The 70550-nt window shown below is 52.8% G+C and overlaps 1 protein-coding gene across 1 annotated transcript; it reads left to right on the forward strand.

The window, feature by feature from the left end:
• The first annotated feature begins 1651 nt into the window (after window positions 1–1651).
• WSCD1 (WSC domain containing 1) lies at window positions 1652–39125 on the forward strand. The gene is made up of 9 exons (XM_079905573.1): window positions 1652–1844; window positions 10952–11652; window positions 18060–18174; window positions 18516–18700; window positions 22874–22995; window positions 32659–32818; window positions 33526–33690; window positions 36344–36544; window positions 37956–39125. Exons 2-9 carry the CDS (start codon window positions 11226–11228, stop codon window positions 38306–38308), a joined length of 1728 nt encoding a protein of 575 aa, XP_079761699.1. The 5' UTR covers window positions 1652–1844; window positions 10952–11225; the 3' UTR covers window positions 38309–39125.
• The last annotated feature ends 31425 nt before the right edge of the window (window positions 39126–70550 follow it).

A 70550-nucleotide genomic window follows, 5' to 3' on the forward strand; every position in this document is an offset into this window, starting at 1 on the left:
TGGTAATAATAGCAACACACCCATTCACACTCTGACAGGGACGTGCATGGGGGGTTTTCTGCAAGCCAGTGACACCCCGCACTCCCTGTGCCCTCTCCCAGTTCCCCCAAGGACTCCAGAGCTCCCCACCTTCGTCCCAAGGAGGAGGGCTGATTCTCCTAATTCCGGCACTTGGCCTGAAAAACTTAAGCGCGTCCCTTTCCCTTCTGGGTGCCCCTTGACTGATCTACATAAAGCGGAGCTCCAACTGGTCTCCAGGCTAATCCTTTCCCGGCCCGCCCTCCACCTGTTGAAAATGGGCTCCTCTGAGCCTTGCCAAGCTGCGCTGCCCCTAGCGGGCGTCGGAGGCATGAAACTCCCTTTCAGGAAGACCGGTTTCGAGCCGTGCCATCGCATCCTGCTCTCGCAGCCCCTGCTGGTCCACAGCCTCCGGAGCATCTCCGCAGCCAGCCCTGGGTGAGGGCAGGGGCCGCTGATGCACCTGGCAGGGCAGGGGTAGCACTGTGGCTTGGGGGCTTCCGGGGAGCAGGGGTGGGGCGTGGAGGGGAAATCCTCAAGGTTGGATCCAGCCCTTATTTTAAGAAGGAGATTGTGTACAGCAGTGTGGTTGTACACCTGTGTGTCTGTATCAGTGCCTGTCCGCCTCAGTGTGTGTGTGTCTCTGTGTATGCCTGCAGACCAATGCCCAGTATGACTCTCTGTACAACAGTGTGTCTGTCAGTGGACTCCGGTGCGTGGGCGGCTATACCTAGGTGTGGATTTGTCCCCGTAGGTCTGTGTGGGGCAGTGTAGTAGCTGGCGGTAGGGTCCTGAGTGTGTAGGCATAGGAGATAGTGTCAGTGTATTTGTCTGTGGGGTAGTGATTCTGTGGGTGACTGTCTCAGACAGCGGTGTGTGTGTGCGTTTGTGTGTGCACGCATAAGGATGTGGGTGTCAGTGTCTAGCTCTGCATGGGACAGTGATCCAGTGTGTGTCTGCTTCTGTGAGTTGGTATCAGAGCGTTTACAAACTGGGTGGCTGGAGGTACAGGTGTGCCTGTCACAGTGCCCCAGCAAAACAGAGCCCAGTGTGTGTGTGTGTGTGTGTGTGTGTGTGTGTGTGAGTGAGTGTAGGGGTCAGGGTGTCTGTGAAGCAGTGATTCAGTGTGTTTGAATCAGTGTGCGTGTGTCCCCAAGGGTTTGAGCGAGTGTGGCGGCGTGCTCGTGCCCTGTGTGCTTGTGTAGACGCGTGTTGGTGTGAGCGCCAATGCATTCGCCCGGTGTGTGTATTTTACGGAGAGCGAGGCTGTGTGTGTGTGTGTGTGTGTGTGTGTGTGTGTGTGTGTGTCTGTGTGTGTGTATGGGAGTGAGTGTCAGCGTCTCTGCTCCCCAGCAGCGCGAGTGGGCTGGTCCCCAGGACCTGAGCTGGGGGTGGGCGCCGCCCCGCCCCCCCAGCCGCGACCCCTCCCACGTGCGGCGGGCTGAGGGTGGCGGTAGGACGGCCGCCTCTAGGACCCGGCGGCGGCCGGCCGCTGTCCCCGGGCCGCGCGAGTGAGCATGTGCAGAGCCGGGCGCCCGCTCGCCCGCCGCCCGCCGCCCGCCGCCCGCCGCCTGCCGCCCGCCGCCCGCTCGGCGCCCGCTTGCTCCGCCGCCGCGGCTCAGCCCGGACGTCCGCAGCCCAGGGAGCCAGGTGGCGGCGCCTTGTGCCCGGGGCGCGTCGGGCCGCTCCTCGCCGCGGGCCGCCCGGGGGCGTGCGGGCGCCAAGGGCGCCTAGGCTCCGGGCACTGCGGGGTTGCGGGCTCGGCGCCCCAGGGAGGCGGGCGCGTGGCCGCCGGAGCGGCCGCCCCAGCTGGTCGCGATTGCGGGGTGAGTGCGATCTCCGGGTGCCCCAGCCGGGACCCCCGCGCGGGCTGCGGGCAGGGTTCCCCCAGCCGCGGGCCAACAAGTTTGTGTAGACGCGGCCGGGAGCGCGGCGGGGCTGCACCTGCTCCGGCTCCGGGGCGCGCTGGCGGGGGGACGCCTCTCGCCGGGCCACGGCGGCTTCGCCCGGGAGTGTGTGCGCGTGGAGCCGGGCTGGGGGGCTGCTTCGGCACGAGCGGGATGGGGCGGGGGTGCGCAAAGCAGTTTCCCAAGCCGCGTCCGCCTCCTGGAATCCTCAGAGACCCTCCGTTTCCCTGGAGGGAGCCGTGGATCTGGGGAGGGGGCGAGGACAGGCTTTGGGGTGCGCACTGCCTCTTCTAAGAGGAGACAGTGGCAGCTCGCTCTTGTTCCGCCACCACGCCAGGCTTCCGGTCAGCGGAGGGTTTTCTCTGTCTCTTGGTGAACTTGAGGCACGGGCAAAGGCGAAACGCACGTATTTCGTCCAGAAAAATTACTCCAAGGAGAGCTCTGCATTTTCCTAAGAGTAGACGGAAACTCACGACTGGAGGCTACTAATTGCGTTTTTCGTTTCTCATGCGAAGCCTCCAGGGGGGTCTTCTGCCTCAGGGTAACCAACCTCCCGGGGGTCTGTTTTCCTGAGCATCTGTGCCCACCGATGATGCCTGCTCGGTGCTGGCTCGCCCGTGGGGAGGGCGGGGGCGGAGAGGGAGACCTCTGACCCTTCTCTGAGCAGTGGGAGGGCTGGTTGTAAGGGTTCCAGCCCCCCGCCCCGTCCTGCCCTGGGATCCCGCTGCTGCCCACGCTCGCCTGCTCCCCACCTGCTCCCAAGATGGACAGACTCGGAACTCCTCTCTACTTTTCTAACAGCGTTAGACGCTGTCCTCCCTCTTGCCGCTGGAAGGGCGTGCTTCAGTTTGTGGAGCACTCGGGTTATCCCATGTTGGGACGCCGTGATTGGGAACAGGAGCTGGGGGGGCCTTTTCCTTCTCTCCTCTGAATAGCCTAGGTTATGGGGCACAGAGGGTGAGGGCTCGTGGTGAGTGGAATACAGGAGGCAGAGAAAGCTGGCTGGCTCCGCTCTGCCTGCAGCCGCCCCTGCCTGCTGGTTGCAAGGGCTGGAGAGAGGGCAGCAGGGAGGTTTCCCTCGAGTATTCCCCTCACCGCCCCCAGCCCCACGCCATACCCTTAGCTCTGGCCTCACCAGTCCCTTGGAGAAGATGCCCCGGTGGGCCATCAGAGCCCAGCAGTTCCATGGGGAGGAGCAGCCGTGTTCATCTCTGATGCACACTCGCTGAAGGAAGCGTGGCAGGCAGCTGGGCTGGTGTGCTGAGCCCGGCAGCCTCATCTTCCCCCAGGAGAAGCCCCCTGGCCCTCACCCGCAGCTGCATCCCCCTGTCTTCAGCAGGACCATTGCCACAGCTCCTCTGGAAGAATGCCTTATTTGGGGGGGAGGGGATCCCTCATTCGGTGGACGTTGGAGCCCTGCGGGGCACTGTCCTGTGGCCTGCAGCATGTCTGGCTAGGAGTGAAGAGACGCTAGGATTAGGCAGAAGGCCAGACCCCTGCCCCTTTCTTCCCGTCTGCCTAACCAGGCAGAAGTGGATATTGTGGGCCACCCGTTGGTCGGCTGCTAAAGCCTGAGCCTCTGAGCGCTGGGCAGTGAGTTGCAGAGCTGCTTGCCCGTACAGTCTGCCTGAACAGGCAACCCAGAGCCTCTAGACCAGGACTGAACCATGTCCGAGCAGCGCCTCTCAGGAGGGCGTGTTTCTCTTTGTAGACACGCCTGGCTTGAGATCCTATCTGGCTCAGACCCAAGTCAGCCGTAGTGAGACCAGTGCCCCGGACTCTCCCTCCGGAGCTACACTGAGGCCAGGGCAAAGCTCAGTGTTATAGACCTTCGGGGTCTTTATCCACAGGATGTGAGTGATGATCAGACCCACCAACAGGGGCGGAACTGGGTTGGAGGCAAGCCCTGCTCATCTGAGGCGTGAGTGCTTGAACGTGGCTTTGGACCACCTTCTCCCTGGGCCTCTTTTCACACTGCGGCTTTTAATCTCTCTTCCTCGTGGTTTTGACAAACAGCACGTTGACGTATCACCTGGAAAGTTGTTGGAAGGGTGGCACTTTTGGAGAACGTATTTAGGGAGGAACTCTATCTCCCAATGCAGAGCTGAGAGTAGTTGGAAGAACAGGGTGAATTAATTGTGTACATCGTAAAACACTGTGTGCCTCTTGGTAGCTGTTAAGGCTTTCCTCCTCCACTTTGATTCTCTTTTTCTTGCTCCTGGAAACTCATGAGGGGGCCAGGAGGGTGCCGAGGACAGGAAGGCGCGAGGTGTCTTGGCCTCCCCCACCCCCGGCATAAGTCCCCCATCCCAGTGACCTGAGGCACGGCAGGCACAGAGCCAGAGAAGGGCAAGGTTCACTTTGGCTGGGTACTCCACCCACTTGCCCAGATTTATCCAAATCACTCAGTGGGGTTTGCACAAACCTCGAGAGTTTGCCACTCAATGGGAGAAACATACGAACACATGAACAAAATCGGGTTCTACTAAAGAGGTGGCCCAGAGATAGCCTAAAAGCGTCTGTGATTGGCCCTTGCAAGAGTGGGTTGGGCTCCACATCAACCAACTAAAAAGGCGAAATGCCTTTTAGCGCGTTTGGTCGTATTCTGTCTGTCTTTGCAGCCCTGGCCCCTAGAGGGGTGCCTGGAGGCATCTCCATCCCTGGAGTTGAACAGATGAAGACCATGTGATATGGTAGATGATGCCACAGACCTGGAATCCGCAAACTTGAGTTCAGTCTAGCAATAGCTATTTGTCTTTGGTCAAGTTAATTTGCCCTCTGTCTTCCTCAAATTCTGCATCTCCACGACGGAGATGATCATGATTTGACTTCACCAGTTTATGGGAAGATCATTCATTCATTTGATGATCTGTTGATTCATTCAGCACACTTGAGAGTGTGTGAAAGTACCTTGCAACCTCTAATATGGTCCATAAAGATTTATTCTTATTTATATGAACCCCAGCACTTTGGTTTGCTGGAGGATTCCCCCCTCCCCCCACCTCTTTTGCATTGAATGGCGTTTCAGCCTTACTGTTATGTTTTATACCTTTTTAGCAATATTTCTTATTTTGGACCTTTTAAGTTCTGAAGTTCAGAAGATCAAAAGATTTGCCTCCTCAGAGGCAGGGACCCCACCCCATTCCCATTTCCCAGACCTTGTCCCACCCCAGGGCCCCGCAGATCTGTATTTAGTGGGCCCTTTGCTCTCTTTCTGAATCTCCAAGAGCCAGAGGCGTGAGACCCTGGGATGAGGGCAGCATGGCCCTGAGCCTTGGAGGGTGGCCAGTGGGCACAGAGTTCTGGGGTCTGCCCTGTGCCCCACCCAGAGGTGGACAGAGGCACTGCCTGTGTCTAGGAGGGGCTCATAGGCTGGGAGGAGAAGTGGGCAGCGTAGCCGGGACTCAAGGCAGGACACGTCGCCCAGAGCATCCAGCCTCGCCGTCGAGTGCTGGGGAGTGGCTCTGCTCTGGGGATCAGGAAACTTTCTTGGAGGGGGTGGCATTAGAGCTGAGCCTTGGTAGCCACAAAGCCTTTCAGAGCCACAAGGTGGGGCCCACGTTGGCATCCCTGGCCGGCGGAAGAGTATGTGTAAGGGGGCATGAAGGATTGCACGCTGGCCAGTGGGGCGTCGAGTTCTGGAAGGAATACTGAAGGGAAGTTGCTGGGAGACTGAACCAGGAAGGGCCACTGAATGCCAGGCTGAGGCGCTTGAACTTGGCCGTCTGAGTCCTGGGGAGCCACTGCAGGCTATAGCATTGCTCGTTCTTGGTGTTAGAAAGATCTCTTTGTTAGGATGCTGGGAGGGGACAGCGTCTCGGAGAGGGGGCGGGGTCCAGAGGACAGGCACTGAGCCTGAGCAGGGCAGAGGCAGGGGTTGAGGGTGGGAAGAGACAGGGGAGGGCTAATTCAGAGCGCTGAGCCCAGCTGGAAGCTCGCCGGTGTGGCTTTGCCGAGGTCCTGAGGCTGAGACAGCCGCCTGCCCCGACCCCAGCCGCCGGTCACGCAGGCTGGGGCTCCGAACTGCTAGAGCACGAATGCCCACCTCCTTGTCTGGGGAGCAACACGGCGGTCCCTGTCCCTTGAGCTTAGGGCAATCACCCTGCTAAGAGCGCACCGCTCTGGATCCCCAGAGGGTTGCAGCCCTCACCGCAGTGGCCGCAGTGGCCGAAATGCTTCTGGGGCAGCTGGAGTTGTTCTCCCCTCGCCTGCCTGTCCTCTCTGGCAGGGGGCGGTGAAGGGTGATGGAGTCACATGACTGAACCCCAGTGGCCACTGGTGAGGCCCAGGCCGTCTCTGACCTCTTTCTCCAGCCCCCAGGCCCGAGGGTCTGCCTCCTCTCCTCTCCCGGCTGTCGCCACCCCTCTCCTGTTCAGTCCCTTGGAAACCCCAGCCTGGAGTCATCTGCCCAACCCTCGTCCCTTCGGGCTGAGCCGCAGCTGCCACCTGGGGCCCAGATAACAACAGAGTAACAGCCAAGGGCTCAGTTGTCTAAGTCCCCAGCTGAGACCCCCAGAAGCCCCTCTGTCCCAATACTCTCCTCTCATTCCTGGGAAGAAGCTGAGGGGCTCCCTCCCCTGGGCCCTGGGCTCCTCTGGGGTGACACCTGGGCCTCTGGCAGGCCGCCAGGCAGGACAGCTGGCGTCCACCTGTCCAGCCTGAGGCTCGTGCCTCCCTGGTGCCTCCCCCCTCCCGACACGGCCGGAGCCTCGGGTAGGGGTGGGCCCCCTGCCCCCCATCGTCCCCCTGAAGCACTTTGCATGATTCCCAGACAGGCGGTGTCACATGGGAAGCATGCCTGGGGGAAGAATGGTCCAGACCTGCAGCAGAGGGGAGGGGCCCAGGAGGCTGGGACGCTGACCACATGGCAGCATCTGGGAGGTCTGACAGGGGTGGGGCGAGGGGGGGTGACACCGTGTGAGGCACCATGTCTGGGGGCTTCATCCTGGCATGTTTTCAAAAAGGTGGTGATGGAGACACGCTAACCCCCTTTCAGGATTCAATCTTGCCTCGTGTGAAGCTGGTGTGGGGAGAGAGGCGGGAAGCTTAGTGGGCGTGGGGTGGGCTCTGGGAGCAGGGAGCCGGGTCTGAATTCCGGTCCTGGTTTGTCTGGCCTCGGCCAAGGGGCTTCACCCAGCTGAGCTTTAGAGACCGGGGCTCTCAGATGGGGGTGATCAGGGCATCTGCCTCGGAGGGAGATGGGAGTAAACGACATGGTGCAGGTGAAATACACAACCCAGTCTAGTTGGATTATTCAACGCTGCCAAGTGCTTCATAAATGGTGGCATTGAAAAAGCAAGCAATCGCTAACAGCTGTCTTAGCATGGGGGCAGCTTCAAGTAAGCCTGGGCTAGTGCGCCCACCCCAGGGAGTTGGAGGCTGAGAGGAGGTGTGGGTGGCTGATTCCCCCCACAGCTCAGCTGCTGCAGGCCCCTCCTCCAGCGTCTCCACGTTTGCCTCTTTTGCGCTGGTAAGCTGAAGGCTGTAGGTAACGGAAGGCTTACTCCCTGATTCGATCCCGGGACAACGCGTACTTACCCCCATTTAACATGAGGAGCCTGAGGCTCTGCCCTGTGCAGTGACTTGATCAAGGTGGATTTGCTCTAATGGAGGGCCTCCCGGCCTTGGGGTACAGCGGGCACAGCTGACGGGCAGCGGCTACATACGCGCCCCAGGCGCTGGCCACTCCCGCTGTGCAGCTGCCCTGTGGCTTGGCTGTGAGCCCTTGTGCAGATGCTGCAGTAGCCCAGCCCCCCACCCCCACCCCAGGCCTCTTTCAGGTTCAGTCACTCAACAAACACTTTTACGGGCACTGCCCTGCCGGATGTGTGCTAGGATCTGGGGATGTGGCGAGAATGTGAGATCGGGTGTCATCTGTGCCCTGGGGGAGAGGTGAGCGTGGCAGAGAGTGGGGGACGACTGACGAACGTAATATCAGTGGGAAGTGGGCTGGAAGTCTGGGCAGGGGGACGGTTTCCTGTTGTGGCAGGTGTTCTGGGCTGGGAATCGGCTTCGCGACGTTGCAAGTTCAGAGCGGCAGCCTGCCTTATAGGAGGCCAGGGTCGTTGAGCGCTGGCGTGAAAGTAGCTGCCCCCTGCCCCCACGTCCAGCGCCCACCTCCCCAGACCAGGGGAGGCCCCTCTGGGAAGGGGTGGCTCTAGAGAGGACTTGGTTGGGGGGTGGGGCTTGGCCCTGACAGTGCCGCATCCCACTGTGCCCTTTGTAGGGTGCTCCCAGAGCCTGTATACAAATGTGTATGGAGTTCTGGCCGGGTCTTGGCTTCAAAATTCTGAACTGCTGATCCATTGCCCACCTTGTGGCTCCAACTCATCAGAACCTTTCTCCCCACAGCAGGCGTCCTCTCTCCCCTTGTATTTTAGTTCTATAGGATTTTTCACTGATAGAATCCCAATCTTGTAACCAGAAGCCTTTTGCAAGCAGATCCGGAAACCTCTCTTCGTAGCATGACACAGGAAGGATAACATAAAGCTCAGGCACCCTTATTAATTTCCATGTATCTGTAAGACCTGACTGGTGAAGCGGCGTCCTCTGCGCTTACGTATTACTCCATCTCCCGTGTTTCCAGTGAGGCTCCCACAGCTCTGAATAACCGGAATTTGAGATTTCATTGCCCTGACACCCACAGGAGGAGGTTTCTGATATCATGATTCGCCTATTAACATATCTTCTCATTCATTTTTAAAAAATGTATTCAGAAACAGAGATGGCTGAGCATCTATGCTGCTGGGGCTCATGCTGGGGGCCAGGGTTACTAAAATGCATGGGGCATGACCTCTAGGCTTGAGTCAGTCAGAGTCCTGCAGGGATGATTGACAAGTACGGGGACAATTAAAATTATCTCGGGGTGGTGAATGCTGGGATGGGGGTCAGCACGGGCTGTGGGAAGACAGAGAAATCTACACCAGTGGGTAGGTGGTAGTCAGGGAGAGCTTCTTGGAGGAAGTGGCACCTGGGCTGATTCTCGGAAGATACACAAGGATTCACCAGGCAAAGAGGGAGAAAAAGACATCAAATGCATTGTGTATAAAGGCACCAGGGCAGATGTGCTGTGTGGTCGCTCTGCTGGACTCTGTGTGTGTGTGTGTGTGTGTACACGCACATGTGCACACGTCATGGGGAAGCAGAAGGAAAGGGCCTGGTGAGAGGTGAGCTGGTTGGGCTGGATCAGGAAGGGGGCCTCGTATGTCCTGCTAAGGAGCTTGGAGTTTAGCCCAAAGCCATGGGGAGCCACTGAAAAGGGTTTTAAGCAGGGGAGTGCCATGATCAGATTTGTGTGTTAGTGGAATCACCCTGGCGGCCTTGCAGAGGATGGATTGGAGGGGCCAAAGCTAGAGGCAGGGAGATCAGTCAGGACTTCTTGGCATTTTCTCTGCAGTTCTACAAATCTGACGAGGCTGGCTGGGGTGGGCCTGGCACACACCAGCTTAGAGAGGAAATAAAAGCTCTGGAGACCCGTCTGGAAGGGCTCCCAGACTCAGGGTTTAATTCCACCTTCATTTGCTGATTCCCTAGCCTGCCACCCCTGCCCCAGCCTGAAGGACCCACCGGACCCCCATATTCCCAGATCCTGCCCTCCCCAGAAGCCTCAGGACCTGGCAGCTCTCAGCATTGGATCAAAAAGGGTCATGCTGGTCTGGGCCCCTCCCGGGACCCTGGAGTGCCAGGCCGCAAGAGCCCAAACATTGTCTTTCCTCTCACACCCAGCCGCCGTCCGTAGGGCACAGAGCAGCCATTGAGGGGCCGTGGGGCCCTGGCGGAGGTACCGGGCCCTGTTACAGGCAGCGGCTTAGTCACGCTCCTAGGAGTCTTTCTCCCCGGGACAAGCCTGTCCTTGTGTTAAGGGCCGTCCTCACCCAGCAGCCCGGCTCACAGCAGCTGCGGGACCCTCTGCGAACCCGTGACAGTGCACTTCAGAGGCGCCGCCAAAGGAAACCAAAGCCCAGCGTGAGAGCTGAGTCCTGGGGAGCAGAGGGGCACCCGGGACGGCTGCTCTGAGAGCCCTCCCCGCTTCACCTCATCAGGTGTCCAGCCCCGCTGGCAGGTGCATGGCCTGGGGCACTCTCCTGCTCTGGCCTCCTCCCTTTAGGAGACTATGCAAGCCCACTCTCTCTCCGTGTGCCCTCTCCTGTGTTAAAACCGACCCACGTCTGCAGAAGCATTTCCAAAAGACAGTTTGCAGCCCCAAGGCACCCGGGGAGTCAGCACGCATGTATTGAGCTCCTGCTGTATACTCATGCCTTGGGCTGGGTGCACACGTAGGTGATGGGGTCTCATTATAGGCTGGGCCATGTGTCAGTTCAGAGTCCAGGCTCTGAATACAGGCTGTTCCAAACCTCAGCCCCTCTGCTCACCAGCTGTGTGACTTTGGGAACGTTACGTTGCCTTCTTTTGCCCCAGTTTCCTCATCTGTAAAATGCGGATAGTGCTGTACAATATCTACCTCACTGGGTTGGTGTGAGGATTAAATGAGATGATACATACAGCATTTAGCTCAATGCCTGGCGTGAAGTAAGGATTCAGTACAAAGACACTGCTGTGGGGTTTTGGGGTTTTTTGGGTTTTTTTTGATGGGAGTGGAAGGTGTTTATTTCTTTCTTTTTTTCTCCCCCAACTCCCCTCCCATCCAGGCTGCCACATAACATTGAGCAGAGTTCCCTGTGCTGTTCAGTAGACCCTTGTTGGTTATCCTTTTTAAATATATCTGCTACTGTTTTTCCTCCTTACCGCTATCGTTATTGGATCTTCCTGCCGCTCCGGGATAGAGTGTTAGCCCCCTTTTACAGGTGACGAAGCTGAGGTCCAGTGAGGTGAAGTAACCCACCTGATGTCACACAGTCATGCAGTGGCAGAGCTGGGACTGGAACCCAGCTCTCTGTCATGTGTTCTTGCAACACGGCGGTTCCCTTTGGTAAACAGAGCCCCGGAGTGCAGGGTGCCTGACCCTGGGGCAGTGGGAGAAGTGGACCCTCCTATTGCATCTAAGTGCCCTTTCTCTTCTTTTCCAGATTTATAAGCTGGAGATGAGGGTCGCTAGAGCCCAGGGATGGCAGAGTTTGTGACACTTGGGCAGAAGCTGCAGCTGCAGGGTCCGGGCCGGAGTTAAGTGATGGTGTCACGTGAGCACCTGCTGAAAACCAGGCGGGAGGAACAGTAACCCCAGGAGAGCACAGGCTGCTGCCGGGATGCAGGGATGACGCCTCCGCAGGCCCCAGCCTCCCTCCCGCCTGGGTGCTAGGAGCCGTCCCTGGGCTCCAGCCGGGAGCCCTGCCGCCCAGGGGCATGGCCAAACCTTTCTTCCGACTCCAGAAGTTTCTCCGCCGGACGCAGTTCCTGCTCTTCTTCCTCACAGCCGCCTACCTGATGACCGGCAGCCTGCTGCTGCTGCAGCGGGCCCGCGTGGGCCTCCCGCCGGGCCCCCGGGCCCCCGGCCCCCTGCAGGCCCTGCCAGTGGCCGCCGTGGCGCTGGGCGTGGGCCTGCTGGACAGCCGAGCCCTGCACGACCCCCGGGTCAGCCCAGAGCTGCTGCTCGGCGTGGACGTGCTGCGGGGCCCCCTGGCCCGGCCCCGGCCCGGCCCCCGCTGGCTCCGCAGCCGCAACTCAGAGCTGCGCCAGCTGCGGCGCCGCTGGTTCCACCACTTCAAGGGGGACCCCCAGGGGCCGCCCGCCCTGGGCCCCGAGGCCCCCAGGCCAGCCGCCAGCAGCCAAGGTAGGTCCTCAGCCCCGGGTCTCCTTGCCTGTATGGGAGCTACTCCCAGGGGCCCCATTCGGGGGCACAGGACTGGGGTCCCCTCTCCCTGGCCCTGGCGGCAGCCCGAGAAGTAGGCGCCGAGAGCCCAGGGCCTTCCCACACCGCCCCTCCCCCGGCTCCGAGGCAGACAGGAGGGGCCTGGGAGGGGAAGCCCTCTGGAGTTTTGCTCGCTCCCCAGCTGGGCTCGCACGTGGCTGGAGGTTGAGATGTGTGAGCATCTTGGAGCTGAAACAGACCTCGGCTTGAATCCTGGCTCAGCTCCAAGTTTATTGGGTGACCACGTCTCTTAATTTCTATGGGCTCCTCGGAAATGGAGGTTGAGGTACCTGCCCCAGGGTTATGGTGAGGATTAAATGTGATCATATAGAGCAGCAGTTTGCAAAGCAGGGTCCCAGACCAGCAGCCTCAGCATCACCTGGGAGCTTGTTGCAAGTGCAGATTCTCAGACCTACCAAGTCCCAGACTCTGGGGCGGGGGCCAGCAGTCTGGAGCAGCAGGGTCTCCAGGTGGCCCTCATGCACGCAAAAGCTGAGGGCCGCTGGGCTAGGCGTCCTGACGTATTCGCTGGCACTCAGGAACTGGCAGCTCTTATTATTTAAACTCCCCCAAGGTCATTCTCTTAGTCTGGGTTCCCCGGAAGCAAACCCTGAAATCGGGATTTAAATGGACTTGGTTAATTTGGGATGTGATCCAAGGAACACTGGTAGGGGAGTGGGAAGTGAGGCAGGGAAGAGAAGGTGGTCAGTAAAGGGTACGTTATGGAGCAAGTGGGGGCTTGGAGCGAGGCTAGAACATGCATCTTAGGGTGCAGCCTGGAGGCAGCAAGGCCGCGGGGACACGGGCGGGACGCTGATCAGACCGCCAGAGTCATGCAGCTGGGACTCCATCATGGGATCAGCCTGGTTCCAGGCCGGGACTCTTTACACCAAGTTATCCAGACTGTGCAGGGCCCAGTTAACTGAGCCTGTGTGACGTGAGCACCCACGGAGTGTCACAGCTATTGTTGGGTGGGGACTGATCTCAGTCAGTGTCCCAGCATCCCTGTCACCACCCCATTTGGTCCTGTACCACAAATCACAGGAGAACTGCTATCCTGAGTATAAGAAGTGGAGTTGGAGCTTAGAGTCCTCAGTGGCAGGATATAGAAGAAGATGAGGCAAGAGCCTTAGAGGATGAGTCTGGTGGCCCAGTACAGTGAAGACTGGAGAACTCTGCCTTCTACAAGAAAGAAACTTCCATGGAATGAAGTTTCATCTGAAATCCTCTAGGTCATAGCCCTTGCGTGGGATTCCTCAGCAAGGCTTCCATGTAAGAATGAGGGAGAATTGAGGAACTGGTTCTGTAGCTCATTTCATATAGATACAATTTCTGTAAACTCTGCCCAACACATCTAGAAGCTGGGTCTCTATGCAGGCTATACCAGTGTAACTCCTTTAGACTAAAGTGTAAGTGACTAAACAAAGTTGCCATGGATTTCTTGGAAAGAAGGCATGGAAAGAGCACAAGTTTTGAAAACAGACCTGGGTTTCTCTCTTGGTATCGCCAGTTATTGGCTCTATGAGCTGGGGCAAATTAGCCATGATTCCTCTTTTTATTTCTCTCAGTCCACACTTACTGAGGACCCACGTATGAGTCTCCACGTGTGCTATTCACTGTGCACTTGAGGAGCTCAGTCTGGTGGTGGAATCAGATGTGCACCCAAATGATTACCCCACAGTGTGACTGAGGCATCATAGAGGCACGTGCCAAGGGCTTGGGGCTCATTAGACAGAAGTGACAAGTTCTTTGTAACCTGGCTTCAGGGTGACTGGGCAGCAGAGGAGAGGACTCAGGGTGACCTGGTTATAGCCCTGTGTATAGAATACGTATATCCAGGAGAACCAGTGGGTACCCCTTAAGTCATCATTTAGAGAGGCGATGGAAGAGGCTGCCGTGAACGCTGAGGAGATCGTGGTGAGATGCAAACAGGACCGATCGTCACCGTTATACACCACCAGTTTCTGCCCTGAGCCCCTGAGTGCCCTCCACACTCTGATGCTCTGGCTGACCCTCCCTGGTGACCCCCAAACCTAGCAAGTGAAGGGTTAATGCCTGGTACAGCGGGAACTGTCAGGTTCTGGTGTTGAATGGTGATAATTCTGGCAGGTTGGTGCCCCGCCCCAATAGGTTATTCAGTATTTTGAATATCCCCCAGGATTGGAGGAAGAATTCGCCCTCTGGGAAAGGCTGTGGTATCCTGGCTGGAGATCTTCAGAGAAAGTGGGGAGAGGCAGGCACTGGCCTGAGGATCCTCTGGGAGCCCCCTTCCCTTCTTGGGGCTCTGTGGGCCCCGCACAGCCAGGGGGGCCTCCCTGGTGGAGGCTAGCTCGCAGGCCAGCCCTCGGGACAGCTGCTGGGGTCGCAGACAAAGAGAGCGTCTCTTTGCGGCCCAGGCAGCCTGCCATCCCCCTGTAAGGGGATCCGGCAGGCAAGCCTTGGAAGCTGCAGGAGGTCCCATCAATCACTGAGCATTTCATTATACCTTGGACAACATCCATAATGGAATAAAATGTCAGTAAGTTTACTAGGGGAAAAATAGTAACTTCTCCATAGCCAGTTTGTTTTTTATTGATAGTAATTTGCAAAGACATTGCAATATCTCCAAAGCCATCGTTAATAGCCTCACGGCATGTCCATTTTGATGTGCAAATGAGCAGATGCGGAGTCACAGACAATAATATATCGCCTCCGTTTCAGCCCAAAGTAATAAATCCGTCTCAGAATGTGTCCCAGTGCCTCCCTGGGAAGTCCTTTCTTTTTGCACATTCTCTCTTTCTAACTCTGTCAGGGAGTTAGAAAAGCCATTCATTATTTTTCCAAGAGAAGGGGCTCCTCTCCTCCTCACAAGCAGAGGGGGAGGCGCCTGCGTCTCAGGCCTTTGCTACAAACTGAGATGGGACCAGCGGGGCATGGGCGTCCCCTCCAGACCGGTCAGTTCCACCCGATGGCCAGCTGGTAGCTGGTTAGCCTCTTCTTGTTTTTGAAGAACCCAAGCCTGACTGCTCAAAACCATTTCTTTCTCTCTTATTAATGTGTTCCGCTAATATTTACGGAGCCGGGACTTCCCTGGTGGCGCAGTGGTTAAGAATCCGCCTGCCAATGCAGGGGACACGGGTTCGAGCCCTGGTCCGGGAAGATCCCACATGCCGCGGAGCAACTATGTCCGTGAGCCACAACTACTGAGCCTGTGCTCTAGAGCCCGGGAGCCACAGCTACTGAAGCCCACATGCCTAGAGCCTGTGCTCTGCAGCAAGAGAAGCCACCGCAATAAGAAGCCCGCGCACCGCAGTGAAGAGTAGCCCCCGCTCACCTCAACTAGAGGAAGCCCGCGTGCAGCAACAAAGACCCAACACAGCCAAAAATAAATAAATTTAAAAAAAAATTTACGGAGCCATTGTCACACTCGGCCCCCAGGTTAGAGTGTAGGATCAGAATAATTATAGCTGTCACTTATCTGAGCATCTGTGACGTGCCTAGATGTACATGTGTTATTTCATTTAATGTAATCTTTGAACAGCCTTATGATGTCAGCGGTGCTGTCACCGTTTTAATGACGAAGGATTTTGCATTTCAGGGAAGTATAGTCATGTAAAAATATTTATTGTTAATAATGACATATAAACAATAAAAGCAGTCACCGCTGAGCCCGTACTACATGCCGCGCCTGCATTAGACACTTTCTGTGTTATCTCGTGGAATTCTCACAACCACCCCATGAATTCCAGGAGACCATATCCCCATTTTACAGATGGGAAAGTGGAGGCTCAGGAAGGGGAAGCTGCACATGCCAGATCACGCAGTCAGATAGTAGTGGAACCTGCATTTGAATCTAAGGCAGCCCATTCCCTATGGCTGTTTCCCCACTCTCCCCGCAAAATGTGTATGCGCCGGTCTCAGCCTTCAGGGGTCTTGAGCCCAGGTACCTTTAGAACCTTCTGGTTAATTTCCCATCAACGGTGATAAATGTTTAGCAACCCCTGAGCTTGTTTTGGATGTTTACTTGAAAGCTATAATAGAATTTCTTCTTTGCTGAGCAACACACATCAGAAATTTCTTAAATACTAGTTTTTTTTTTTTTTTTACTAAGTAGGCAGGCTAAGGAGAGCGATTGATTCTCACTGACCTGGGTGAGAGCTTTCTGGTCTTGGTAGTCCTGAGATTTATATAAAGAGAGAGAAGCTTGTGGGGACTGGGTGTCTGGGGTCCCGAGTAGAGGAGTGGAGCCTGTGTCCATGGACAGACACTGGGTGTGGCCACGTGTGTGCCGCTGGGCATCCGCAATGAAGGTGACCTCAAGAGGTTCATAGCCTGGAAGGGGGGGAGACCCTTTGGTAGACACTGAGAAGGTGACTGTTGCTGTCTCCTCAGCCCCAGGTCCTCTAACCTGAGGTCTCTGGGTCTTCAACCATTCCTGGCATGGCGGAGAGTCCCATCTTCCCCCATCTTGATCATCTTCCTCTTGCCTTACCTTTCTTAACCTGGGGCCCTGGGAATCGCACATTGGTGCAGCCAATGGGACCAGCCCCTCCTTGCATCTGGGCTCTCTGCTCCCCCTCTCGCACCCTCGCAGGATGTCAGTGTGGGTTTTAGGAGCTCTGACCCACTGTTGGCATCGTGCCTGACCCTGTGTGGTGAGTCACCAGCTAAGGGGAAGGTGTGGTCCCTGCCCTCAATGAGCCTTAAGTCATGGTACAGAGACAGGATACACAGGCGTACACGATTTTTAACAACAACAGTTAACGATAAGGATTTGGGTGACAGCAAGGTTTTCAGACACTCAGTGTGACAATTCAGAGAAAGGAGAGGCCGTAGTGGGCTGGAGTGGTCAGGGCTGTAAGTTGTCAAGGACAGGTAGGAAGTAAAGTGTGGACATGCGGGAGGGAGCAGGGACATGTCCAAATGTGGCAAGAGGGATGAGCTTGGGTGGGGTGGTGGGTTGCATTTATGCATTTGAAAGTGGAGGAAACTGAGGCACAGAATGTTGAAGTGATTTAGTCAAGGTCAGAGATGGATTTAAGTGTGCTGTTCACACCCGGGAAAATCACTCCCTGATTTGGGCCCCAGGAATGAAGGCTGGCAGACCCACTCCTCCAAACCACTCAGCAGGCGGCCCTGAGCTGCTGCTCTGGGCCAGGTTCTTGGCAGCAGCAAAAGCCAGTCTGGCCTGAACAGGGAGCTCCTGGACTGGTGGATGAGATCGCTACTCCTCCCCGCAAAGCCGTCTGGGAGCTGGCAGGCTGTTGGGAGGCCTTGGGTGTGCGGCTTCCCAGAGACAGCCTAATTTCCGGAGGCTGCAGCGTACCGCTCAGGCGCCACCTGAGACATCCTGGAACTGAGTGTAGGCGTTGCCCTGGAGACGAGAAGCATCTTTATCACGGGTGCCTGGTCCAGATCTGGGCTCAGCTATTGAGGGTGTGCATTCACAGCTCGGACTACGTGATGGCGTGTTTGCAAACTCCCAATGCACAGTTCCTTCAGCGCGCTGCGATGCACATGACATTTACACACCTGACACACCTGCTTAGTGCTCGAGTTCTCCAGGCTTTGCTGTGCATTTCTGGGAGGCAGCTCCCTCTCTTGAGGTGACAGGTCAGGGCTGTTTCCCATTGACATGTGCACGGTTGGGTCAGCACTGTCGCTGCTTTGTAGAGTCTTGTCCCCTAGTGTCCCTTTGCAGGAATGTGCCACAGATGCCCTCACTGGGGAGGGCTCAGCTGTCCCTTGGTCCTAATGATTCCCACACAGGACAGCTCTCTTACATGTTAACAGGTGTGTAAGCAGCATCTGCTTACACACCTGCAGGGATGGGGGCTTACTTCCTCCTGGGGTGGCAGATTTTCTTCTTGATATAACTCTCCCTGTTTGCAAGATCTTTGTGTTAGCTAAGATCAGACTTTCCATAACTCATTTCTTCCCTCTGGATCACGAGGAGGTGACAGGACCTGCCTATCGAGACATTTTTGGAGGCAGAGAGGCCTTTTGCAGCCTAGGAAGGGTAGGGATGGAGAGGAGAGGGGTCCAGGGGAAGAAATTAAACGAGCCAGACTCAGTGGGTGAGGGTCAGTGGAAGAAAGTTGTATTCTGTCTGATGCCAGGCTCCTGGCAGGGTGTCTGGAGGGACAGTGGACCATTAACTAGGAAAAGGGGGAGGACGAGAACAATGTGGAAGTGTCCAGAGGCGCTTCAGGGAGGGTTGGACCACAGCCTCATCCCCTGGGCTTCTCTGAGAAGAGCCTTAGCCAGGAAGGGCAATGCCAAGGGTGGAGCCAGGTAATCTCCCCTCTCTCCGGGGCCTCTGAGTCTCTGCTGTTCTTCCCCGCCTGCAGGCACATACATGGGATGCTTCAGTGACGACGGCCAGGAGAGAACTCTGAAGGGGGCTGTGTTTTTTGACTTGAGAAAGATGACCGTCTCCCACTGCCAGAATGCGTGCGCTGAGCGGTAAGTGTGGGACCCTGACCATCAGCTCCACTGGAAATAAGGTCCAGAAAGTGGAAGTGGTGTCCCTGAGGAGATGCGTCCGCTTCCAGTTGGCTGTCATAGTGTAAGCAGAGCTCGACCGATCAGATCCCAGTTGTCCGGAACAAAGAAAGTTTACTGACGGCACGGCAGGGGGTTATGGAAAGAGCTCTGGGCTCAGTGTCAGGAGAGCCGGGGTTCACTTCCTGCAATGCCAGGACTCACCCTTAGCCTGGCCCCAGACCCAGCTGCCATTCCTGGAACCAGACCTCAGTGCCCTGGGCCAAGGTCAGGACTCACCCCAGGCCCCGCTCTGCCTGCAGGTCCTACGTCTATGCCGGTTTGGAGGCCGGGGCCGAATGCTACTGTGGAAACCGGCTCCCAGCAATGAGCATGGGGCCAGAGGAGTGTAACCATGAATGCAAAGGGGAGAAGAGCTCCGTGTGCGGGGGTGTGGGCCGTCTCTCCGTGTACCGCGTGGAGCAGCTGCAGCCCGGCTCCAGGAAGCGTGAGTGTGCCAGTCTGTCCCTGAGTTCCGTCTGTCCCCTGCTCTGCCACCACCCCCACATCTGCAGCCCCTCATCCAAACCACATGGGACCGAACCTGTGCTCCACCTTCCTCACCACCTTCCCCAGACAGGCTCGCGGCAGGGGTGTGGGGTTAGCCTAAGTTCGCTCGAGTTCATGACCGAGGCACATCTTTCCTTATCCTCTACAGGAGAGAGAAACTGATCAGGAGGCCCAGGGCCTAGGTCTAGGTGTGTCTCAGACATGCTGTGTGGCCTCAGGCAGTTTGCTTCCCCTCTCTGGTTTCCAGTCTAGTTTGTGAAGTGCAGAGGCAGACTTTGATTTCTAGCAATGGGGCAGACCAGGTAGTCTGAACGTTTCCTAGCTATGAAACACCTAGAAATGCTGGGTAAAATTGTCTTAAATGCACAGCTGAACTAACAAGAAAGTAAGGAAATCCCTGGCTCCAGGAAAGAAGTGGGAAGTAGGAGTCACAGTGGTGAGATGAAGGTAATCAAGGACGCTGTGCAGCTCTGGGTCTCCGCCAGGGGAAGTTGTTCATCTTGGTGATCACACGGCTTAGGTTTTCATGTCCACAGAGGACAGAAAAGGAGGCTTTGAGCCTGTCAGGGTAGGGAGTTGGATTGAAACTTCTGTATAAAGTTGGATCCAATTTCACTGAAGTATAAATCAGTGAAATTTTACATTAAAAAAAAAAACAACCTGCCAGAAATAGAAAAACTTGTCTGTTTTGACCTGAGCTTTGGGTGAAAAGCAATTTTCCTAAGAATTTATAACCTAAGAGTTTATAATTGCAGGCCTGCGTTTGTCTGCGTTTTAAGGTTCAGATTTGTGCCATCTGCCTGGTCCTGAAAGCTCCAACATGAAGTTTGGCTCTGGGCCATCTGGAGGTACCAACAGAGGCACGTGCAAAATTCTCTCTTGGGATCTCTGCCACCAACCCAGGTGTAAAGGGTTCCCGTAGCTGAATTCCCACTGAAGATGAGTTTACAATTCAAAATTATAGAACCCAGGGGGAAATAATCGACCACAGGGAGAGTAAACTGATACATCAAACAGCAAGACTGAACCTCCCGGAATTTCACCTGAAAGTGCAGAGATGTCATCTCAACAGAGATGACCACTGAGGGGGCCCAGCTAGGCGTTGGTGAAACTCGGATCTGTCCTCATTGCAAGATGAGCTGCAGATCCACTTGCTGTAATTATAAAAGGCCCTTCTATAAATTAATATGGCTGTGTACATTTGCACATTTGGGGGGCCGTCCTCTTCCTGACGGGGAGGGGCCAGGCTGGGAAACAGTCAGAGCGTGGGAGACCTCCCCCCACCGCTGGCGAGTGTGAGACTGCAGGTGATGGAAGCACAGCCCAGCATCCAGGAGCATCAACTCATGAACTCAGCCACCTCTGGCCATGGACCAGGGCTCCGGGAGAGCTGATGGATTAGTTCGAGAACTGGACAGAGCTCAGAGAAAGGGGTCAGGTCAGACGCGAAGACTGCAGAGGGGTTTCTGGGAGAGCTTTCCGAGTGACGAAGGAGTTTGCTAAGCAGTCCGGAAGCCCAGCTCAGAGGAGCATGGGTGAGCTGCAAAGCCAACACTGGCTACCATCTATGGGGTCGGAGTGATGGGGAGAGTGGCTCAGTGCTCAGACCCGGCCAGCTAGGCTATTCCAATGCTTTCTATATTCAGACAGGATTGTCGGGGAACCAGGGCTCCCGATGGGGGAATGGGGACGGGGTGGAGACCCTGACAGTGCACTCTGCGATTCACCAATGAGCCATTACCTCAACAGATGCTCATTGACACCTACTCCGTGGCAGGCCCTGTCCTGGCTCAGCAGTTTGCCATGGTACATGGATGTACCAAGTCCCGCCCTGTCATCTGGGCATCCACATGGGCTTCCTGAGGACCAAACTGCTCCAGGAGGGCTTCTTGGACCTTTGATTTTCCTGGGTTCAAACAACATTAGCCCCCCTGACTCCTCAGCCCTGCCCGCCAGGAGGATCAGGTCTGTACGTGGGCTCTGGGCTGCCCTGGCAGCTCGTCCTGCCTGCTCAGCCACTGACCCTCAGAGATCAGTACTTGGCTCTAGGTTGCCCACTGGTTAAGGGTCAGATGGTCCAGTCATTCAAGCCAGCCTCAGATCTCAAGCTGGCTAGACTTGTTGTCACAGTTAATGTTGAAACGGTGGGACAGCCACCCCTTCCGGCAGGCTGGGGAGCCTGCACGGCTGGCCTTTGCCGGCCTGCTCCCCTCTCAAGGGCGTGAACCGACAGGATCTCTGTCAAGAGGTGACCAGGTGACCGGCCATCTGAAATTTCAGCTTCTCACTGGCAAGGAGCTCTCACAGGAGTAAGAGCCGTGAAGGTGCCCCCCGGGGTGGGATCAGGGGGAGGGGCAGAGCAGGTCATCAGTGGCTCCATCTTGGAGGCGTCCTTCTGCCCCAGGCGCCCCTGGAGCTGTCACCTGGGGAGCGGGAGAGAAGGGTGTGGAATGGGCTGCCCTGGGTCACAGCCTCTTCCCCGACAGTCACAGCGGCGAAGTCTAGAGGCAGCTGATACTGCACTTCTAGCAGCATCCTGTGTCACTGACCTGTTCCAGCTTGTGCCGCGCCCTCACCTGCCCTGTCGTGTCCAATTCCTTATTCTGTCGGCACATACTGGTCACCTGCTGTGTGTCAGGCCCTGGGCCGGGTGTGGGGAGCATTGGGGTGACCCAGATGCAGCCTCCTCCCAGGCCGCAGGGAGGTACTCACCGGAACACTGCTCACCCTCCCTTGCCATGTGGCCCGAAGCCTGCCTCCCTGGAGCCTGTCCCACCCCAGTGCAGCTGACCGAGGACCACAGCCCAGTCCGTCTAGATATTTTGTCCTTTGGGGGCCCAGTCATGCCACAGGACAGGACGGAGTTCTGTGGGTCCTGCACAAGTCATCACCCCAGGCCCTTGCACCAAAATCCAGGGCAGGAAAGTGGCTCTGGGAGATGCAGCCCCATGGGGGCTGGCATGTGTGTGCGTGTCATCCCTCAGAACAACTCTAGCCGCCAGGCGTTCCTTAGGTGAGAAAATGGAGAGTCTCTGAGTCCATGACACGCCCAGATTGCTGACTGAGTCCCTGGCGGTGCCGGGGCTTGATCCCAGGCCGTCGTTAGGATGCTCTGCGTGGACTCTTTTCCCAGCACCAGGCTGCTTTCCTTCATCTGTGCCCTGATAGGTGCGTGCCCTGACGCCCAGACCACTGGTGCCATGGTCGATAGGATGGGCTTCCAGACCCAGAGTTTGGTCCTGCTTTGTCGTTTTGCATGGAGAGAGCCTCCCGCCATGGTGCCGCTGGCTAGAGGGTTTCTGCTCTCTCTAAGAGGTGTGGCAGGCGGAGAGAACCGGGAGAGGTGCTGAGCCCCGGGAGATGTTGTGTTAAAAGGAGCATGGGATGAGAATCAGGACGCCATCCAGAGAAACTCTGAGGAGTCTGGAGGAAATAGGAACAGTTGGTGCCGGAACATTCCAGAAGGTTTGTCCCCACACCAAGGAAGCCAACTAGGGAGCTGAACTTCCCCACCAGAAGGTCTGTAGAACAACTTGGCAGCCTGTGTACCACGGGCTTGAGGAGTATTCCTAGAATTTGGCGGGAGTTCAAGACCAGAGAAAGCAAAGTAGTGGTGTGACTCGACGGCACAGCAAGAGGGAGTGTGGCAGGATTTCAGGTTTCCAAGTCGACTTTTCTTTTCGCGCGTGCGTGGGTAGGACAGAGTTTTCCAGAGTGTCAATCTCTTGGGTCACCCAGTGCAGAATCTAGTACGGAATGGGTGCACGATCCCGATTTGTGGAAGGAAGGAAGGGAAGGAGGAGGAGAGGACGCACACTGTCCCCCGAGGGCTGGCAGGAGAAGCAAGACATGAGTGCAGAAGCTTCAGCAAATGGTCCCTTGTCGGTGACCCCGGCGACCCAGGCTAACGAAGGTTCTGGTGCCTGGTTTCTCTCAGGAGCTTGGCTTGACCACAGCCTCTACGGGCAGTTTGCCCTCTCTGATTGGAAATCTGCCTTTCCTGAGTGTTTTTCCACCTGTTTTGGCCTCTGAAGCCACTGTTTTCCTCTGTGACAGGCATCGAGAATGGTGGGCACCATTTCTCACCGGAACCCCATTTCCTTCCCCGCAGGAAGGACCGTCACATACCGGGGCTGCTTCCGACTGCTGGAGAACGTCACCCACGCCTTCCCCGACTCCCTGGTACAGGCCAACGTGACCGTGGAGACGTGTTCAGGATTTTGTTCCCAGAAAGTAAGAGCAATTATGATCTCACAGCCCTGTCCTTTAACCATCCAGCCTGAGTGGTGGTCTCAGGGAGGGGCAGGTGCCCGTGCGGGGCTGCGGCTGTCCGTCCTCGGAGCCTGGGTGGGAGCTGAGGAGGGAGGTCCGGGAGGGCGGGCGATGACGCAGCAGAGTCGCCGAGGATGCCGGCAGGAAGCCCGCTAACGAGGTGATCCGGGGCTGGGTGGGGAATTGTCAGAGAAGGTTGTAAAGCTGAAAGAATCGTGCCTTTCCCGACGTGAGCTCTTGGCACGAGTGTCAGATGTTAAGTTGACTTGGTTTGGAAACAGGAAGATGCTGGCTTGGGACTTGGGGAGTGCAGATTTTCTGTTATTTGCGCTGACGGCGTTGGGCCACGAATCTGACTTTCGGGGGCTGTAGTCACTCATGTACCTTTGGTTCAGCCTGGGCTGAGGACTGGAGTGTGGCTCTGTGCAGGGGCCGGGCTGGGCACCAAAGCCCACTGTCCCTGCATTGCATGCCAGCTCCAGGGTGGGAAATGTTGATCAAGGCCACGTGGGGCTTGCACAAAGCAGGACCGGGGACGGGGTGTGAAGCGAGGCTGGCGGGACCGGCGGGCCGCCCAAAGGGCTTTGAGAGCTGGGGCTGGAGACCCGTGGTCTCCAGATTGGGCTGGAGGCCGTGGCCCTGGAAATAGCCCCAGGTGGCAGGAGGCTGGGGTTTGGGGCTGCTCCGATGTGCTGGGGTTCAGTAGCCTTGACGGGACTGTGATACGTGGCCGTGTAACAGAGTAGGGCTAGGAGAGAGGAGGGCCTTGGCAACGATGATGGTCTTTACCAACAGAAGCTAACAGGTACTGATCGTTTATTCCAGGTTCTGTTCCAACTTTGCACGTGTTAACCCATTGAATCCTCCTGACAACCGTAGGTGCTCTGATTAACTGCATTTTGCAGGTGAGGAAACAGAGAGCTCGGGCATCCTGCCCGAGGCCACACGGCCAGGAAGGGGGAGATGCAGGATTTGAACTCCGCCTAGCTCCGTAGCCTGCTGGTTGTTAGAAGGGTATAGGGCGTGGGCCTCAGCCAAAGCACACGTAGTTGGACACAAAGAAGCACTCCCTGCAGGGGGCCCCGACCCACAGGGAGCTGCCGCGCTCTCAGCCCTATTGAGATGCTTCCCTTGGAGGTGGGGGGAGACAAAGCCTTTTTCCTACTCGCTTCCCTCTTGCACAGTCGCGGCCTTTGAAGTGGCTCTCTGACAACTCTGGCATTTCCAAAGCCACTGCCAAGGATGTCTTAGGCATCAGGGCTCATGAGACACAATTCTGGGAGCCGAAAAGACTGTTTGTTGATTCACAGACATCTGGCCTGGGGACCCCTTCCGCCCCTCTCCCCCTGGTGGGATCAGAGCCAGTAGAGATGGCAGGGACACCTGCTCGCCCAGCAGGGGAGCAAGCCGCCCTCTCTGGGCTTCCTTCACACCTGCAGTTCAGAGCGGCTCCCTGGAGGGCCGCGCACTGGAATCAGAGGAACTCAGCTGATCTGGGCCTGCTGAAGGCCAGCCTCCCGGTCAGCAGACATAGAGGCGTCTTCCTGTGTGCCAGGCGTTGGGTTGCAGCCTTCCCACCGGTGGTCGGCTCACGGCTCTCAGTGCTCCGTGAGTGGGGATAGTCTGACCCCTGCTTGCTGCGGAGCTAGTGCAGGTTTGCAGGAGTGAGAGCTCTCACACGCAGGCACAGAGCGACGGGGCTTTACATCCCACTCTCGACACCATGCCCCGTGCTTTTCACGCTGCTGCCGCCTCTCGGTGTGATATCGGCGGGGGAAGGGGACAGGCGAGTTAGCCGGAGGAGACAGGAGACAGGAAAAGAAACAAGAGGAAAGGGAGCGGGCAGCATCATGGCTCTGCCTCTTTGATGTTTTAAATTATTTTCAATAGATAACATGCTCACGTGGAACACAGTAAAAAGACACCAAAGGGGGTCGAGGGGAAAGTCTTCCTCTCACCCCTGTGTGTCGTCCACTCAGTGTCCTTCCTTGGACGCAGCTGACGGACCTGACCTCGGCCAGCCACTCTCGGAGAGATTCTATGAATATTCAAGTGGTTGTTCCTTTACAGAGTCACGATGCCTTTACAAACCCCACAGATGGTAACGAGCCACACACACTGCTCTGCCCCACGATCCCCTCCTCTCTCTTAGACATTGCTCCACATTGGCACAGAAAGCGCTTTCCCACTCTTTTATTCAATTACATGGATGTCCTATAACTTATCTAACCAACGCCCCGCTATTAAGCATTTAGGTTGTTTCCAGTCTTTTGCTTTTACAAGCAAGGCTCTGATGACTATCCTTGTAGGTGGGTCGTTTTGTGTCGGTGGTGGACCTGCCAGATGAAATTCTTAGGAGGTGCCAGGCCAAAGGCTGTCTGTCCTTGTCCTGTGGGTAAACTTTGCCATGCTGCCCTCGGCAAAGGTTGTGTTAATTTTACGCCCCACCAGCTCTGCATGAGAGGGAAGCAAGGCATCCTTGTGCCTCTTCTTTTGGAGAAGATAACTTCAAAGCAGCATCCCAGGTAGACGGCCCGGTATTCTGGGGATGCCTCCCCTGGGGCAGCCCACAGGGGCCCAGAGAATTCTGCCTTGTGGTTACAGACACAGAACTTGAAGATTTTAAACTCTTCAGCTCCCATTTCCAGCCATTCTTCATGTTTACTGACAGAAATCCAGGTCGCTGCAATCTCACATTGCAACGTGCGCCAAAAGATACCCGAGGGTTGTCGATCGCTTATGCCGTTTTGCACCTTTGCCTTTTGTACGTCTCCCCTCGAGATGCGTTTCAAGGGCTGGTTACTTGCTTGGCTCTGGGCAGCGATGCTGCGAATTGTTGAGGTCAGGACAAGGATGAAAGGGCGTCCAGGGTTCTCAGAAATGGCCTTTGCCCTACAGGCGTCAGAATCTGTGCTGACAGCTTGGCTCATATCCTGGCCTCCCCTGTATTGTCAGATGGGGCAGGGACAGTGGCTGTTTCCTTGAATCCCATTGTTTCGATCCACGGAATGTTTGCAGCTGTGAGGATCAGAGTCACCATTTCCAGCTTTCAAGTTGAAAGCAGGTCTTGGCAGGACATACCTGTGGGACAGGGGCCAAACACGTACACTGACGCTTATGGGGGGGATGCCAGCTGCCCCAGGAGATAGAGCTCACCCCTGAAGAAGGGCTAATACAGGAACTGGGTGATTCTGACCTACAGCAGAGGAAGGTCAGTGCCTGCTGGGGATGAAGGAGGCTTGGAGGGAGGCTTCAGTAGGAGGGCTGCAGCTTTTTGGAAGGGTTAGAGCTGGAGGGTGTGGGGCGGCTTTGGCAGGCAGGGGAGGGGCGTGAGGAGTGCATCATAAAACCAGGCAGTGGCTGGGCAGGGGTGAGGTAGTGGGAAGGCAGCCAGCCTGCCCAGAGCGCAGGGCTCCACGGTGCCATGTGAAAGGTAGGACAGGGACAGGCTGCAATGCCCGCCTCCAAGTCCAGATGTTTTTCGGTGGGTAGGAGGGAGCTACGGATGGTGTGGCAGGGAGGGGGCGGTGTGACTGGCGTGGGGCTTCATAGCTGTGGGTAGGATGCTCCGGGGTGAGGGGTGTTCTCTGTGGATCCCTTTGGGAGACAGCAGTCCTTGGGGCCACCCCCGGAGATGCCTTGCCAAAACTGTGGCTGAAGTCCACCTGTGACCCGGCTCTGGAATTAGGGATTCCAGGTAGGGCGAGGATGAGGCCCCAGATGTCATGCTTGTAAGTAAGACCACCATCTGCCTGACGGAGTGAGCCGCCAGTTCCCAGGATGTCCCTTCCTCGCTTCTCCTCCTGCTGCTAGTCTTGGTTCATTGTCTCCTCTTCTCTCTCTCTGTGCTTTCGCTCTTGCTTTTGTTCTCTCTCTCTCTCCCTCTCTCCCTGCAGCTTGACGTGGAGGTGCCGGGGAGCAGCAAGGCTGGCAGAGAGATAAGATTCATCAATATTTAATTTTTAAGGAAATCATGTCTTAGAAATCCCCAAGGGGCTGAAAATCGTTCTGTGTTTTCAGAATCCAATGACGTTGCCGAAGAGGTTATGTTGTAAATAAAACCACATTACTGTCTGCAGCTCTCCCGTGGCTCTGCAAACACCCGGGAACTTGACAGTTTAATCCACTCAAGGAAGCAAAAGGGTTCGGGTCACTGGTGGGGGCAGCCTGGCCCCACAGCCCTGGGATACAGGATCATGAGGCATCGACATCAGCCGTTACCTCCGGGGAGGGAGACAGACCCAGCCTGCCCTGAGCAGACTTTTTTTTTTTTAAACCGTGTTGGTGAAATGTTCTTGTCCGGACAGGAATCTCAGGGTGGCGGAGTCCCGTGGGGCTCCTGTTGTCAGGGAGGGTTTGCTCAGATGGAGCTGGCTTTGTTCTCTTTCCTCGTGGCACAAGTGACCAACAGAAGGCTCACGTCCGAGTCTGTTGCCAGCCACTCTGGGGGGAGTTGGGATCTGGAGAGGACATTCATTTGTTCGTTGGTTCATCCATCCAACATCCATTAGCATCCACCACGTTCTAGACTTCGTTCTAGGTACTGAGAATGCAGCAAGGCACCCCAGACACACACAAATCCCGGCTTATATCCTTGTGGGCAAAGGCAGATAGTAACCAGGTAAGATATATAGTATGTTGAACGGTGACAAGCACCGTGGAGAAAAATGAAGCAGGAACCTTACATATGTACCCGTCGGAAATGAAGACGTGTATCCACTGAAAGTCTTGCCCAAGAATGTGCGTAGCAGCAGCATTCGTAACAGGTAAAAACTGAAAACAGCCCAGGGATTCACCAAGTGAAGGAGTCCACAGCTTGTTATGTCCACGCACGGAATGATACTCAGCGATGAAAAGCAACAGTCCACTGCCAGACAGAACAACATGGGTGGACTTCACAAATATTTTCAGAAAGAAACCAGGCTCACAAAAATATGTGCTGAGTGATTCTATGTATAGACCATTCTAGAATAGACAAAACTCATCTGTGATGATGGAAGTCAGACTAGGGGTTGCTTTGGGGGAGGCGGGTATGACTGGGAAGGGGCCGAGGAAACGGGTGGGGGGGAAATGCTGTGTATCCTGCTAGGCGTTCATCAAAACAGACTGGGTGGTACATTCAGGGTCAGAGTGTCCCATCGAGGTAAGTTATGCCACTGAAACAAAAGTAAAAACACAGCAAGGGATTGGGTGTATCGGTGATAGCAGGAGGGACGTTGCAGCTCGAAATGGGGTGGCCAGGAAGGCCTCAAAGAAGAGGTGAGGGAGAAGGTGAGGGAGAAAACCATGAGGGTATCTGGGGGGCTTCCTTGGTGGCACAGTGGTTAAGAATCCACCTGCCAATGCAGGGGACACGGGTTCGAGCCCTGGTCTGGGAAGATCCCACATGCTGCGGAGCAACTAAGCCCGTGCGCCACAACTGCTGAGCCTGTGCTCTAGAGCCCACGAGCCACAACTATGGAGCCCGTGTGCCTAGAGCCCGTGCTCCGCAACAAGAGAAGACACTGCAATGAGAAGCCCACACTCCGCAACGAAGAGTAGCCCCCGCTCGCCGCAACTAGAGAAAGCCCGCCTGCAGCAACGAAGACCCAGTGCAGCCAAAAATAAATAAATTAATTAATTAAAAAAAAGAAAGCCGTGAGGGTATCTGGGAAAGGACATTCCAGGCAGAGGGCACAGCAAGTGCAAAGGCCCTGAGGTGGGAGCGAGACTGCAGTGGCCAAGGACTGGTAAGAAAGCTAGTGTTAGTTTGCTCGGCCTGTCATAACAAATTCCCACAGACTGCTGGGTGGCTTCAACAATAGAAATTTATTTTCTCTCAGTTATGGAGGCTAGAAGTCCAAGATCAAAGTGTTGGCACGGTTGGTTTCTTCTGAGGCCTGTCTCTCTGGCTTGACAATGGCCTCCTCCTCCGTCTCTGTGTGTCTGGGTCCTAATCTTTTCTCATAACGACACCAGTCAGATTCGATGGGGGCCCATCCTAATGGCCCCAGTTTAACTTAATTGCCTCTTTAAAGGCCCTGTCTCCAAATACAGTCATATTCTGAAGCGCTGGGGGTTAAGGCATCAACATATGAATTTTAGGGGACACAATTCAGCCCGTAACAGCCAGCGTGGATAGAAGTGTGGGAGACACAGACGCAGACAGCTGCGTGCTCTCTGCTGCCGCCGTGGTACCCAGGCTGCTTGTTCCCTCTGCTCGCTGTGATGAAGGTATTGAGCTGGGACGAGACGGGATGAGGGCTTTTCGGGAGAGGATGGATAGCAGTGGGAGAGGCCAGAGGTTGCAGTTCTTGTGATGGCTTTTCACTAACTCACATCAGCAGGAGAACTTGCTTCCAGAAAGCCAACAACATTCTCATTGAGGGTCAGGACACAGATTGGCTTTCTGTTGAGAAATGACATGGGGGCCCCAGGGTGGGTGGAGTCTAGCCAGAGGTACTGATGGGGTTTGTCCAGCCTTTTGTCCCCTCACTCCAAGCCCAGCGGCCCCAGCTGCCTGTGCTGGACATCACCGCAGCTCTGACAGTGACGGCAGCTGTGGCTGAGTGGGTCCTGGTTCCAGGGTTAGGGCCCCATTGTGGCCACTGAGCCCTCAAAGCAATTCTTTTCTTTTTTTAATATATTTTTTAAAATGTATTTTTTGGCTGCATTGGGTCTTCGTTGCTGTGCACAGGCTTTCTCTAGTTGCAGTGAGCAGGGGCTACTCTTCGTTGCGGTGCACGGGCTTCTCATTGCGGTGGCTTCTCTTGTTGCAGTGCACAGGCTCTAGGCACACAGGCTTCAGTAGTTGTGGCTCGCAGGCTCTAGAGCGCAGGCTCAGTAATTGTGGTGCATGGGCTTGGTTGCTCCGCGGCATGTGGGATCTTCCCAGACCAGGGATCAAATCCGTGTCCCCTGCATTGGCAGGCAGATTCTTAACCACTGAACCACGAGGGAAGTCCCAGCAATTCTTTTCTTTATGTGTCTGTTCGAGATTAAAGATCACAAGTGCTGCTTGGGGCGGGGGGGGGAATTCCAAGCTTTGCTTGATCCTGAGCTTTTGGGGCCTTGGACGGGGAGCCAAAAAGAGGAATTTTAGGAACCAAACTCTCAGGTACTCTGCGTGTCAGGAGGGTGGTCTGGGGCCCGCCTCTAGTACAATTAAAGGTCTTAAGAGTTAAGAGTAAGGGAGCCTTTACTATGTGCTGGGTCCTTTTCATGCATCATCCTCCCTTCATTCTCCCAGCACTCTATGGTGTGAATATTATTGCCCCCAGATGACAGATGAGACAGCCAGGACTTGGGGGGCAGGTAGTGATTGGTCCAAGGTCATACAGATATTCAACCATGGCCCTGGGATTCGAGTCCAGGTCTGTTGGATTGTAAACCTGGTGCTTTTTCTCCTACCGGGTGCTTCCTCCCTGGTGCCTCTGGACATGAGCCCATGGACACCCAGAATGACTGCCTACCACTAGCCCCCTGTCCTGGGAGAAATTTGCAACTCAAGCCTCGTCCAGGAAAGGCATGGGGGTAAATGTCCTAGTCTCACTGGTCCTCACGGTGGATCAGAGGGAGAGAAATGAGATCCTCCGACTCTTCCAGGCAGGACAACTCAAGGAATGTGTCCATTTTCCAGATGGAGAAACTAAGGCTCCAAAAGGGGAGGTGATTTGCTTATGGTCCCATAAAATGTTTAAGGGCATTTCTAATGCCAAAGCGAGCACTGAGCTCTGGAAGCAGATTTTGTGTGTGTGTGTGTGTAGGGGTGTGTAGTGTAAGAATAGTGAAAGCATCCTCTCCTGTCCCCACATGGCAGCTCAGCCCTGAGAGAGGGACATGGGGCTGGCAGAGGCAAAGCTGCCCCTGAACCTTGATGAAGGAGGAGGGGGATGGGGAGAGGCCTTCGTGGGGGCTGTGAGGCCTCTGGGAGAGCATCCCACCTACGCTTAGGAGAATAGCCCTCCACTGGTGGCAGCCTCCCCTCCTACCTCCTAAGGGACCACCCGGCCCCAGGCTCTGCATCGCCCTCCCCCGGCTGGGACACCATCCACTGTCTTTTCTGAGTGCCAAGATCCTGGGCTCGCCAAGCCACGCTCAGAAGACACTATTGATTTTCCTTTATTTATTTATTTATGAGATTTTTTTTGCTGTGGGCAAAAAATAAAAAGGTTTGTTCAGCGTTTCCCTTAGCGAGAAGTTTTCTCTGCCCACTGCTTCCCTCGTCCCCAAGCACACACCCGATTGACTCCTCTCCTCTCTCTGTGCTCCAGGGGGCCTTCATCTCCTGTTTGCAAGATGCAGGGAGAGGCAGAGTGGAAATGGGGCTGAGTGTCCTACCTGGTGCCTGGCACATAGTAGGTGCTCAAGTAAAATGTTTGGGAGAGGTGAGTGGAGGAATTGCCCACCAGGGAAAGGAGGCCGAGGATGGCCTGCTCCTCTGTGAAGAAAGCACCTACTGTGTGCTGGGCCCAGCGCTGGGCAATTTGGACCTTTCTCATCTAGTTTTCATAACCGATGTGCAAGGTGGGTTTTATTCCTTTTGTTCAATGGTGAAATTCAGAAAGGTTCAAGGTTACCCAGGCTGTGAACGTGAATTCACATTCAGGCCTTCCCAATGCCAGCGCCCCAGCTCTCGCTGCTGTGCGGTGGGTGCATTCTCCTCCCCAGACGGAACCAAGAAAACATATGTAAAAAACCGCCAGGAATTGGCTTGGCCTTCTAACCCTGGCAGGGCCCCTGCGATTTAAGGAAGCCCCCATCAGCCTGAGCACATCTGACCTTGCCCACCCCTCCTGTCCTGGAGAGATGCTGTGTGGGAATCTGTCACCGGCCCTGCACCCCACCCCGCAGCAGGACTGCAGAAGCAGGGGTTAGGTCTGTCTCTTTCCAGGGAGGGCTGGTGGGAATTCCAGACCTCACTGGGGGCTCACAGTCTGTTGGTTAAAGATGTTGAATGCTGAGCTGCCCTGGGTGGGCCTTTCTGTCCCATTCTAACCCAGACACATGTGGTTTCCCCACCTGGAACGCTGTTCCCTCCCTGGCACTCCTGACGACCCCCTAGATGTCTCCAAAATCCAGGTCCAGTCCCCCCAGTGGAGTCACCCCTCTGTAATAGCACCGGTGCTATTAACAGTGGACTTTTCTGGACTTCCCTGGTGGTCCAGTGATTAAGACTCCACTGCAGGGGGCACGGGTTTGATCCCTGGTCAGGGAAGTTCTGCATGTCATGTGGTGTGGCAAAAAAAAAAAATTTATACACACACACACACACACACACACACATATATAAAGAATGGGTAATAGAAGAAGGTAGTTATAAATACCAGCTATGACTATGTGACCAGTTACATAAATAAAGACTGTAATTATCATAAAAAACAAAACCAAACAGACAAACAAACAAAAAACAGTGGACTCGTCACCGGCCAGGGATGCGCTGCTAGAGGGCAGAGGTCCTGTCTCATTGAGCTTTGTCTCCCCTGGGTTTGGGCCCAGAGCCCAGCGCTGGAAGGATGGACAGACACCCCTGTAGATCCCATGCAGCTGGCAGGACATCCCCCGTGCTCACCCTGGTCCCTGAGCAGCGGGGGCGTGGCCCCTGCATTCACCCAAGATGCTTCTCTTTCTCTCCTTCCCTGGCAGGAGTTCCCCTTGGCCATCCTCAGGGGCTGGGAGTGCTACTGTGCTTACCCCACCCCCCAGTTCAACCTGCGGGATGCTGTGGACAGCTCGCTGTGTGGCCAGGAGTCTGAGGCCCAAAGGCTAGCGGAGTACTGTGAGGTCTACCAGACGCCCGTGCAGGGTGAGTTCTGCCCCCGGAGGTGTACAGGCGTGCAGGGCCCTCCTCCTGTGTCTGCCACTGGTTGTGGCACTTGGTCTGGGGGTTTGGACTGAGTATGCGGTCCTGGGGTGGGGAAGGTGTCTTGGTGGGTGGTCCTATCTTGGGATAACGGGAACAGGAGGCCTCCACCATCCCTGGAGGCAGGACACAGGATGCGGGGCTCGGTTTGAAGAGCACCTGACCTTTATCTGAGTCTCTCTGGGGATGAAGGTGGTTTGAGGATGAGCAGAGAGGCAGGGTCTAGAGGGATAGCAGTGGCAGGGTGGTGGGGCTGGGTGACATGGCAGCCCAGTGGCCACGGGGGCCTCCCTGAGCCAGTCCAGGACCTGGGGACCAGTAAGTCCCCCAGGCTGTGTGCCCAGGCTCCAGCATCTTCCTTGTGTGAGAAGCAGGTCTGCCCCCAGCTGACCTTGGGAGTCTGCAGGACGCTGATTCCCACCAGACTCTTACACGGGGAGGTCTCGTCGTCCCTGGGGCTTTCTCTGGCCAGCCGTGGGCCTGTGCAGGCAAGGTCCAGGTGGCAAATCCCTTCCCCTTTTGGGGCCTCAGTTTTCCCATTCATCTCCCAGTGGGAGTCGTGGGTTGGCATTTCCTATCTAGGGAGGTCTGAGAGAGTCTGGGAGTCGCAGTGGAGGTGGGTAACCCTGAGATGACTTCTGGGCTTTCAGATACCCGGTGCACGGACCGGAGGTTCCTGCCCACCAAATCCAAAGTGTTCGTGGCTCTGTCGAGCTTCCCGGGAGCCGGGAACACATGGGCGCGGCACCTCATTGAGCACGCCACCGGCTTCTACACGGGCAGCTACTACTTCGATGGAACGCTCTACAACAAAGGTTAGTGCCGGCTGCAGGGCAGGGAGGAAGGCGGTTCCCAGCGCCCGGGCTGCAGCTTCTCCAGCCCGGGTCCTCCTTGGAGCACTGGAGCTGTGCTTCTCAAACTCGAACGCGCGTAAGTGTCACCTTGAGGGCTTATGAATTCAACATAGCTTCCTGGTTTGCATGCCCCCCTCCACCAAGAGAGTGTGACTTAGTCGATCTGAGATGGGGCCTAGGAATTGGCATTTCTAACAAGCTCCTAGGTGGTGCTGACACAGCCAGCCCTGGGACCACACTTGGAGAGAAAATTCACAAGATCTGTTCTGGATTCAAAGGGAAAGCCTAGTAGCTTAGATTCCCTCTCTGTAAACATTTCTTGAGTTTTCCTTAATGTTTAGAACCCTCAATAATTAGGGGAAACTGACTTCATGTGTTCATTTCTTTTTTCTTTTTTTTTTTTTTGAGGCAAGTGTAGCTTATCAAAATAGGATTTTTTAAAACGAGGTCCAAAAATCTTCAAGAGTTTAATGATTTCTAATATTTCTCTTGTAGAAATAAGAGGCCTCATTATGTCAAGTAAATGAACTTTAAAATGGCTCGAATCTGTGCACTGTTTAAGACTAAGAACCTCAGATAAGCCAAGTGGGATCTATATTTGGGGAAATATATTCCTCTGTTGTCAAGTGTTAACAACAGTTTCTCTGGGATTCTTAGAGTTTGGTTGAGGAAATGAGGATACTATCTAACAGCCTGGAGAAAACACAAACTTCCTGAGTGGGCAGCGGGTTCTGGAATCACCCACAGCCATCTTGGTCTGGTTGGGAAAAAGCCAAGGGTGTGCATGTAACCCAGTTTCATCACCCCCGGGAGTCTTGAGTGTTACGGCAGCTACAGGTGAAGTGACCAGATGAAGCACATGGACCTGCCCACTCCGGCCTAGTCCCCTGGGAACCACCTAACGTGTACAGGCTGCAGCTACCCACCGTATTCATCTAGAAAGAAGGCCTTTCCCTTATTCAAACAGCTGGCTGTCTCAGTCTACAAATGGCTAAGTGGCCCAATGGCTCGATAGCTGGGCGTAATAAGGATTGGGTCGACACTGCCTCAGAATGGCTTTAGAGATTCCCGATGCATCTTTGAGCCTTACGAGACTGGTTAGGTGTAGCCACTGGCCTCAGAGCACTGTCAGAGCAGTCACACACACACACACACACACACACACGCACGTGCACACACACGTGAAATTCGCAAGGAAGCTCCAATGCCAAAATGCCAGACCGTCACGGGCGAGTGTGGTCTGAGTTACGCGGAAAAGTGGTACCTGTTGAAATAGGCGAAGGCAGTACAAAGGGCACCCTGGGCCGCAGGGTGTCAAAGACCAGATCTCATGTTTACTTGGCTCGTGGTTTGACTCATTCTTTCCTGGAACTTCCCAGCTGTTGGACAGAATGAATCAAAGCAAAGACTTTTGGTGTTCGGCCCGTGGCAGAGATGAATTTGAAACATGTGTTGAGTTTCAGCTGGTGACCCCAGACTTACAGACTCAAAGGACGCTTGCATTTTCCAGGCATCAAAGACTTGCTGTAGATACGAATACTTCGCAACCATTCGTGAAGGGGGGTGGGGGGGTGGGGGGGACTCATTTATGTTTCCAAGAGCCCGAGGCAAGCTCACGGGCAATTTTGGAGCTTGTCACCAGAGCTGGATGGCACGGGCTACGTTGAGATGTGGCCTGGAGACCAGGTTCAGGGGACATCTTTCCAGGAAGCCTTCTGTGACATCCCACTACACTCCCAAACTAGTCCGCCTTACTCTTTGTTCCCATGAGCCCCTATGCTTTGTATTACACTTGGGCTGCCCCCCCACTAGACTGTAAGCTTAAAGACGGCGTCTGAGTGTTACCCCTTTGTCCCCAGTGTAAAGTCCAACACAGAAGGGGCACACGATGATATTTGTTGACAAATGTGTGACTCTGTGTAGGATGGGTAGAGTCTCCACAGACGCAAGACTGGAGCCCAGTAACAGGACTGTGGCGTAAGGTCAGAGGGTAGGACTGTGGCGTAAGGTCAGAGGGTAGGACTGTGGCGTAAGGTCAGGGGGTAGGACTGTGGCGTAAGGTCAGGGGGTGGGGCCACAGCTGCTGACTGCCCTTCGGCCTGATGATGGGGACCCTGCCCCTTCTGTGGGGAGGCCTCGCAGGGACACACAGAGCCACGTGGAGAGAGCCCTGGCTCTGACGCTGTGGTGCTGTGTGATCTTGAGCCAGTCACACACCCACTCTGAGCCTCAGTCTCGTCATCTGGCTGTGCCTCCCGCTGTGGTCAACGCACAGGGTTATTTGCAGTGCTCGTGTGACATAGCCACGCAGATGCCCAGATGGATGCACTGCAGTGTCTAGAGAGAGGGCGTGATCGGCTCTGCCTGCTGACTGCTGGGATCTATGGGAGGTGCCTTACCTTCTTTCTCCTGCAGACGCCATCTTTCCCCACTTAGATGCCTCCTGCCCTCACTGTCTCTTGGGCAGGGTCAGGCCCTATCGGCCATCCACAGGCCATCCCAGTGCCCTCTGCCGTGCCCCCAATGTCGGCTCTCCCTCAGGGGTGCAGGTTAGCGTTCAGACCCGTCTGCTGCAGTGGCAGCGGGGGCTCCACGATGCCTTTCTCCCGGGCAGGGTTCAAGGGCGAGAAGGACCACTGGAGGAGCCGGCGCACCATCTGCGTGAAGACCCACGAGAGCGGCAGGAGGGAAATTGAGATGTTCGACTCGGCCATCCTGCTGATCCGGAACCCGTACAGGTCCCTGGTGGCCGAGTTCAACAGGAAATGTGCCGGCCACCTGGGCTACGCAGCTGACCGCAACTGGAAGAGCAAAGGTGAGCAGAAGGGGCCGGCGGGGTGGGGGGAACCGTTGCAACTTTATTCGTGGGGTCAGTCTGCTGATACACGCTTACTGAAGTCCTACTATGTGCCAGGCACTGGGCAAGGCGCCAGGAGCCCAGGCTACAGGGGTCACAGTCTCTGCCCTCAAGGCACAAACAGTCTAGCCTTTGGGCAATGAATTAAAGAGACACAAGTCAGGATAGCGAGTGATATAAAATGAAGCCATCAGAAATACAGCTGTGTCCAGCAGTGTGGGTGGCATGATGAGACACGGGGCCTGAGGCTGGGCAGCCTTGTGCTTCCGTCCCTGTGTGACTCCGGATCACCTAAGGCTGGTGGGTGTCCCCGCCTTTCCCTGTCACCCTCCCTCTAGAGCGGCCCTCATCAGCCACCCCTGCCCTCCTGCTGACTCCCCTTGAGCATGCAGGCAAGCTGAGCTCTGATCCCTCCTGGGTCTCTTACCAGCCCAGTGACCCCAGGCAAGCTGCAGACCTTGTCTTCTGAGCCTCGGTTTTCTCACCTTAAAAACAAGGGTGGTCCCATCTCGTAGGGTCGTTGTGAAGGTTAGAGAAGGCAGATGCTTCCCACAGCATTTTAGTGTCTTAACAGCCCAGTTATGGAAGCGATTTTTGTTGGGATGATTCTTGACCTTTGCACCCTTCTCCCCACTTAAAGAAAAGACCCACCGAGTTTCTAAATTTGCTGAAAACAAACCTCATGGAGCAGATCACCTGCCAGAGATTGCAGTGGCCCCATCTGTGGCCTCCTTGTACGTCACTGGTTACACCGGCGATTGCACCCACAAGACACAAGAAGCGTCAGTTAGGCACCCCATTCACGTAGCTGTGTGGGAGGCCCTGGGACAGGAAATCCGGTCTGCACAGCGTCTTCATCTGACTAGGAGGCACAGAAGCTGCCCCACACACACTGCTCGGCCCCCATTACCCAGACTGGATGTGCAGAGCTGCCAGGGCAACATCAAGGTGAACCGAGGGTCATCTCGACAGAGAGGCCCTGCCTCGGTCATCTTTGACTCCACTGTGTCCCATAAGCCCGAGACCCCGGGCTCTTGCCACGCAGGGACAGTCCCAGAGGGCGAGGTCCACCAGAGAGAGAACCAGTTCTTGGAACGCACAGTCCCCGTTCGTCTTAACTTGGTGTGTTTCCAAGGAAACTGCTGGGGGAAGGTGGACCTGAGGTCACAGCTCCCAGGCGGGCTTGCAGCTCTTCAGAGCCTAGCCTGACAGTAACCCTCCCCTACACGAGGTCACCAAGAGGGCCTTCCTCCGTGGGAGATCGGGTAGGTCGCCCTGGGTGGTGGACGATGGCGCATCCTGGCCCCCAGGAGGCCAGCAGCCCCACCGGGCCCGGGCCCTGACACAGCGCCCCTTCTCTCCCGCCCAGAGTGGCCGGACTTTGTCAACAGCTACGCGTCATGGTGGTCCTCGCACGTGCTGGACTGGCTCAAGTACGGCAAGCGGCTGCTGGTGGTGCACTACGAACAGCTGCGGCGCAGCCTGGTGCCCACGCTGCGGGAGATGGTGGCCTTCCTCAACGTGTCCGTGAGCGAGGAGCGCCTGCTCTGCGTGGAGAACAACAAGGAGGGGAGCTTCCGGCGGCGTGGCCGGCGCCCGCACGACCTCGAGCCCTTCACCCCCGCGATGAAGGACCTGATCAACGGCTACATCCGGACGGTGGACCGGGCCCTGCGTGACCACAACTGGGCCGGGCTGCCCCGGGAGTACGTGCCCAGATGATAGGCCCCGGCCCGCTCTGCCCACCCGGCTGGGAGCCGGCCGCCCCCGCGGGGCTACGCACGTGCTCCAACGCTCGGGTGCCCCCCTGGGATGCTCGGGTGACGATGCCACCTGCAAGGAGGTTCCCCACCCGCCCCCAGGGCTGCCTGCCTCCCGCACGGGGAGACTGGACGTGAGCCCCGGCCAGGCAGACCCGATGTCACAGGATGGACGCGAGGGAACACGCACTCCTAGCCAGACCCGCTTAGACCTGCCACTCGCTGCTCACAGTGCCCCAACGCGCCTACGCCACCACCCCGGCTGTGCCAGACACTCCCAGACTTGCAGGCGCGAACGTTGATGCAGGCGTGTGGCGTCTGCACGTTCCTAGGGGCTGCCTGTCCGTCTCTCCCACACACTGACACACACGTGCACCCTGGGCTCTCGGAGGCCCCGGGCTTCCTGTTTCCAGCCCAGTGCAGGCTTGCTGCTCAGGGGCTTTGACTGGGGGATACTGGGCTGGGTGAGCTTAGTGCTCTGAGGACCCGGGAGCCCGGCCTGGAGATGGGCTCCCAGCCTGTGCCCGCCGGGCCGGGCAGCCCTGACCGTGCACCTGCAACCCACAGTGTGTGTGGTGTGATGACCGGGCCCCGCCAGCTCTGCGGCCCTGCCGCTCCCTTCGCTGGGGGTGGGCTGGTGGCACCATGGGTGGAGCGGAGCTGTCCACACAAACCCCGCACCTCAGGACCGGCCACAAGTTCTGTGCACCCCCGACCCCCCGTCCAAAATCAGCACTCCCTGGAGTGGGCGCCTCCTTGCCTGGCTTCTTTCTCCGACTGTCCCCATAACGCTGGGGACTCGGGCCATGTCCCAGAAGCAGGGTGTGGGGGCGAGGAGACAGCAGGGCAGGGAAGGGGCTGGGCCTCCAGGGGAGCCCGAGACCTGGGGGCCCCGTACACCAGCAATGCCAGCAGAAGGGGGCTAGGGATGGGCATGGGCAGACCCAGGAGGGATGAGTCTTGGGTGCCGCTGGTTGTCCCCCCTATGTTGACGGGCCCCTGCTCTCCACGGGGTTGCCCCGGGTTCATGAGGAAGGGGGGTGGCATGGCCTGTCAACCAGGCTGCAGCTCCTGTCTGATCCCCACTGGCCCAGCCCTCTTTGTCTCTCTGTTATTCACCCACCACTTCCTGTCACTGGGCCTCTTTGTCACCCCCTCTGTTTTCTGTGAAGCTATCTTTCCCACTCGTTCATCCAAGAAGGGGAAGGGAAGTCCCGGGCACTGATGCCTGCTGCTGTGTACAAGCCTACGGGCCTCCTGAGAAGGTGGATTCATAAGGTCCCCTCCCCCACTTTCTAGTGGGGATTGGGGAGGGGTTATCACAAATGAGTGAGAAACCCGGTGACAGAGGAGTGTGTGTGCTGTGCGGGCTCCCAGGGGGTCAGGGAATGCATCACAGTGGCTTTGAACTGGTCTTGAGGAACCTGTAGGAATTATTCCAGCCACGCAGAGGGGAAGGGTAATTGAGGCAGAGGGAACAGCATGTACAAAGGCTCAGAGGCTTAGAAAACCCTTGTATGTTTTGCAGAAGAGGTGAGTGGGTGTGGGGCGTGTGTCTGTCTGAGTCTGTGCAGCAGGAGGACGGGAGTGGGTGGGCGAGGACAGAGGAGGGGACACAGAAAGGGACCCTCCTTGCAGCCACTTAGTGCTCAGCCTGGCCTCTCCCGTTGCGGAGCACAGGCTCCGGACGTGCAGGCTCAGCGGCCACGGCTCACGGGCCCAGCCGCTCCGCGGCACGTGGGATCTTCCCGGACCGGGGCATGAACCCGTGTCCCCTGCGTCGGCAGGCGGACTCTCAACCACTGCGCCACCAGGGAAGCCCGCTAATTACCTTCTTGGGTCGCCCTTTGCTACATGTCTTGGGCTCAGAAATGAGGCTGCGGAGACCAGGGGGCTCAGGTCTGGAGGGTGGGGTCGAGCCCAGGAGCACAGCCCAGGACAGCTGAGACCCAAGGCGGGTTGTGGAGAGCTCAGCTGCACACTGACCCCTGCGAGGGAGGAATGTGGGCGGCCCTGAACTTGGGCAGCCCCTGAGCCCCTCTGCAGCTTCTCCAGGCCTGCGCTGGGCCTGCTGGTCTGACCTCTGCATCAGCAGGAGAAAAGGGGGTGAGGGGTTTGGGAAAGCCGGGCATGGGTATGTCGGACCCTCTGCTCCCTGGCTGGTAGTGGGAGCTGAGGGCCACTCCCAGTGGGGAAGGCAGGGCCCGGAGGCCTGGCGGACCTGCCCTTCTTCAGAGGGAAGCCCCCCACGCCTTCGGTTTTGCCAGTGAATGGCCTAGAGTATCTGTTCCTGGTGGCCTCCAGGTTCTTCCTGAGGCTCCCCCAAACCCACACCGATGCCGACGCTGTTCTAGATCCTTCTAAAGCATCACTCGGCTCAGCTCAAAGCTGGAAACAGCAGGGTCTTTGTAAACAATGATTGATACAGCATGGCTCCGTGGCCAAGTCTGCGACGGCCCCTGATGAGGCCAGTTCTCCTGAGTTGTAGGTGTAACTGAAACCCACCAGGAGCTTCCACACTGCCTTGGAAGGGGAGCCAGGGGATACCTGCATCCCAGAGCAAACCTAAAGTCTCACAGGAGACCGTAGCACTGAGTGATGGAGAATAGGGAAGCTGGCCTCCTCTGGAGACTGGCGTCCTGGCCACCCAGACGACCTCCAGGGAGGAGGCTCATATGCCGAGGAGTCTGTGAAGGGCAGTGGAGTAGCTGGAGGACCGACCAGGACTGCAGCCAGGGCCTGGCCCCCTGGGCTTCCCGCATCACCCCAGGGGGTCAGGAGAACAGCGGCACCGGCTCGTTCTTCCTGGAAGATGCATGAGTCCGTTCCCTGCTGCCAGGTACCCAGAAACCTCCTCTCCTTCCAGGTGGAGGGCCACCTGCTCAAACGGCCTTGTAGTTTCCTTTGCACCGTAGCCAGGCACGCAGATGGATGGAATGATGGGATCAGGGTGCATCCAGGTCGTGTTGAGTCAGTCCACCCAGCAAGGCACCTGACCCCTGGCACGTGCTCCCAGACACTGGGTGAGGAGGTGCTAAGGTCCTGTGTGTACACGGTTCTCAGCAGCTGTCGCCCAGCTCCTGAGAAACCCAGGAAAGGAATTTGTCCTTTTGGGAAAGTCCACTTGTCTCTCTCCATGTTAGGTCTCATCTATAGCTCTTAGCTTCTCCATAAAGACGACACTGTCCCAACCAGCCACACAGTAAAAGAGGCTCTGTATTTAGAAGCGTGACAAATGCACCAGGAACCAGACCAGAACAGGGAAACCCCGACTGTCTACAGATTCCAACTTTAACAGTAAGGCTGTGGAGTTACACAAACCTGTGTTAAAACATGGAATTCTCATGGGTTTCACTTCCCCTTGTGGATCGATTTGGAAAAACCAAAATATATAATTTTAAAAAACGAAAACTCATTCTGATAATCCCCGCGATATGTAAATGAGAGAGAAGAATAGACAGGCTTCCAAACCCTGGTTAGAAAGCTGCCTAATTACGTGCGCATCTTATAATGAAGTCTCTTACAGCTACAATTAGATTTTGAGTGCGTGAATATGCGATAATGCTTGCATACCAGAATGCACTTTTTTCCCTTAAAAGTAGCAGGAGCTACTTGGTTCTTAGGGGGGTCCCAAGAGGGGAGATGGAAGTGCTGGGATTGATCTTTGTGGTTGCAAGAATTCTTGGGGCTGAAGTTTGATTTCTTTTGGCTGGAAACTTGTTGGAGGTGTTTAAAATGTGATGCCTCCGAAGTAGTTCATTAGCCTTTAGGGAGAAATTGATTGGTCTGAACCCACGTTGATGACCACTCAGCATTTGCCGAGTTGGCCTGAACAAGGTTGTTGGTTGCATCCTCAATGTTCATTGCCCCATTTCCTTTCCCAGCAGACCCTGATGTCCGTTGGCAGGGGTGGGTTATGATGTGCTGGAGCTGTCTCTACCGTCACTTCTGGGGTGGGACGCGTGACCTAGACTGAGCCCACAGCACCCTCCCATCTCTCTGGCTACAGTGATGTGTTCAGGTATGGTCATAAGAGCTAAGGCAATGGAACCAGATGGAATTTCAAGACTTTTTCTGGGAATGTTTTCATGCACTCTGCTGGATGTGAACGAGGAAGTGGGTAATCCTGGGTCTTGATGGTACCTGTCTTGCGATCCTGGGGCAGGAACCGCTCCCAGCATGAAGCTGATAACTGAAGGGAGAGTCGGGAGGGAAGGAAACCAGGTCCTTGGTGACACTGTTAAGTACAGGATCTAGCTTTGCCTGTGACTGGCCCTGCCCGTGGATGGTTCTGTTACATGAGCCAATATAGTCCCTTTATTGTTTAAGTTGGGTTGAGTCTGGTTTCTGTTACTTACAACCCAGAGCTGTGTACAAAGGGCTTGGGTTGAGAGGCCCTGGGGTTCTGACATTCTCTGTCTCTATGGCTGAAGCAGATGAAGACGGAGGCTCGGACAAGAATGAGCTGTCTGGTTAGGAAGTTGCTTTTTACGGGAATGGGGGGTGGGTGTGAAATCCTCAGGAGGAAGCTGTGCTCTGTCAGCCAGGACAAGTAGCATCTTGAAGTCAGTACATTATGAGGTCACCTGCATAGCCTGAGAAAATCATTCCTCTTGGTTGCCCAGCCCACACTAGAAGCTGTCTCCTTTAATCCTTAACCAATGCTATGTGATTATCTCCACTTGACAGATGAGAGGACTGGGATAGTAATCTGCGATGATTATAAAACCGTGGTCCTGTTCTATTTACCGTAACTCCTTTCATGGAGAATATGATGCCGTGTTGGAAGGAATGCTTTGACAAGTTACTTGGATTGAGCGTGAGACCCCCTCTGAGGGACATGTTCAGGTAACAGCTGACGGGCAGTAAACTGGAGGCAGTAACCTGGAGGAGGGTAGGTCTGCGTAGCCCTGCCGCTTCGGTTTTGCTGAGTTGGACACGCAAGCTTGGGGCAAAGCAGAACCGCTGCCATTGGCGGAGAGGTGGGATGATGCCACTGAGAGGTCCCCTCCTCTGTTTTAACCTCTTTAACCCTACTGTGTGCTAAAAATTGGAGGGACAAAGGGAGTTATATGTGGCCCTTATCTTCAAACTCTCCGTGGCAAGTCTGACCATGATACAGTGTGCAGGACAGAGGTCCAGAAAATATGTAGAGGGAGTCAGGAGTCCCAGGAAATCGATGTGAGTACATTTGTCCCCAGTACTCCCTTTTGTGACTGAAGATAGATTTGGGGCCCTCCTGAGAACTTCTACTATGCAGAAGCATTGCAGAAATCTGGGTCCCTGCCGTGGGAAATACGAGCACATCTACCCAGATGACAAACATAATTGCTTCTATAAAAGGAGGAATCTTGATAACAAAAATGAAAACAATTCCAGTTTTGGGGTTTTTTTAAAAAACAGTTCCAGTTGATGCTGGATGCGTAAGCACGAGCTGAATGAATGAACTTTCCAAGGTGTCTTCGGTACCTGCGATATTCTTTTCAGGCTGAGACAGATCCATGGCTTGATGATGTAGCCAGTGATGATCAATTACAGTAAATAGTGTTCTTACAGGTCAGAAAGTGTCACAGATGTCACCCCACATGTGCCTCAGTGAGGTGGACATTATTTCTGTTCGCGGGGAAGAAAAATTTAGTTTCTGCGACCGAGTTGCCCGAAGTTCAAATCCTTTATTTTACAGATAAGAAAAATGAGACTGGGAATGGGAACGGGTTTCCTACGAGGTTCGGCTGTGAGAATGGGTGGGGGAACTAGGGCCGGAATGTGGGCTCCCTCCCCAGAACCACCTGACTGCCCCTGTACGGCGTCCCCATCACTCTTCAACAAGTTGCTGAACATGAGGCACGTGTGCACGTCCAGCTCATTTGGAAGCGACTCCATTCGTTTCACTGCTAATTCTTTGCCAAGATGCTTTTTGGTGGGTACCTGAGTTCAATGTTAAGGGCCATTTATCAAGCACCCCCAGTACTTGAAAATCTGCTCAGAGCAGCACTTTTCAAAGGACCGGGGTTAAAGAGAGGCACCGTAATTGGCACAAGATAGGAGCCCAGAGTTTTCATCCTAAGTTACCAGCACCCGAGGCAACAGAAAGGCCCTGCTCCTCCAAGATATTAATAGATAGGCATCTTTGGTGGACCGGAGCCCAGCAGTCTGTGTGTTTATGTATATGTGTTTGTGCAGATGTGCGCTCCAGTTGCTGACAAACAGCTGCCCCTTTGAATCACATGCCAGCATCCTGACCGCTACAGGTGACAAGAGCCTGGATGCCTGAGAAGCCAATCTTCGTCAGGTCTCCTCCAAAATGGAAAAGAGGAGAAATAAAATCCTCTTAACATCAAATAATTTGTTTATTCCTTCCATTCTTTTTTTAAAATTTGATGATCAATTCACCAACATTTTTTGTTCACTTGAAAGGCTATATTTATGTATTTTTCCACTGGCTTTTAAACCAGTGAAGACAGGAACAGTATCTATCTTTGTAACCTCAGCCCTTAGCCCATGACCTGATATGCAAGAGGCACAGGAAACATTAGTGGAAGGAAGGAGGACGCATGAAAATCTTAAATCGCCTGGCTTGTAAAGTTTCCAGGAAAGTAACATCTTCCTGGAAAATAATACCTTTTTCTTCGTATTTGTGAGCTGAGGAGACGTTGCTGAGACACTTGGTGAATTTTTCCATCCCCTGTTTGTTGAGACGCCTGGGGACTGGGTTGATCTATAAGCATTCATTGCCAGAGGTAAAAAAAAGTGAAGAAATATGGCAGCCCCCAAATGCCACTGGAGAGTTGTTTTGAACTGTTACATAAGTTCTCAGTCACCCATCTGCTCCTGACTCATAGAGAAGAACAGGAGACAGATTGGCAGGATTCTTGTCAAAAGCTCTTCCCCGGATGTTCAGGTAAATGGTCTAATGGTGTCATCCCCACCTTTGCTCCCCATGGGAGCCTCCACTGCCGATGGACGCCATTCTTGTTTGCCTTGGGACAGGTAGCTTCTCTACCTCCTCCAGATCTGCAGCTCATTCCTTAAAGTTAATCATTAAACCTCTAGCAAAACTTTTTTCTTCTAAATAAAAACCTCCTTTCTATTGGAGGCTCCGAGGTGTAGCACACAGAACACCCGATTCACCCTTCCTTTTTCTCCTGAGAGCAATAGAAGAGGGAGAGTGTGTTTGGATGGGTGGCAAGAGAGGGAAAGATGGAGGGGATATCCTCCCTGGACCGACTCCCATGCCCTGGCTCAGGCAGGAAATGAGGAAGGTTTCTCCCCCAGCCCCACTTCCCAAGTTAGGTGAGGTAGAGCCTTTCTCTCTAGGAGATGGCGCAAGGGTGAGAAATGCAGAGACAGAGCAAGGAGAGTCTGCCTCCTAGGCAGCCTGGAGCTCCTTGACCCAGCAGCCTCACAGAGTCTAAGCTCACTGTATCCATTATCTATCAGCAGGTGACAAATTACCACCAAATTTAGGCATAGCTTAGAGCCACAACTTTAAAGAAACATTCATTAACTAAGAGTTCCTCTGGATCAGGAATCCGGGCACCGCTTAACGGGGTCCTCCCACTCAAGGACTCTCATGAGGCTGCACCCAAGAAGTTGGCTGGGCTGCAGCCTCATCTGAGGGTTCAGCTGGGACAGGACTCAGTTCCAAGCTCCTTCATGTCGTCATTGGCAGAATTCAGTTTCCCACGGGCTGTTGGACCGAGGACCTCCGTTTCTCACTGGCTGTTGGCCAGAGGCCACGCTTGGCTCCTTGCCATGTGAGCTTCTCCGTAAGGCTTGATTCATCAGAGTAAGAATGTGAGAAGACCTAAAGAGAGTGTGAACAAGATAGAAGCCACTGTTTTTTGGTAACCTAATCTTGGAAATCACATCCCATCACTTTTACTGTATTGTATTCGTTAGAAGCAAGTCAGAAGGTTCAGCCTACATCCAGGGGAAGGGAGTATATAGGGGCATGAATACCGAAAGGTGAGATCATCTGGGAGCCGTTTCGTAGCTGCCCGCCAACTCCAGCGGAGGACCTTCTACCGTTGAGTCAGTCCCTTCACAGTCTGCCCCGCGGCTGCTTCCGCTGGGTGTCTCCCCAGCACAGAGCCACACCACCGCCCTCAGCACCCTGAGCAATGCTTCCCCAGACCCACAGGCTGGCGGGGCTCCTGCCTACATCACTGTTAACGGTGAGGGCTCGTTTCCTGCCGTCTCCTCCCTTATAATCACAGGCATCACTTCTTGATACCAAGGAGAACTGTCCTGGTCCCCACATTCAGCCTGGCAGGGAACCAACAAGTCAGGAAGACTCTAGCCAGACATCCTAACGGGATGGCCCACTCCTTGGGCTCACCCGTGAAACCAGCTCTTAGCATAATCCGTTACTCCCTGTTCCGCCCAGGCCTCCCCTGCTCCACGGCCACATTAACCTCCATCAGATAATTAAGGGCTTGGCTTTCCATGAGAGGCCTTAAATGTCACCTTTCTGCCACCCAATACGTCTTTGAATGACACAGACGCTAATGAGATGTTCAAATATAGAAAACTGAATGACTCCTTGCCTTCACTGTGACATTTGTTCAGCCGGAGTGATCTGACTACCCCACTACATTACTTATAATTTCCCCCTGACCTTGGGTGGTGGAGTGTAATCTTTAAGGAAACTACCCATTTATTCTCCCTCACCTTATTAGCATTTAATTACTATGACACATTTTCAGATGTACCAAGCATGTTAGGATTATAATTGAATTTTCCCTTCCAACGGCCCAGTAGCCAAGGACAGTGGGACCATCTCGGGCACCACTGAGTTCTGACTGAGGAAGCCTCCTGGACCTGACTTCGTCTCCTGCCCCTCAGAGCACCAAGCAGGGCTTATCCAACCATGGCTGCCCCGTCCAAGGACCCTCTGCCCAGACTTTCTCTCTCTGTCTCTCTCATCACTGGGCTGAGGTTGTTTTGCTGCTCAGGGTCAGGCCAAGTCATGGGGCCAGGAAGAGGATGTCGGGTGCAAAGGATGCCAGCAAACCCTCAGATCTGACAGCTGCGCTGGGCAGTGGATTCCAAAAGTGAAACGTTTTATGCAGACTTTTGATTGCAGAAGAACAACAGATGGAAATAATCCAGAGACACGCTCAGCTATTCTCACTCCTTTAAACACCCACATGCTGTTTCTGTGAATTACTCTGCCATTTTCCCACAGAAATGCCCTGTTTGATACCTCTTGCATGTCCTAACCCCATAGATCACTGAGCTAGTCCTCGGATGTGGAGAATAAGACAACTCTGAGGAGAGGAAAGCTCACCAGACCTGGGATCTGCAGAATTTGGGCTCCAGAACTGTCTGGGCCACTAACCATCCAAGCATCTGTGGAAGATTCCGTCCCCTTCTCTATCACTCAAACATGGCGGTGGAGGTGACATCTGGGTTTAACCTCACGACCTTGTCTTCCCAGCCACAGTTCATTGGGACTCTCTAACCTGAGCTGGGGTGATCCGATTCTCTCTTTTGGTCACTTGGACTTGGGCCTGAGAGACACAAGCCTGTCTGCCAGGTGTGTGAAATGAAACCACGGGAGCGTGGGGTCCATGGAGCACGGGCACCAGTATGCACAAGGTCTCTGCAGAGAGAACAATGGGTGATGTCATTGTCCTGGGAGAAGGAGAACCTAGGAGTAAATACCCCAGAGGGAGACGAGACGGTAGCTGTTAATATTAAGGTTAAATGAAAACCAAAACACAAGACAAAAGTTATGCACCTCATCCAATCACTACCCTCATTTGTCCATATAGTTTTCTAGTCCCTTATCATATGCTAATTTAATTTTTTACCTATGTGAACTAATGTAGACTTTTACTTTCCTCTTTATTTAGCATTGTATTATGAAAATTTCCCCATTTTGCTATAGTCTTTTTTATATCTTCCCCCCCACCAATTTCCTTTCTTTTCAAACCTTCCTGTCCTGTCCCCAGTATAGTCCCAATAGTGACAGCCTGGTGTAATCCATTCAGACCCTTCTCTGTATTCCTATGAATATGTAAAAGCATGTGTGTGTGCGTCTCTATGCCTATATCCATATATCTACATCCATGAACATAGTGCATCATTTAGTGGAAGATAAAAAGGAAGAACCATCTGCATTGTATAATCACATTTTTGCAAAATCAAATGATGGCCCCCAAAATTCAATTTCACTCTTTTAGGAAGGTGGCATAATATTCTCTAGTAAGGATCTCCAAAACAGGGTGCATACACCCCATTGGCACAAGGAAAAACTATTCAAAGTTTTAGCTCTCTTTATTTTTATCTCACCTTTTAAAAATTTCTATTTTGTATGTGTTTATCCTACAGTTAAGATATCCATATTTGGGAGGTGCATGCTATCACTAAATGAGCAATCCAAAAAAAGCCCCTTAGAGGGCTTCCCTGGTGGCGCAGTGGTTGAGGGTCCGCCTGCCGATGCAGGGGACACGGGTTCGTGCCCCGGTCCGGGAAGATCCCACATGCCGCGGAGCGGCTGGGCCCGTGGGCCGTGGCCGCTGGGCCTGCGCGTCCGGAGCCTGTGCTCCGCAGCGGGAGAGGCCACAACAGTGAGAGGCCCGCATACCGCAAACAAAAACAAAAACAAAAACAAACAAAAAAAATACTTAGAGACCACCAGTCTACAGAATCAGAGAACACTTTATCCACACATTGCCCTTTTGATGGATATCCAGGCAATTTCTAGTTAGGGCCACTACAAACTACGCTGAAAAAAGCCTCACTCTACCTATGCATTTCTATACGAGTGCTTTTAGATCTATAGGACAGATTCCCAAAAGTTAAACTGCTGATTCAAAGGGGGTGTGTACTTATAATTTTAATCAATACTGGTGGCCTGCTCTCAAAAAAGTCTGTAACGATTCATATTCCCATCAGCAACGTATAAAATGCTTATTCCCCTGCGTCTTCATGGGCTTTGGGAATTATCAGTCTTTCTCGGGTTTGCCAGTCCAGTGGATGGGTTAAAAACTGGCGTCCAATCTTTAAGGGCCCATTAGGTATAGGTGACGGCATTGGACGAGATGACCTCGAAGCTCCTTCCAGCTCAAGTGTCCATGCTTCTCTAATTATCTGTTATCAGAGCTTACCTGCTCCAGGTGTGTCTCTAGTCCCCACTGACTAGCCGTTTGTGAATCCCAGAGACACCTGTGGAACAGTTGCTAGAAACCAACGAATCCAGGACTAGAAGGAAAGCTAGCTGAATGCCGTCCAGAGGGTCATCTTGACAACACTGTTCAGCTTGTAGAAACCAACTAGGCTAAATCCCTGCAATTTCATCCAGAACAAATACTAAAAAGCAGTGTGTGATATTTCTAGGATGAGCATATTCATAGTAAATATTTTAAGATCAATGGCTGCACAAAATGGTTTTCCTTGGAGTTTCACTTTTCAAATGGCTTTGTATTAAAAGTGAAATTTCAATAAATATTCATGGGGAAATTCATTGATGTGTTTTACCATTTACAGCTAAAATGTGTAAGGTTCTGGGGGAAAAAAAGACGTATGGCGTGTATTTTACCCTCTTAAGAGAAAAGTGGTGAAAAAATGCATGATATGCCTTTGTTTTCTCTGACCGTAAACCCTCCAGGGCAGACAGCTGTGCTTTCCCACTCATGCTACTCTCCAGCCAGTCCTGGGGCAGTTTGCAGCCTGGGCAGAGAGGAACTGCAAGAAGACCTGACAGAGGAAGGGGTGCTGGGAAGTGGAGAAGGCCTGTGTGCTGAGTCTTTTCAAAGTTCCCCAAAGCCCCTTTTAACATCTACCATTTGATGAGCCCTTACTGCATACCTGGCGTGTGCTTAAAACTTCCCGTACATTCTCCCACTGAGTTCTCACCACGACCTTGTGAAATGGTCACCATGATTCCCATTTTACAGATGAGGAAACTGAGCCTTGGCAAAGTTAAGCAATTGGTCCCCACGGTCACACAGCTAGTTAAGTGGCAGAATGAGGATTCAGACTCAGGTCCATCTGGCTCTAATGTGCTTTGCCCCTCGGTGTCCCATCTATAATTTCCCCAGATTGCCAGGGGCCCACTGGGGCCGCAGGGATTGGAGGAAGCTAGGCGTCGCGCTAAATGCCTTCCTGTTTACCTCCCCTGCCTCACGGTGCCTGGTAGGCGTCATTTGGCTGCCGGCTCTGAACACGAGGCATCCCACAGCCTCCGTGACATCATTCTTCTTGGCCCCCTTGCCTGTGGCAGGAAGCTAACTCACACAGGCAAAGCGCTGAAAATCTGGCTGCTTATTCCTGCCAGTTTTCTCAGAGTCTCAGGTGAACGTATTTATTTTTATAATGGCAAGTTGTACCCTTGGCCCAGATCAGATCCCATTGTTCCTTTGCTTAAGATGCTGGAATCACTTCCCATGGCCAACAGAATAAACCCCAAATGCCCCCAGCCCCTGCCTTGGCTTGGCATTCAAAGCTTTCTGTAACCTGGCCACATGACCATCCTCTTCCTCGTCCTAGGATGCTCACCTACCCTAGATGGTTAGCTGTCCTTTGCCCATGTTCGTGGTCTTCCATTTGCCTGGAATGTCATTCGTTCACCTCTCTGACTGTTAGCATCTTAAATACTCTTCAAAGGCCCACTTGAATGGACTTGCGTCCTCCGAGTGGCCTTCTCTGTGTCCCTAGGCAGAGTTCACAGGTCTCTCCTCTGCAGTCCCCACAGTCGCCTTCAATCATTCTGCCACTGACCCTCACTGGCACTTTTCATATCGGCCTTTGCAGCTGGGCTGTGAGCTTTTGAGGGGCAGGGGCCATGCTATTTATCTCTGTTTCCGCAGCATCCCACTCGACATTTGGCTAAAAGTAATAGTGACAATGACAACATCAATGACAGTAATAGTAGCTAACATTTATGGAGGATTTAAAACGTGATCTTACTGAATCCCTCAGAACAACCTCATGACGCCGATACTATATTTACTCCTAGTTAGCAGATAAGGAATCGGGGGTTTGAAAAACGGTGTGGAAATGAGGGAGCTGGCATTTGAACCTAGGGTGCCCAGTTCCCGTGCTAACTTCTCTGACCCATCGGCTTCATTAGGTGTTTGTGAAATGTTTGTTGAATGAATAATCAAACACATCAATGAGCAAATGAGTAATGAGGGGAAAAATCACACAAATATAGAAAAATTATCCACTCCACTGACTAAAGCAAGGCATTTCCTAGCATCTAAGTAATGATCATAAACATTTTCCTTCATCATCCAATGGTGGCCCCCCTGCCACTCGGGAAAATTCCATCAACACACTTATTATAGAAGCCACACCAGTGGGTGTCATTCCAGACATATTCCTAAGGGATATAGAGAAGAATGTCTCATCTTTCGGGGTAGAGGACAATGCTGTGATGATCCCAGGAGGACAGGAACTTAGAGCTGCACCCAGGACGGGAGGGGTGGGTGACTCTGGCTCATTCACAGCCCCTCCCATGATCCTCCGGGGACAAACAGTGGTTCGAAGACTGCTACATGGTGTCAGAGAGTGGTACAGGCAGAAAGTGTTTGCAGAGCCCAAGAAAGCCAAATGGGATGTAGGAAGCAAAAGGGCGGGCAGATGGAGAGCCGCCAGGGCAGAGCAGACACCAGGCTGCAGCTGGGGCTTTGCTTGTGGGGAACCACAGGTGCTAGCAAAATGGAGGTCATGGTGCAGGAATGTGGGAAGGATACCCTGTGCCTTGGTCTCAGAGACACCTTGAGGGCTGGGTGGGCACACGGCAGAAAAGCTTAGCTCGGGGGGAGCCATATTCACCTGGGGTTCAGCCGGGAGCAAACACACGGACTGGGGTGTGGCCCACTGGCCTGCTGGCGGCCACCCAGCCCTGCCTGATGCTCAGAAGTAGGGGGGCAAGCCCTAGAGCATTCTCCATCCTCCCTTCTCCCACCTTCCCCCCCACAGGAAGAATTCTGGAGACATGGGAGCACACAGACTTTCACTCACACACACAAACACACATGCTGGGAAGGCTGGTCAGGCTTCCAGCACTTCACAGCACGAGTCGGCGGATCTTGTTTCTGGAGAGAAACCAGTATGTCCGGAAGGTCTCTGAGCTTCCTCCCTCTGAGAGGCCGCCAATTGGATTTTCAGTCTCCATTTTCATCCATGGCGATTTTCTGGCCTTGCACATGATAGGAAAGTGAACCTAGAGGCCAAGGATCCGACAGGGGCCGGAAGACAAAGGTGCAAAGCCAAAAGGACCAAGGAGGAAAAGACAACACATTTCATGCAGAGGACTGAATTTCTACTTAGGAAGACGGACACAACGTCCTAAGGTGGTTTTGGAAACACACGAAAGCGTTTTCCTTTCTGAACCTGGGAGATGGATCCAGAGGCTGTAACTAGCTCCCTGGGAGCTCAAGATTCTGGTTCTCTTTCCGTAAGAGCTGGGAACCAACGGCAGTGAGTTACATATATAGTCTCTGCAAGAACCACAAGGAATGAGATATGGGAAGTCCCATCCAGTTCAGTGGAATCCATCCATCCATCATCCATCCAGCCGGCCAGCCTAGGGTCATTCGCTCATACAGTTAACATTTATCATCACCTGTTTTGGGTCTACCTTTGGCCTGGTCCTGGAGTCCAGTTACCCTGAAAGGACCTGGAGTCCCCTCTTGATTATCTATGGAAAGGAAGGGATACTAGTGACAAGGACTCTTCTCGGTCTAATTCAAAGGCAAAACAGAGGATAGACCCTCTCAGGTGTGAAAAGTCTCTTGGCTTGAGGACAAGGCAGCAGTTCATCTGGGGCCTGGCCCGAGCCAGATTCTCGGGAAAGACCTGTTCATTCAGGGTAACTTGGACCACTTGTTTAATGCCCTTGCTGAACTCTACACTTTCCATCTTTGACAATCCTTCATTAAGGTTTCATAATGGGAGAAGGCTGAACGATTATGTAAGAGTGGGAGTTTTTCTGCAACAATTTTATGGATATATTTTGAAGGAAGCAAACATATGCCTATTCAACAGGGGGAGAATTATCAGTGAATGTTTTTAAATGACCAATAAAAATGAAATGATCATTGCTCATTGTTTTTTATGGAACATAATGTGTTTTTTTTTTTTCCGATGGAAATATCCAACAAACTCCCCTCCTAGACGCCGGCCGCTAATTACACAGTTAGCACACAGTAATCCAGGCAAGTGGGTTCTCGCCTGTCGTAATTCATCTTCATAAAGATAATTGGTCCAGTGAATGAGACCACAAAATAATTCTGCAAACAGGAGACAGATTCAATAAAAACGGATTTTAGTCTTCTCTCTTCCAAAACAACAAGCATGAGAGAGGAGTTTTCAAGAATATATCAGATTTCTCCCCAGATTGCCACCCCCACCCCCATTTGTTTATTACCGAAAGATTTACTGAGGACCCACTCTTTTCGAATCATTAGCTAAATACTGGGGAAAAGCAAAACTTGGACCAAATTCCCCATGACAAGGAATGGGCAATCAGGTAAGGGAATATATAAGCAGCAGACAGAAGTAACATGACACACGGTGGACAGTCAAAAAATGCTCCAGAAGAGATGCAGAGAGAGGGCTACTGGAGTTCAGAGGCAAAGCGCTTGCTTCCGGCTGGAAAATCAGCAAAGGCTTCGTGGAAGAAGCGGCGTTTGAGCTGAATGCTGAAGGGGTGGGAGAGGGTGGGGAGGTGAATGGCCATTCGGACAAACACGCGAGCAATTTCAGTGGAGCACAGACAGGTGACGGGAGGAGAGATGGAGTGGAAAGATAGGTTGAAGGTTGTCGTGAAGTGGGAGAAGCAGATTTTTAACTTTTTAACTCATGGCTGTGCCCCTTCCCCTCTGCACGTGTGATAGGTATTAACTTGACACAATCGGTAGAACACACCCGCTACGTGCCAGACCCCGCGCTAGGGCTGTGTGGGAGACCCAGACGATTTAGCTACAAAACCTCCCCTCAGAAACTCAGAAGGGGGTCAGACATGTTGATGTGGCCAATACTGGCTGAGCTCGCGCCTGAATTTATTATTGGAGGTGGCGGGAGGTGTGGGTGGGGGTCACTGTTCAAATGAGGCAGGAGGCTCCAGATGAGCCTACCACCCGTCCAGCTCCACAGCACAGCAGGCATTGGTAGCGTCAGGCTCTAGTTGCTTCCAAGGCAAAAAATTTTTGGACTATTTACTGCCAAATACTTCTTTTCTCTATCTCTGTCACCAAAATTTCCCTCCTTGAAAATTTGAAAGAGCCAGGAAAAGACAGTGAGAAAAAAAATGTTCAGGGAGATAGGAGAGCAATGCAAATGAGAATCACAAAGCAGAATCCCAGGGAATGGGAATTTCAGGAAGGGAATTGTTGACAGTGTCACATGGTGTAGAGAATTAAAAGGAGAGCTGGCAGGTGTCTGTTGGACTTAGCATGGAGAAAATCACTGATGAGCTGGTGAGAGTCACATCAGAAAAGTGGGGCCTGGGGAGCAGAAGCCAGGTGGCAGGGGCGTGAGGAGTGAGCTGGCTGGTGTGGGGAAGGAGTCGCACAGCTGATACAGGGTGGGCTATTGACCTGACCACCATCTTACCTCCACTTTGCTTTTTGGTCTCTACTCTCATCAACAGACCTAATAACTCTTAGGAAATTCCAATTTTACAGAATAAGTTATGTGGCACTATGACATTTTTACATCGGAAGGTCTTTGAGATGCCTTAGGAAGTGTGCTGAGCTAGGGAATGCCCAGCCTACTGTAGTGGTTCTTACCCTTTCATGGTACTAAAATCTTGACTCAGTAACCTAGATGTATCACAGACTTTCCCCCTGCTCTCCCCACTTACATCCCATCTGCTCCCAACTTCTATTTATTCTTTCTGCCTATCACCTCATGTATCCGTTCTCTCCTCCTTACTCCTATAGCTTCCATTGTGGTAGACTGAATTTTTGGTTCTAACTCTTCACTGCTCTGTAATAAATTTTACTTGCATGCCCTTTCCATGGCCTCGTGTTCTTCCTCACTCCTTGACCTTTGGGTGGACCATATGACTTGTCAATAAGATGTTAGTAATGTGACACAATCAGAGGCCTGAAATGTTCTTGTGTAATTGAGTTTGCTTTTTTGTACTCCAGTGATACACCTGAGAAGATTATGTGCCAGATAGATGCTGCCACTTCTGACTGGGCCCCAGAAGAATCACATGTGAAAAAGACCTGAGTCTACCCTGTAGCCTGGAGCTGAGCCCACCCTAGATCAGCCATACTATAATCAATCTGCAGATCCAAGATTGTGAAAATAAATACTTACTGTTTTAAACCGCTGAGTTTTGGGGTGGTTTGTTATGCAGCATTACTATACCATTAGCTCACTGATACAACCTCACTAGTTCAAGTCCTCTACTCTCACTCCTTAAGTCCAACTGCCAAATAGACTGTTAGACAACCTCAAACACTACAAGCAATAAAATCTTCCCCTTCAGGGTTTTCAGTTTTTCTTCCAGAAGGTTTATTCCTTTATTCATTTTGTTCATACACTCAATAAATGGAGACTTGTGCTAAGTCTTAGCAAGGGCAATGGGGGGCAAGTAAGGGGAGGTTATAAATTGGAATGAGATGCATTCCATTTCTTTAAGTGAGAGAGACAGACATGAAAGCAAATAATTACATCCCAAGGTGTCGGCCATATTTATCCTAAAACAAACCAAGTGGGGATAAAGTAATCATTGCTGCAAATGCCCTTGCTTATACTTAAAAGCAATTATCTGTGGGTATTTAAAAAAATAAAATCGATAGTAATTTTGAGTTTGCCTTTTTGTTTTTCACATTTCACATGAGCCAGTGAGGGAGTGGAATGCAAGACAGTCCGACCATATGTCAATACCAAATACATTCCCTTTAACGTTCGCTTTGCACATCTGCTCTGGAAGATGGGGAATGAAATGTACTTGTAGACAGACACAAATGATTCACAGGATCATGATTGCTTTCCATCAGCTGCATCAATTATATACAGCAATGGGACTTGGTGAAATACATTTACAACTTGTTAAAAACACTCCTCGAAACAATTCAGACCTCGTTAAGTCCTGGTGTGGTCAGCCAAGCACGGGCTGGCAGCCGGCAGACCTTAGTCCTTGTACCAAATCTGAGCTGACCTTGGCCAAGAGGAAAGCATGTCAGGATGGAGTTTCTTTCTGATCTCTCTTTGCATTGTCATGAGATGGAAGACAGGGAAGCCAGCTATGAAATGAGTACAGACTTTTATTAGGTTGTCAATAAAGCACCCAGTCAGTCATCAAACCAATTAATACTCTGTCAGGTGATGGGGATAAAGTAATGCAAGTAAAAGAATAAATACATGGTCCTGTCCTTGGGTCACTTACAGTCTCATAGGAGTTTACCATTTCCAGCTCCTCCTACTAACTGTGTAATCTTAAAAAAAATTCACCTAACTTCCCAGTCCCTCAACTTCCTCATCCATAAAATTACAAAAATAATAATTAAAAATAATAAAATTACAAAAAGTACATCATGGGATTATTGTGAGAATTAAAGAAATTAGTACATGGTATGGCAGACGCAGCCAGTTGCCTACCCAATATTCATGATCCCCTTCTTTTTTTGCTAAGAGAACCATGATTTTGTTGGAATGATGAGGCATCCTGCCAAAATACTCAACTTTTCAGCCTCCCTTGCAGCTATGGTAGCATGTGCCTCAGTTCTAGCCAGTGAGAAGTAGACAGAAGTCTTGGCAAGGGCATTCCTTCCTGAATAATTAGGACAAAGTTTCATGAGAGACACTTTTCATTCATCTTCTTGTTAGAAACACATATATGGAACATCCAACCACTCTGAGACTCTGAGGATGAAACTACATGCTTGGGATGGTGGAGCAGAAATCGGGAAGGAACTTGACTTCCAAATGATATCCTTGGACACCTGCATCAACTCGATTCCACTTCCTTCCAGACTCGTCATAGGAGGAACAGTTCTTGCTTAGGCCACTTGCTTGCTGAAGTCACTCTGTGTGTGTGTGTGTGTGTGTGTGTGTGTGTGTGTGTGTGTGTGTGTGTGTGTGAAGGGGTTCTGTTCTACACAGGTGAACAAATTCCTAACTGCAAACAAGTAAAATGCCTGGCATGTGGGAAGCACTCAATAAATGCCATTAGTCTTGTTAATGTTATGACCACACCGTGTGACGGTGGCATGGTGAGAACACAGGGAACTGTCAGACCACTTAGGAGGGCTTCTAATCCAGACCAGATGGAAAATTCTTGGAGAAAGAGACATCCAAGCCAGACCTGAAAGGCTGGATAGGAGTGCTGTCAGCTCTAAGTCTGAAAGGTCTTTTCAGGTGGACCCCTCTTCTCATTCCCACTGTCCTCCTACTTCACGAAGCCTCTTACTTTGGACATTCCAGCAGGCTCTCAATAGGACTCCTGCTTTCGATCTTGCCCAGACCATCTTCCCCAGTTGTTTCCAGAGAAATGTTTCTAAATGGGTCTGGCTAGATCACACCCCCAGATGAAAACCTCTTGAGAGCAACCCCTCTCCTACACAGGGCTTCTCAAAGTTTCCATCAAAGGGCCCCTAGCCAGCCTGTAATCTCCCTGGAGGCTTCAGCAAGACCTGAAAAGGTATGAAATTTATTTGAACTTTTCTAATTCAATCCTTAAAAAAATCATGTAGCTTTTGCATTTTAGTTTGTAATATATTCTTGTTGGTTTTAATATGAAAACGTTTTAACTTACTTCCCAATGGGCTTAATTCATATTCTAGGAAGATGCACTATATTTAACCAGTGGTTCCGAGTAGCCCCTCGTATACTGCTCTACGCCTCAGAGGGCGTGCTGGAGCTACCCTCCTGGCATCAAGACAGCACCCGTTTGGCCTCCTGTGATGCCTCCTTGCCTTTCCACATGCCATCCCTTCCTCACTGAATGGCCTTCCTCCCTGACCCTCTGGCAAACTCCGATGTGTGCTCCTGGGTGAAAGCACCCACCGTGTCATAGTTTGGGCTGTGATTACAGAGTCCCCAATCTCTAATGAAGTTGTGACGCTGTCAAGCACAGGGCTGCGTTTTATCCATCCTTGAAGGTTTTCCACTGACCATTGCATAATGAATTATTCCCAAACCTAGAGGCTCACAACAATCGTTTGATTTTGCTCCCAGTTTTGTGGGTCAAAAATTCCAGAAGGGCTCAGCTGGGCAGTTCTTGCTTGGAGTCTCTCAGGCAGTTTGCAGTCACATAGCAGCTGGGGCCGCAGTCATCTATCTGAAGGCTTGACTGGGCTGGAAAGTCCAAGGTGGGCCCCTCCTGTGGCTGGCAGCTCACGTTGGCTGTTCGCTGGGTGCTCAGATGGTGCTGTTGACTGGAGGGTCTGTGTGTAGCCTCTCTAGTCCGACGTCCTAAGGTGGTGGCCTTCCCCAGAGCAAGTGTCCCAAGAGACCAGGAGTAAGCTGTATACGACCTCACAAATCATGCAATGTTCATGTCCAACCACATCATACTGGTTACAAGTGAGTCACAGGCCAGCAGAGATTCAAAGAGAGGACTTAGACTACACCTCTTGATGAGGTCCCATTATAGAAGAAAGAGTGGGATGGAAGCTATTGGAGCAGCTGTCTTTGGGAAACACCGTCTAGCACAATAAGCATCTCAGCTCTGAGCCCAATTTATGGCGAATGAATGAATGAATGGATTTTAAGTATTCTGTGAACTGCCACCATTCCCAGGATAAGATTTTGACACAGAGGGGAAGTGACATCTCTCTCTACTTTCCTGTTCAAACCTTCTTTTCTCCAGGACCCCCTGTGCCTCTCCCTACCTGAGGATGAGCGTTGAGGCCAGGAGATGTAGAAAGAGGAAGAGACAGAGGGAGAAAGTGGGGTGGGGGTGGGGGGAAGGGAGGGGAGAGAGAGGGAGAAAAGAAGGGAGGGAAGGAAGGGGGTGAGAGATTTCCAACTCTTGGGAAGGTGAGAAATAAATTCCCCTCCCTTGGTATTTCCTGCTCCCATAGCTTCCATTTTTCTTGCCCTCCCTAAATAGGAAATGGAGTGATTGGGATTCATCCTGAACATAAATCAGCGGTTGGGAAAAGCTTGAAAATAAATCAGACTTGATATTCCATTCGTCCCCATTGGAATCATTTCTGCCCTTCTCCCTCCGGGCCTCAGCTTCCTCGCCTTCCCATTAGAACCAGGAGGGATTTGGACCAGCTCATCTCCTAAAATTCCTGCTGCTTAAACCCTGTGATTTCACATCAACCACCCACACCCATCCTAGCAGGGTATCAGCCTCCCGGGGAGAGGCAGCCTGTCATTCAGAGAACACTCCTTCTCCAAAATCTAATAGCCCCTCATCTCCCACTGCAGCTCAGTTATGGGAGCCTTCATAGCAGCATAGCAGGTGTCATTAAATAGACATTAAGACCCAACAGGGCATGTTTTATGGGACCATTAACACATGCCTGATGTTTGCTGTGACAAATGGAGATCCAGCCAACCACACCATGTGATAATGGGCAGGAAACACCCCCTGGGGTGAGGTAATGTGACTAGGAGATGATGCACTCATTGTTTAATGCCACACATCCCATCGGAAGAGGGCTGCTTCCTCTCGGCTGACTCGGTCTGGAAGTCAGGCTTCACCCCTGTCTTCCTGGGCCCATCAGGCACTTGGGCCAGGAGAGATGGAGCCCACCGTCGGGCCGGCATGGCCAGCCTGAACACGTTCCAAGGAGATCTGCCTCCTGATTTAAAGACAAAGGGCTACCCTGCCTCAGTTTTCCCCAAGCTGATTGGTCTTTGGAAACCAGGGGCCCAACAGTAAAAGTGAGATGAGCTAATTGATCCTTCTGCCCATCGGAACAGGAAGTCAAGCCTGTTGGGGCACAGAGGACTCACGTCGATCTAAACGTCACCTCATTACAGGTGACTGGATGCTCCTACCGTGCTCTCTTCGCTGGAGCCCTTTGTGTCCTGGGGGCAGCACAGTGTGGGGAGTGCACGTGAGCTTTGGATTCTGACCTCCCTGGGCTTGAACTCAGCCCTGCCGTCTGGTCTCATAAAGACTCCCCTTTCCCATCTCCTGTGCAGAGATGTGATGAGGATAACTCGGGAAGACCCACGGAAGTATTCAGGGCCTCACTTAGCAAACGTAGTTTCCCTAACCCTGCACATTTCTTCTTACCGTGGCTGTCCCATTCTTGGTCTTTCAGAGAATTAAAGGCCTGGGATCCCAGGGTCTAAGACCTGCTTGTGCCTGCTGCCCGCTGGGGAGTGGAGGTACCCAAAGCCAGACGCCCTCAGCTGCTGACTTACAACCTCATACCCCACGCTCTGCAGACTCTCCACTGCCTGCCCGCTCTGGATCACACCTCAGTGACACAGCTTTGCTGGGGACAGTCCGCAAACCTACCAACCCGCTGACTGAGCAGGCCTCTCACTCCCCCCACCAACATGTCCACCTCCCAGCCAGAGCCTGGGGAGTGATCTTTGCGGTTACTATTACAAAAAGATTATGACTCGCTGAAGGCTTAGATGATGCTCAGCATATTTTAGCAATGAAGTATTTTTAAAATTAAGGTATATACATTGTTTTCTTAAAGACATAATGCTATTGCATACATCACAGATTATGGTATAGTATAAATATAACTTTTACATGCACTGGGAAACCAAAAAATTCATGACTTGCAATATTCGCTTTATTGCTGTGGTCTGGAACCGAACCTGCAATACCTAGAAGGTCTGTCTGTATTTAACATACAGGGCTGTTCATATAATCAGCTGATATATGTATTGATGGTACTAAGCCTCATGAACTGTTTGTAAATTTTGGAGACTAATCCCTTGTCGGTCACATCATTTGCAAATATTTTCTCCCAATCTGTTGGTCATCTTTTAGTTTTGTTTACGGTTTCCTTTGCTGTGCAAAAGCTTTTGAGTTTACTTGGGTCCCATTTCTTTATTTTTGTTTTTATTTCCATTATTCTGGAAGACACATCAAAAAAGATATTGTTGCGATTTATGTCAGAGAATGTTCTGCCTATGTTTTCCTCTAGGAGTTTTATAATGTCCAGTCTCACACTTAGGTCTTTAATCCATTTTGAGTTTATTTTTGTGTATGGTGTTAGGGAGTGTTCTAATTTCATTCTCTTACACGTAGCTGTCCAGTCGTCCCAGCACCACTTATTGAAGAGACTGTCTTTCCACCACTGTGTAGTCTTGCCTCCTTTGTAGAGGAGATTACTTGACCACAGGTGCGTGGGAGCTGATACGTGTAAAGAGCCTAATGCCATGACTGGTGTGTGGTGACTGTAGTCATTATTATTATTACTACTACTATTTTTCTCTCTCTGTGACAAGAACTAACAGACATGCAGATAGGACTTGCTGGGAGTGTAGAGGAGCCAGGAGGAGGCGGTTTGGGAGCGCTTCTGGACCAAGGCTTAGGAGTGGATATGGAGAGAGGGAGGGAGGACGTGGTACTTGGGAGAACACACCAAAGAAGGTGAGGGAAAAGACGGAAGTTTGGAGCTATCCTTAAGTCTGAGGCTTTATACAGATCCCAAACACCTATGGTATTAATTACTGCTCTATTATTGTTTTCCTCCCTATGAGTTTTTTTTTTAATTGAGGCAAAAAATTCATATAACATAAAATTAACCATTTTAGAGTACAATTCACTTGCATTTAGTACATTTCCCAGTATTGTACAACCAACGCCTCTATCTAGTTCTAAGACATTTTCACTATTCCCAAAAGAATCAATTAAGCAGCAAGAGATTATTTTCACAATGTTTATTTGGGTGTAATTTTAGATTTACATAAGAGCTGCAAAGACGGCACAGAGAGTTCCCTTCACTCAGCTTCCCTGATGTTAAAAGCTCCTTGTGTAATCTGGGTACATTTATCAAAACTGAGACATTAACATTGGTACAAAACTGAACTACACACATTTACTTGGATCTCTCCAGGGTCGCCACGAATGCCCTTTTTCTGTTTCACGATCAAACGCAGGATAGCAGCACACTGCATTTGGAGAGATTGTTTTTGAAACCCAAAATCAAGTCCACGACTCCTTGGGTTTGGAATCGTTCCTTAGTGGCGGTTTGCATCATTCCCTCCCTGAGGGCCCCTGAGACTCACCTTGATCCAAAGGACAGGTTTCCATGGGGCCCATGGGCTATGAGCCCATCCCATACCACCAAGGGTCGGCAGGGGAGCAGAGCGCAGTGTGTCCTCTAAGAACCACATCTCATTCAGGGTCCCTAATATGGTCAGCGTTTCCCCTGCACTGCTTCCTGGGCACCTTCCAGCCCACACTCTCTCCCTTCCTCAGGGTGTCACTCTGGGGAGAGGCCAGGTCGTGCTGCAGCTACAAACAACCTGGGAATCTCAATGGCTTAGGCCACCAAGGCACATATCTCACCTGCACGTCCTGTACGTCAGGACCATCTAGACACTGTGCTCGATACCCTCCTCCTCGAGACCTAAGCTGATGGGTAAGCACTTTCTGGAGCTTTGCATGTATGAAAAGGACCCCTCGTGGGTCTTGCACCAGCATTTAAAGGTCCCATCCCCAAACTGAGACACATCACACCCATTCAAACTCATTGGTTGGAACTAGTCACACAGCTGCATCCAACCAAAGGGAGCCCAGCAGTGTGACCCCACCACATGCCTGGAAGCGTGGAGGGTGGGCTGGTGAGCAAACAGCACCAAAACCCATCACTCCCAAAGATGGCATTGAAAGGCGGGTCTGCAAACCTGCCTCCCCAAATTCAGGGTGACTCTGGGGTCTGGGGAGTCTGTGTGCCTCCTTTGGGGTCTTGGAACCACTCACAGCGTGGGTGGGGGACCGGGCTGAGGTGGACACGAGTAGGCAGAAAGAAGGAGGCAGGGCTACGGCAAAGATGAAGAAACCGTACTTCTAACCTCAGACCCTCAGCCTGATGCAAGAGACCACGAACAGAATCAAATAATCGGGGTGCAAAGCACTGCATAAACTAGGAGGATTCCTGCCACTCCCTTAGGACAGGGTGTAACGGTACCATTCGTGCAATTTCTTCCGCAGATAATTACCAAGTCCCGACCACACGCCAAGCCCCATGCCTCCCAGAGTCATCTAAGATTTACCAACTATCTGCAGGGCTTGGTGCTCTTACATGTACAATCCATTTCAATGAGGTAGGCATCAGACCGGTAGTGAGTTGACTAGTGGCCCCCAAAAGATGTGTTTACGTCCTAACCTCCAGAACCTGTGAATGTAACCTTACTTGGGGGAGGGAAGGGTCTTGGCAGATGTAATTAAATTAAGAATCTCAACATGAGATCATCCTGGATTATCCCTAAATCCAATGACAAGTGTCCTTATAAGAGACAGAAGAGGAGACACAGACACACAAAGGACAAGTCCATGGAAGACAGAGGCAGAGACTGGAGCGATGCGGCCATAAGCCAAGGAAGCCTAGAGACACCGGAAGCTGAGAGAGACAAAGGGGGATGCTAAAAATAACCCTTTCCTCCCAGAGTTGTTTTGAGAGTGAAAGGAGTGGGTGAGTGGGGCTGTGAAAAGTACTCAGAGTCCTGCCTGGAACCCAGTGAGCACGAGGAAAGCACCTGCTATGACTGTGTGTCTGCCCCTGTTCTCCTAATTACACATTCTGTCTCCATCCCTGCACCATCCCTGCAAGCCTCCACAACAGCAACACTACTGACATTCTGGAATCCATGATTCCTTGCTGTGAGGGCTGCCCTGTGCCCTGTAGGACCTGAGCACCTTCCCTGGCCTCTACCCACCAGATGCCATGGCACCACCCCCCTCCAAGCCCAAGATATAAACAACAAGATTGTCTCCCTCTCACCAAATTTGGGAGACAAAATCATCCCTGGTGGAGAACCACTGCCTTTCAACTTGGGTCTCTTGATGGGCACCCACTGCTTGCAGCCGGGTTTCGGATACAGGTCTGGGTTTCGGATACAGGTCTGGTCTGTGGGTCTGTCAGGCAGGTGACCCTCAGTGAAGGGCTCTGAGACCCTCAATCCTCAGGGCAAAAGAGGCAGCATATTAAACAAATGGACATTTGGTGTTGGAGAGACCACCCCGGAGCCCTGGCTCTATCACTGAACTTTTCTGAGCTTCTATTTCCACACCTATAAAATGGGAAGAATAATAATATCAGCCTCACATAGCGATTATAGGCGTGAAATGAAATATTAGATATAAAGAGATTAGCAGTGTGCTGGGCACGGAGTTGGCCTTTGGTCGATATCAGTTATTACTATTTTCGCTATTAATATTATCCCAGTCTGGGAGCTGACCCATAAAGGGATAAAAGAGGAAAGCCTGTAAGCTTAATGGCTGCAAAGGCCCCAAATCAAATCAGAGCCTTTGGTGCCCGCTGTCAAATAAAATATGCATGCCCAGGATGAGGGCGGGAGCTGGGTGTGTAATGTAATTTAAAGCGATGTCTTTCCAGGGCAGAAGGAAACTGTGAGAGATGTACACTGATGTGACAAAGGTTCCCAAAAGCAGCAGTTCTCCCACGGCCTGAGATGATGATATCTGCTGTTAGCAGATGTAGCTGAATTGGGAAAAGAGAGACTGCGCCCGCCGATTGTCGCTTCATTTTATTCTCCCATTGCTGTTGTCCAAAGAGCTGAAGTGGGAGACCCTCCATGGGGGCGCCTCCCAGGATCTTTCCCCACCTGCTTTTCCCTTATAAATTGTGATTTATAACAAATATATATTTGGGGACTTCCCTGGTGGCGCAGTGGTTAAGAATCCACCTGCCAATGCAGGGGACACGGGTTCGAGCCCTGGTCCGGGAAGATCTCACATGTCGCGGAGCAACTAAGCCCCGTGCGCCCCAACTACTGAAGGCTGTGCGCCTAGAGCCCTTGCTCCGCAACAAGAGAAGGCACCGCAATGAGAAGCCTGCACACTGCGACGAAGAATAGCCCCCCCCCCGCTCGCCGCCACTAGAGAGAAAGGCTGCACGCAGCAATGAAGATCCAACACAGCCAAAATAAAAACTAATTAATTAATTAATGGGAAAAAAAAGAAATACGTATTTGGTTACTTCGATGTCTAAAGTGAATTTCTCATTTATATTTGGTCTTCAGCCACAGTTCCTGGCTCACAGCTCCAGAGCCCTTGGAATTTCCTAAGTGAGGAGAGTGATCAAGGTTTCTTTTGTTATGTTAATGAATGGCTTTGGGAACTCACCTAAGCCCAGGGAGCCAACCAGATATTTAGAGTCTCACCTCTTGACCTCCTGGGAGGGGAGATAGGCTGGAGGTTGAATCAGTCACCAACGGCCAATGATTTAATCAATCCTGCCCCTGTAATGGAGCCTCTGTAAAAATTTGAGAGCTTCTGGATGGGTGAACATGTGGCGATCTGGAAAGAGCGGTGCCTGCTCCCCATAGCTTGCCCTGTGCCTCTCTTCCGTCTGGCTGTTCCTGAGTTATAGCCTTTTATCATAAACTGGTGATCTAGTGAGTAAAATGTTTCTCTGAGTTCTGTGAACTGCTCTAGCAAATCAGTCAAACCCAGGGAGTAGGTCATGGGAGCCTCGGATTTATAGCCAGTCCGTCAGAAGCACAGGTAACAGCCTGGACTTGCGTGTCAGAAGCTGGGGGTGGGGGTGGGGGGTGGGGATGGGGGCCAGCAGTCTTGCAGGAATACGCTCTTAACCTCGGGAGCCCTTAACCTGTGGGATCTGATTCCACCTCCAGGTATGTAGTGTCTGAATTGAGTTGAATTCTCGGACACCAGTGGGGTGCTAATGGCCGTCCCCCACATTGGAAGTTGGGTCTCAGAAAACCGAAAGACCTCCTCTTCTGCATAAAAACCTACGGAAGATGTGCAGGAAAGGGCTCAGGAGTCAAGAGGTCTGAGTGTGAACAGTGGCTCTGCACCTTGCAAGCTGTGTGATGACGGCTCAGAAAATGCTGTTCGCCATCTGGTTCTACGAGAATAAAGTCACTACCCATGCGGTCGCTGACCTTTCACACACCCTGAAAGAAGGACAAGGAGGAGACCAGGAATGAGGCCCTCTGTGCTCTGGGAAAACTGGCAGAACAGGCCTTCAGAGAGTTAGATGGTTTCAGGAAGCACTTTTATGAACCTGGATTCTTGCATCTTCTCATACTTGGAAAAGCGCTACAACCATTACCTCAGACACCGGTTCCTCATGAGTAGCAGCAACTCTCTACTGAGGGGCTACTTGCAACCAAGATGTGAGCTTGGTTCCAAGTAGCCCCTTCACCAAAAGCACAAACACACTGCCCTCCCCGCTGTGAAGCAGGTCCTCGGAGCTATCTGAGAGGCTGTCTCCTGGGCTAGAGTCCTCAGTAAGTCCCCAAGTAAAACTGAAACTCACAGCTCTCACATTGTGCAGTTTGTTTTGTTTTTTCAGTCGACAGTGACCTCGGGCAAGCCTCTTCCCTCGTCTGTTGAAAAGGCAGTAAACTCATGCCGCTTACCTAATTCTGCTCTTAGTTGCCTGGGCTTCTAACCCCGCTTCCCAAAGCCTGCCTGCTGCCCGCTACCCCCGCCCTGGTCCCCAGGGTTGATTGCCATCAGGTCCACCCTGTACAGTTGTTCAGGTTGTGTACTGCATAAGGGAGCTACACTTAAGAGGATGACATTTACATTGCGGACAAATACTCACTTGCATGACAGCATATAGTGGGCACTAGGTGTCCATGCTTCCCAGGTACATCCTAGAATGACCAGTCATTCATATACCCACCCAGACACCCACCACCAGGCCTCCACTCAGGAGCACAGGCACTCGCACATTCACTGGTGCAGGGGTATAGCTGCACCAGGTCCTGACTGTGCCCCCTGAGGTTGCTTCTCCCACTGCCCTGGCTCTCAGTGGCTCGATTCCTGTCCCATAGCAGACTCTGAGTCAGCTATGATTGCCTTGTTGAGGGGATGGGGCAGGTGCAGAACAGTATCTATGAACTGTGAGCCTGAGAGAGCGGGGCTGTGTGTGTACATAAAGCTGGGGCCTGATTCCTAATCGGATGACGTCTTGCCCGGGGTTCCTAAGGAGAGGCTTACGTGTGAGCACGTTTTTGGGGAACGGGATGACAGCACAGCGAGGGATCGTTCGGCAGCTGTAACAAACTACCGCAAACTTGGTGGCTGAAGATAACACACATTTCTTCTCCTACAGTCCTGGAAGTTGGAAGTCTGAAGTCAGTTTCACGGGCCAAGATCCAGGTGTCGGCAGGGCCACACTCCCTCTGGTGTACCCTCTTTCCCATCCTGCTCTGTCTCCTTTATCCCTGATTCTATCTATCTTGGGACCTTCTATCTACCTTCAGACCTTCAGCCTGCATCTCACTCCTCCACAGCGAGGATCTCTGGGTACTTTCAGCAAGTTCTACCTAGACAAGATTCTAAATCTTTCAGGACAGGCTGAGCCTTCACCCCACCAGTCTCAGGCCCAACCCTGACCCTGGCCTTGATCTTCACCTTGACCTGTGAGTCTCAGTCTTGCTTCAGACTTAGCCCAACACGCATCCCAGGCTAAACCCTCGACTCTGTCGCAAATGTGCCTTCACCCCAGACCGAGTTCCATCCCCTATCAGACCGAGTTCCATCCCCTATCAGACCGAGTTCCAAGCCCAGACATGATCCCAAATGGTCTCCCAATCCAGCCCATAAATGTAAATTACTGGTTTAAAGAGGAAAACTGCCAGAGAAAGTGAATAGCGCGGATCAGCCCCTTCACGTGGGGAGTTCAGCTTCCACGTCATGTGCTTGGTGGGTCAGCTTATCAAAAGCATCAGGGTCACAGTAGAAAGGCCACCTTGCTTGGGTCTGAGTCCAAGTTTTCTCACCAGCTAAGTCACCTTAGGCAAAGTTCTAGGAGGCCATTTTCTGGCCTCTGTTTCCTCTTCTCCTCATGAAGGGATATTGAAAGGTCTCCGCACCCTCGTGCCTGGGTGTCTTTTGTAAATTGCAGAGGAACACTGGGATTTGCATTTTCTTTGTCCCAGATTCAGGAGTTCTCCGGAACGGATATTTACACACCTCCCCAGCCAGAAAGACCAGTCCTCCTCCCAGCAGGGCAGGCAGGCACGCTGGGCCTTCCACCAACCCCCCGACCTGCCGGCAGTATGTTTAAACAAGGCTCCTACAAGCCCTGGCCCTGCTGCCAGCAGCCGACCTAGTTTCATTTCACCTCCCTTAAAAGAAAGTGTTATCCCAGCTCACCCTGTGTAGTCTGACAAACGTGTCTCTTTATGAGGGTGAACCGGGCCCTTGGAAGCATCGGAGCAGGTCACGTGCTGGCAAGGTTGCCATGGAAATTATTCACTTTTATTGAATTATTCATTTGTGCAGTTCACCTAGAATGTCCCCCCAGGCTCATCGCTGTGACAGACAGACACCTAGACATAGAGGTGGGTGCCCCCCCGAGCCCCTCCACATGTTGTCACTGCCCGAGAGCTGCCTAATGACAGGACAAAGCAGAAAACTGGGGTCGGAGACCCTGGCTTCCCTCCCCGCTCAGTTCCAGGTGACAGCCATCCTACAGTGATTTCACGGGCAGACTCTCCCTCCGGACTGTCAGGGTTCAAGTCCCCTTTCTCCTCTCCCCCTGTTTTTGCAACGGGAAAAATGGGACTAGAAAAATGCCTACCTTCCAGGGTTGTTGTTAGATTTTAGACTTAAGATACATATAAAATTCTAAGAATAACTTTAGCTTTTATTATTTTCTTCCAAATTGCGTGATCATGGGCCTCCATTTTCCCATCTGTAAAATGAAGACAGACCAAATACACTTTAAGGAGCCTTCCAGCTCTGATATTCCCTGCAGTTGGCAATGGAAACCAAATGGTGATTTCTTGCCTGAATTGATAAGTTTCTCAGGGAAACAGAAGCTATTTCCCCCAGTAGACTTTATCCTCTTCTCAGAGGTAGCCACAGGTCAGAGTTGTGAAGGGAGAGTGTGCTGAAGACCCAGATGGGCCCAATTCCAATGTCAAAATCAGAGGAAGGGGCTTCCCTGGTGGCGCAGTGGTTGAGAGACCACCTGCCGATGCAGGGGATGCGGGTTCGTGCCCCGGTCGGGGAAGATCCCACATGCCGTGGAGCGGCTGGGTCCGTGAGCCATGGCCGCTGAGCCTGTGCGTCTGGAGCCTGTGCTCCGCAACGGGAGAGGCCACAACAGTGAGAGGCCCGTGTACAGCAAAAAAAAAAAAAAAAAAATCAGGGGAAGAAGAGTTAGTTCTGCATCCCTTTGACTCTCCCAAGCTAAGCAGTGTTGTCTACAAGGCTGTTACACCATCACCAGCTTAATGAACCAGGTCATTTTTTCTAACATCACCACCACCTTCTGCAACCTGCAGAGATCATCTGGGCATGTTAGTAATGCCTTCAAGTAACCGATTCTCACTAGACTGAAAAAAAAAACCCTCAGCAACGTGATATTTGTTTGTTGGTATTCTAAACTGAGACCAGTTTTTATAGCAGCCACTGCAACGTATGCGTAAAGATGAAAATTGAGGAATGTTATCACAGAAGTATTGGAAATCACCTAAATGCTGATCAATAAGAGAATGGCTACATACACTGCTGGTTTCTCTCCAATAATTTGCCACCTAGACATTAAAAAGAGTGAGTTAGATACATACTTACTGGCAAGCCGTGATGCGTGAGACACAGGACTGAGTTTGAAAAAAGACATAAAACAGCAGGTGCAAAAATAATCCCATTTAAATAAAACCTATAAGCATAAATATGTATCCCAGATGTCTAGGGCCAGCCTACAGCTTCATATCTAGAGAACGTTGGCTGGAACCCCCATCCACAAACTGGAGAAGCCCTGATCCCCATATTTCTGTGAATCCCTGAAGGACTTTTGTTCATATGGTCACACAGGGATTCTTCATCACTCCCTTGCCCCTCCCACCCTCATCCTTCTGCTGAATTAGCTCAAGGTTGGGGTTGTCTTACTGTCCCATGTCCCAGTTTGGGTTCCACACCATGACAACTCAGATGTGGATTCAACCCCCTCCTTAATGCCCCTCCCTCCCCCAGCCAATCAATCACACTAGAACCGTGTCTGTACCTAAGGCTTGTGGAAGCTCCTTGAAGGCTTTTCATAGCAACGAAGCAAGCAACTGAAATTCAGTAATTAGGTGTCCCTGTTTTTCAAAAGTACCTTGACTACTCCCAGACTCAGGGCTCCAGC

Source organism: Stenella coeruleoalba, assembly GCF_951394435.1.
Source record: "Stenella coeruleoalba genome assembly, chromosome: 19".
In the NCBI taxonomy this organism is placed as follows: Eukaryota; Metazoa; Chordata; class Mammalia; order Artiodactyla; family Delphinidae; genus Stenella; species Stenella coeruleoalba.

Bases quoted from the DNA above. Each gene is read 5' to 3' on its own strand.
- WSCD1 (XM_079905573.1), top strand. From the start codon at position 11,226: ATGGCCAAACCTTTCTTCCGACTCCAGAAGTTTCTCCGCCGGACGCAG. The intron at 18,701-22,873 runs GTGAGTGTGCCA...CCTTCCCCGCAG, and splicing joins GCAGCCCGGCTCCAGGAAGC to GAAGGACCGTCACATACCGG. The intron at 33,691-36,343 runs GTTAGTGCCGGC...TCTCCCGGGCAG, and splicing joins TGGAACGCTCTACAACAAAG to GGTTCAAGGGCGAGAAGGAC.